General features: G+C 39.0%; 9 protein-coding genes across 11 annotated transcripts; 7 read left to right on the forward strand and 2 right to left on the reverse strand.

Moving 5' to 3' along the window:
- The first annotated feature begins 12,154 nt into the window (after nt 1-12,154).
- LOC137736416 (uncharacterized) lies at nt 12,155-14,072 on the forward strand. The gene is made up of 3 exons (XM_068475686.1): nt 12,155-12,954; nt 13,070-13,219; nt 13,350-14,072. Exons 1-3 carry the CDS (start codon nt 12,244-12,246, stop codon nt 13,641-13,643), a joined length of 1,155 nt encoding a protein of 384 aa, XP_068331787.1. The 5' UTR covers nt 12,155-12,243; the 3' UTR covers nt 13,644-14,072.
- Nucleotides 14,073-19,807: 5,735 nt separating this feature from the next.
- Nucleotides 19,808-23,181, forward strand: LOC137737899 (uncharacterized). Its single transcript, XM_068477476.1, has 6 exons — nt 19,808-19,889; nt 20,031-20,136; nt 21,137-21,181; nt 21,307-21,415; nt 21,863-22,151; nt 22,696-23,181. Exons 1-6 carry the CDS (start codon nt 19,842-19,844, stop codon nt 22,885-22,887), a joined length of 789 nt encoding a protein of 262 aa, XP_068333577.1. The 5' UTR covers nt 19,808-19,841; the 3' UTR covers nt 22,888-23,181.
- A 1,427-nt stretch (nt 23,182-24,608) lies between these two features.
- LOC137736813 (uncharacterized) lies at nt 24,609-25,791 on the forward strand. Its single transcript, XM_068476088.1, has one exon. It carries the CDS (start codon nt 25,059-25,061, stop codon nt 25,602-25,604), a length of 546 nt encoding a protein of 181 aa, XP_068332189.1. The 5' UTR covers nt 24,609-25,058; the 3' UTR covers nt 25,605-25,791.
- Nucleotides 25,792-25,931: 140 nt separating this feature from the next.
- On the reverse strand, nt 25,932-31,906 carry LOC137736812 (uncharacterized). 3 transcript variants are annotated; one of them, XM_068476085.1, is made up of 6 exons: nt 31,729-31,906; nt 31,514-31,557; nt 30,026-30,406; nt 28,751-29,313; nt 28,599-28,665; nt 25,932-28,412 (listed from the first exon to the last, which is right to left on the reverse strand). In XM_068476085.1, exons 3-6 carry the CDS (start codon nt 30,399-30,401, stop codon nt 27,994-27,996), a joined length of 1,425 nt encoding a protein of 474 aa, XP_068332186.1. In that variant the 5' UTR covers nt 30,402-30,406; nt 31,514-31,557; nt 31,729-31,906; the 3' UTR covers nt 25,932-27,993. The 3 variants fall into 3 exon arrangements, with proteins under 3 accessions (XP_068332186.1, XP_068332187.1, XP_068332185.1); XM_068476086.1 differs by having other exon boundaries at nt 30,026-30,415; XM_068476084.1 differs by having other exon boundaries at nt 30,026-30,467.
- A 6,044-nt stretch (nt 31,907-37,950) lies between these two features.
- On the reverse strand, nt 37,951-40,152 carry LOC137738223 (pentatricopeptide repeat-containing protein At4g14850). Its single transcript, XM_068477856.1, has 2 exons — nt 38,509-40,152; nt 37,951-38,416 (listed from the first exon to the last, which is right to left on the reverse strand). Exons 1-2 carry the CDS (start codon nt 40,095-40,097, stop codon nt 37,951-37,953), a joined length of 2,055 nt encoding a protein of 684 aa, XP_068333957.1. The 5' UTR covers nt 40,098-40,152.
- A 1,966-nt stretch (nt 40,153-42,118) lies between these two features.
- LOC137737644 (lactoylglutathione lyase) lies at nt 42,119-44,259 on the forward strand. The gene is made up of 4 exons (XM_068477185.1): nt 42,119-42,276; nt 42,391-42,621; nt 43,564-43,639; nt 44,024-44,259. Exons 1-4 carry the CDS (start codon nt 42,190-42,192, stop codon nt 44,050-44,052), a joined length of 423 nt encoding a protein of 140 aa, XP_068333286.1. The 5' UTR covers nt 42,119-42,189; the 3' UTR covers nt 44,053-44,259.
- Nucleotides 44,260-46,871: 2,612 nt separating this feature from the next.
- Nucleotides 46,872-48,497, forward strand: LOC137735885 (late embryogenesis abundant protein D-34-like). Its single transcript, XM_068475239.1, has 3 exons — nt 46,872-47,257; nt 47,700-47,990; nt 48,099-48,497. The coding sequence occupies exons 1-3, from the start codon at nt 46,931-46,933 to the stop codon at nt 48,261-48,263; spliced, it is 783 nt and encodes a 260-aa protein (XP_068331340.1). The 5' UTR covers nt 46,872-46,930; the 3' UTR covers nt 48,264-48,497.
- Nucleotides 48,498-50,292: 1,795 nt separating this feature from the next.
- Nucleotides 50,293-50,940, forward strand: LOC137736145 (uncharacterized). Its single transcript, XM_068475472.1, has one exon. The coding sequence runs from the start codon at nt 50,293-50,295 to the stop codon at nt 50,938-50,940; it is 648 nt and encodes a 215-aa protein (XP_068331573.1).
- An 8,003-nt stretch (nt 50,941-58,943) lies between these two features.
- LOC137736460 (transcription repressor OFP12-like) lies at nt 58,944-59,865 on the forward strand. The gene has a single exon (XM_068475726.1). It carries the CDS (start codon nt 58,994-58,996, stop codon nt 59,738-59,740), a length of 747 nt encoding a protein of 248 aa, XP_068331827.1. The 5' UTR covers nt 58,944-58,993; the 3' UTR covers nt 59,741-59,865.
- The last annotated feature ends 2,908 nt before the right edge of the window (nt 59,866-62,773 follow it).

The raw sequence follows: 62,773 nt of genomic DNA on the forward strand, positions 1-62,773 counted from the left end.
TTTTCCTGTAATAAAATATTTTCTACAAAGTTGTAATTGTAAGTTAGATTCGTTAGCAATGTATGCGCCTCCTTACATTTGAGTTCGAATTATGAAATTGGTTACTAAAGTAATGTACTCATCTGATACTTTTTATATTTGTTGTTCCTAATAATGAAACTCTTAAAAATAAAAAACACTTGTATGGAAAGCTTTACAATATTTAAATCCATTCCGTTCTTTGCCCCCATTTTAATTGCTTTACTTAAAGCATAAGTCTAGTGATATTCTTTTGATGAGTTAAAAGTTTTCCTCTATAAATTTACCAGTGAATTTTCATTCACTATGTACAAGAAAGCTTGTTTACCTTTGCCATGTCAAACTGCTAATATATATGCTTCAAGTGTATACCATCCCAAAAGAAATAAACATGAAGTATTTGGAAATAATATTGCAGAATGATTGGGATCGATATTTGTTAAACCAAATGGCAAATACTAAAGAACAGCATATCTGGTGTTCCCATTGTAATATTGTACAACTTAATTGCAATAATTATGGGTCAACTTCCCACTCCACTAGAAAGGAACTAATGAATAAGACTCGACATGTATTACCTAATGCATGACTTTTCCCTCTATAATATTCAGTGGTTGTGGAAGAGAATTTCAACAATCTTTTATCATCAAGAGTACCTTATAATGTTGCTAAAGCTGCACTTGGCACGTATGAATTCCATTAGGAGTCATTCCTTGATTACAAATACAACAAGCCATCTCAAAACATGCTATGATCAATTTTCATGAGCATCAATCCAATTAACAGTCATTGATCAACCATTTAAATAGAACATATATAATCCGTCTTCTATAACCTCGCATGAGGAAGAATTGTATGGGACATTACGCTGATTAGGACCATGAATACTATATGAACGACGATGCCATGCACGTGTAACATATATGATGAAACGGTATATATTTCTGTAAAATGTACATGTTAATAAAGAATCTTAAGTCATATGATCTAATTAATCTAGTCTCTTGAGACATATTATGGTTAATTGTGGCACTATTATATCTGTTACCGTGCTTATTCAAGTATCAAATGTTTAGCCACTCAGTACTACGGTTTGATGATATTCTTATTCATTTGTAAATGAGAAGTCTTAGTTTCGAATATCGTGGATGGCAAATTCGATACCAAATTAGGTTGCTCATTGTGTGGCTTAACCGAACTCTCCCTCTCCTTAGTGTAAAAATATACCGTTGTACTAAAAATTAAAAAAAAAATACCAAATCTTTAGAGTTTTTATACTCCAAACGCACTACTTTTTTACATTTTTACTCACTTCCAATCTTTCTTTACTAGGTCTCTATCTCTATCTATCTTTCTCTCTCCTTTCTTGATAAGATCCTCACTCTCATTTCTTTCTATCTCCTCTCTTCCGAATCCCTCTCTCCTATTTCTCTCCCACTCACTACTCTCTCTCCTCCTTCTGTCTCACCTCCCTATCTTCCAACCCTCTTCGGATCTCTCTGTCCAATTAAATTTAGTAATAATTCCTGAATCCACGACGAGTTGTTGTAGCGTCTTTTTTTTTCTTTTCTTTTTAATTATTAAAATTTAAAAACTATTTTGAATCTCACACCAAACAAATTTTTAGATTTTAAAGAAAATTGTTATTAAAAGATGTTCTTAAAAAATATTTTGAAAAATTGTGAAATTTTTTAATACAATACCAAACAAGCCCTTAATTTTTTTAAACAATTTGTGCAAATAGCACCAACTTTTTGGAGGATGAACGAAAACCTAGCTAACAAACATGCACCTTTGTTGTTTCCTCAATTTATTAAATGGGTTTATAAATAGAATATGGGGATGCCTCTCTGCCCATAGTATATGTAAAACACATAACGACGTGTACATGTTACACGCATGTGTACAAATTACCAATTAACTATTGGTTTAGTGACGTTTGTAGACATCGAAATTTTGGTGAAATAAATGTTGACCAATAATTAAAATTTCAACGTTCATGTATCACTTAAATTTTACATGTATCATGTAACTCAACAAAAAATGGAACAAAATCAGAAAAGTCATCAAATAGGACATGTGTTAACACCTGGCAGAAATGATTTATTTCATCTGAATATTATATTCAAAATTAGGCCTTGAAAAAGTCTATAAATAGAAGCCAATTCCATTCATTTCACTTCATCAATTCACATCACATCAAAACCTTGAAACTTTGAAACTCTAAAGCTCTCAAGCAAATCCCGAAAGATCAAGAAAGCCCTCTTCGTTCTTTGTGAAATCCTCCTTCAAGATCAAGCCCTGATGACCCTTGAAGAAACTTCCCTCAACCTTCAAGATCAAGCCCCCAACGGCCCTTGAAGAAAGTGTTCATCGTTTATCATCCGTTCATCCTAAGATCAAGCCCCAACAGCCATTTGGATCAACGACATTAACAAATCTACACACCCGTTCTTCAAGATCAAGCCCAAAAGCCCTTGAAGATCCGTTCATCAACTGTTCATCAAGATCAAGCCTCAAGATCAAGCCCCGAAGGCCCTTGAAGATCCGTTCATCAACTGTTCATCAAGATCAAGCCTCGAAGGCCCTTGATCCGTTCATCCTAAGGTCAAGCCCCAACGACCCTTTGGATTAACAACATCAACAAATCCACACAACTGTTCATCCTAAGATCAAGCCTCAACGGCCCTTTGGATCAACAACATCAACAAATCCACACAACTATTCATCCCCAGATCAAGCCCCAACGGCCCTTTGGATTAACAGCTCATCCACAGATCTACACTTATGAAGATAAAATCTGAGGATCAAATTGTAAAAGAGATTGTAACCCTAAAATCAATGCAAAATATATTTTGTACGCGTGTTCTTATTTCAGGAAAATTTGTGTTTACAAATTTAGCACGCCCGGTGGGACAATCTCTACCTCTCATCTCTTTCTCCGTTAAAGAATCCGAACACACCTCAAAATCCATGGCATCAAGCAAGGGACAAGCCATTCTAGCAACCACCAAGGGAAGGATCTTGAGCACTTCTGGCGAGAACGGACAATCCATTGGCTCCACAACCGCTCCTCAACATGCCGCTTCAAAGTTGGTGCCACTAAGGAAACAAATGGAGCATCAAAGGTGCGAGTCCATCATCAACCTGACCTCGCTGGAGGCACCGAAGCATGCTGCTGAGGCGCACAAGATAACATCCCAATATGGCCAACGAGGCTCTTTGTCAACACCCTGGCTGTCTGAAGGAAAGTCGTGTCTATTGGTTGCACAAGTCATGACCATCGGCGTTACCTCCATTGAAGAACAACTAGCTCAAATAACTGAAGCAATTGCAAGGCTCACAAGGACCGCAGAGGAGAAAGACTTGCAAATCACCACACTCATCAACCGATTGGAGGTGCAGCATGACAAAAAAGTTGACCTCGACCCAAAGGTTGATCTACTAAAGAGAGAAACCGACGAAGAAGAGAAACCTCTGGTGGAGAAAGTCGAGGAGAAGCCAGACCAAGCAACGACACTCATAGGCTCACTTTCCATACAGCATATCCAGGACATGATTGCTAACACCGTCAAAACACAGGTGGGAGGCACTTCGCAGAATGCACTGCTGTACTCAAAGCCATACACCAAAAGGGTTGATAACTTACGGATACCGATGGGTTATCAGCCGCCAAAATTCATACAGTTCGATAAAAAGGGAAACCCAAAGCAACATGTCGCCCATTTTATTGAAACTTGCAACAATGCAGGGACGGAGGGAGACTACCTCGTCAAGCAGTTCGTGCGCTCATTAAAAGGTAACGCCTTTGACTAGTACACCAACCTCGAGCCCAAGTCTATCAACAGTTAGGATTAACTAGAAAGGGAATTCCTCAACCGCTTCTACAGCACTCGCCACAATGTGAGCATGCTGGAGCTGACCAATACGAAACAGTGGAAGGATGAACCTGTCATCGACTACATCAATAGATGGCGTTTATTAAGTCTGGACTACAAAGATCGGCTTTCTGAAACCTCCGCCATTGAGATGTGCATTCAAGGTATATAGTGGGGACTACACTACATCCTTCAAGGCATTAAACCACGAACCTTTAAGGAGTTAGCCACCCGTACCCATGATATGGAGTTAAGCATCGCCCATCATTGGAAGAAAGAATCGATCGCCGACTATAAGAATTACAAAGTTTTGGGGCCAAAGGTGGATAAGGCTGCGTGGAAACCCACCAAGGAAGCAATGACGATCAACACAACTCCAGTCAAAATCTCTACACGAGGCAAGGCTATTCAAACCGAAGCTTTTCGTGATCAAGAGATGCGTAGACACACTTTGAAGGAGCTTGAGGAAAAGACTTATCCATTCCCTAACTTTGATGTGGTTGCCATGTTGAGAGACTTGTTTGACAAAAAGGTGATCGACCTACCTGAGTGCAAACGGTCGGAAGAGATGAATCGTACTGACAGTCCAAGGTACTGTAAATTCCACCGCTTCATCAATCATCCGACAGAAAAGTGCTTCGTGATGAAAGATTTCATCATGAAGCTGGCTTAGAAAGGAATCATCGAGCTAGATCTTGACAATGTGGTGAAGTCAAACTATACCATTGTCACGTCTGGCTCCTTCGACTCAAAATCTTCACCTCAACGGCTAGGGGCATGCTCCAAAATCATGTCAATCAAGTCAAGTGAAGTTGAAGGATGGACTCGTGTCACTCCAAAGAAAATGCACAAGAAGCATACGTCTCTTCCACAAGTTCACTAATCGGAAAAAGGGCAAAGCAGCTCTCGTCAACCTCCAAAACTACATGAAAGTGTTGAGGATGATGAAATTGTGACATGAAGATCGTTCGTTGCCATCACAATACGTGATTTCTTCTCTAAAGACTTCTTCAATCACTCGGTTAAGACTCATTGCTATGAAGATTGCAATGAATGCCTCTCCAAGATCGTTTGACAAATTCACAGAGCTTCTCATTCGCACGAGCCTAAAAGGCGACAACAAATGCTCCTTGCATGCACAAGTCGAAACTGCAAATGGCACCAAGACGCTCATTGCCTGCACGAGCTGAAACTGCAAACGGCACCAAAACGCTTCTTGCCTACACGAGCTGAAACTGCAAACGACACCAAAAATGCTCATGGCCCACAAGAGCATAAACTGTGTACAGCAAAACAAAACAAAACAAATAAAAAAAAAAAAAAAAAAAAAAACCATCACTCTTTTGAACTACGTCATGACTTAATCCCTCCTTAACCAAGGGTATGTAGGCAACTTGAAACTTCAAAACTTCGAGTACAATCACATCACCAACAAAAACACAAACACTTTGAAGAATAAAAAGCAAATTCAAAATATGAATACTTTATTTCTTTAAAGGAATGATTTGGTTACAAAGCTATATTACAAGGATGAGCATCACACCAATGCCACCACCAAGGAAAATTATGACCAAAAGGCACTACACAGCATAAAATCGCTGCAATCTTTTGCACAACCCCACATGGTAAAGGTGATGCACTGGAACAAGCTCCAAGCAGCAGCTGCAAAGAGCCCACGGCAAGCAGCAAGGTCAGTGTGCACGACAACATCACCACCGAGGAAAGTTGTGACCAAAAGGCACTACACAGCATAAACTCGCTGCAGTCTTTTGCACAACCCCACATGATAAAAGTGACGCACTGGAACAAGCTTCAAGCAGCAGCGGCAAAGAGCCCACAGTAAGCAGTAAGGTCAATATGCATAACAACGTCACCACCGAGGGAAAACCGTGACCAAAAGGCACTACTTAGTGAAATCCCTCTACAGTGTTTTGCACAGCACCACACGATAAAAAGTGACGCACTGCAACAAGCACCAGGCAAAGAGCACAGTTGCACCTATAGAAAAAAAAATTGCAATTTTCTTTGTATAAAAAAAATTAAATTATAGTTTCTTCCCAATTAAATAAAAAAAAAAAAAAAAAAAAAAAAAGCAAAATGTCGACAAACCCAAAATGGTGGGCTGGATTGTTGTGTTGAGGACGAAGGCCCATATACCTAAAAGAACCGGGCTCTACTCTCTCTCAAGCCGCATGCGATTCCCTCAATGGGCCTTGGGCTTGACTAAGCACTCGTCGGCCTACTTGTCTTCTTGGCTTCAATCTCCAATCTCTTTAGCCCTTCAAAACCGTAACCCAGACTTCTACTCCCATTGGGTCTGCTATGCCCTCCGCCCCCTCCAACAATGAGTACCTCCTGCTCTCCCGAGCCTTCATCACCGCTCCCGGAGGGTAGTTCAAGCACGAGATCAGCGCCATCATCATCCACGACTGCAAGATCGTCCCCGAACAGAAGCTTGTCCTTGCGAGGTTCGAAGTGACGTACTCGGGAAGGCCATGGTGGCTACTCTAATCTGCCATACATTAGAACTTGTGAGTCCATAGGGCAGACTCATCTTCCTCGCCGAAGATCTCCTCACGTGATTCACCACCAATTACACCTTCATGATTGCTCCGGTGTACATCGTCGAGGTCTCTCTCGCGTCGTTCTGTCCTCACGTCCTTCCCAGAGGTGTTCATCAATGTTGGGATATTGTTAGGCTGCATCTCTAACTATGCCAGTTCCAAGCTCGACCCAACACTCTCTGACACCCTCGAGATTCAAAAACATCAATAGGAACCACGCCAGATTCGATCTGAACTTTATGGTGTCAACGCATGTTAGTGATCTGGGCTCTGTCGACATCAATCTCAAAAGTAACGATCTGGTGAGCTCGTGGATCGAGTACGATAGGTCTAGTGGGGTCATCAACGTCTCAGTTTCATACTCCAATCTGAAACCCAAAGACCCAATTCTATAATCTTCTCTCGATCTAGGCCAGCATGTAAGCAATTTTGTGTACGTTGGGTTTTCCGGGTCGACTTAGAAAGCACAGAGATTCACAGCATCGAGTGGTGGAGCTTCAGCTTATTGTTCGATTCCCCTGCTTTACCATGACTGGTACTCCGCCGTCTCTGCGACACACAGCCACAGCTCACCCGCTGCAAGTGGCCGTCTTTCATCCCATGCAGCATACACACACACACACACACACACACACATATATATATATATATAGATATATATAAATCATAAAAAATAATAAAAAATAAAAAAAACTATTAGTGCAGTGACTATGCAAATGATGGTCTCCAGATAAGCAAATGAAAATGGTCCACATGCGGAGAGTGCAGTACAGCGAGGAAGCCCACTGAGGAACCCAGCCATGCCATCTTCAAGCCATTACTCACAAGTGCATGCTACTATTAGCAAGTCACAAAGAAAGAAAAGAAAAAGGGTGGTGGTGACAAAATCATTGAAAGATAGAAACAAAAAATGGGGATGATGGTGCATCAGACACCATTTAAAAAATAAAAAATAAAAAAAAGGGAAGTAACACATCTTAGTGAGTTATATGTTTTGTTTGTACTTAACACAATGCACTGAATGAAATAAAGCATGTCTATTGATATCTCTGATAAATTACATATATATATATATATATATATATAAATAAAAATAAAAATAAAAAGAGAAAAAAAAAACAAATTTCACTTATGTGAAGCCTCAGTACTTGGCGAAACTCCGGGGAGAAAAGGCACCAGAGGTTGATTATTCAGAGCCTCAATACTTGGTCGAGCTCTAGATGACGAAGGTAAAAAGTGCCTCTAGAGTACAGTTACAAACCTCTAATGGTCACCTTGAATCCGACCTTCAGAGTCCTGCAGCTGATCGAGCTTCCTCTTCATGCTCGTCGAATAATTATTTGCAAGCAGGTGCCAATCTCTATTCTCGCGCTTGAGCTATCTGATCTCTTGTTTAAGATTTGCTACCTCGGTCGTCAATGATTCAACTTGGCAAGTTCGAGCAATCAGACGTTGGCCCATATTAGACACAGAGACGGCATACTGAACACTGAAAGCCACGGAGTCTTGGACAGCCAACTCATCAGTCCATCTTGAAAGTAGCCTATTATCTCTAGGAGTAAGGAGGTTCCTAGCTACTACCTGAGCTGTTATTGGATCCCTCATCATGGAATCTTCAACTGTAAGAGGGCCATTCGAAGATAAGAAGGATGGACGCTATGCATTTCCCTGACACGGCATGCCTGTATCGCTCCCGAGGCTCAAATCTGAGCAAATGTTAGACGGGTAGGCCATTTTCAAAAAAAAAAAAAAAATGGTAAAAGAAAAGGGTTAGATAGAGTAAAATTTCATAAATACACCAGAGACAATTTTCATAAGCAGGCAATGTTCAAAGTGTGCATGTTGGATGTGATCGATACCTCTATAAAAGGAGAAGCAATGCATCCACCAATCCAAAAATCGAAGAGACACCACTCTCCAAATTTCAAAAACCGGATTTTCCTACATAAAATCCGTCAACACTTTTCAGACGCAACCTCATCTTGTCAGATAACACGTGCAACTTTGTCAAAGATCTCTGACAAAGTTGAAAACGTATGGAGTTCACTATTCCAACTACCACACTTTTGCTGACAAGCATGGGTGACAAGGCCGCACTCGCACCACTACCTGCTGTTCTAAAATCCTTTTATATGTCGACCTTCATCCTCTATGGCAAGACACACTTCCAAAACGCCTGACTTTTCTTCCTTGCCAAGAATGCATCTGCAACCAAACCTTTCAACATACTCAATTTCTTTCCCCCTGAAAACTCATCTTCAACCAGGTCACACCAGAGCAAAAGTATCTCATATCATCAGGGTCGAAAGCAAGAGTATCTCATAGCATGCATTCTCCATGTCCTTTTCTTTGTTCTTGTTCTTCCCTGCAGGACAAAGATAAAGAGAGCGATCAGTCGGCACTTGGAATCAAGCTTCCCATCAGGAACCGACTGCCTAGAACCCTTTTCCTGATTGCTTACCCAGCACTGCTCTCAAGTACTCATCTTTAACTATTAATGTACTTCCAAAGAAGATACTAGATGCCTGGAGAACGGATGAGGCAAGTGGAAGCGGTAAACAAAAGCATGCGGAGACAAGCGCAACAAATACATGTGTTGATTCATCCGTTACTTCTTCAAAAGCAAAAGTATCTCATATCATCAGGGTCGAAAGCAAAGGTATCTCATACCATGTTTTTTTCCTTGGCTTTTCCTTTGCCCTTGCTCTTACCTCAAGATGAGGGGAAATAAAGCAATTAGTCGGAACCTGAAATCAAACTTCCGATCTGGAAATGATTGCCCGGAACCTTTGCCTGGTTGCTTACCTAGCATTACTCTCGAGTGCTCGTCTTCAACTGTTGATAGGCCTCGAATCTCCTCAGCGAATACTTTAGGACAATTGATATGATGTTGGCTCGTTACACTGAAGCTGCCAAATATGGATGAGTAGCGGGAAGGTGATGCTCTGAATGACCATTTAAAGGCAAAAGGTTGCACACCACTTCTGCTATGCAAAAGAAACAAGCAAAGAAGATTTTTATCAAAAAATCCATTCAATTTTTTTATAAACCATTTTTCAAACTTATATGGGTACATTCTTTTTAGTTGATTTGAGAATGTATCAATGTCAAGTTTAATACAAGAAATATACTAATGTTATTAAACTTTATATCTGTTATTTTTATGTGATTTTAAAGAATGTACCCATGTTTGGTATAATTTTTTCATTAATTTTGATGAATGTAACCATGTTTATATATATGTACAATATATTGAAGAATATAATTTATTTATTAATTGTGACATCCCACATCGCCCAGGGGTGTGATCCTTATATGTATATGCAACATAATGAGCTGTAGCAAATCACTATAGCACGATGCCCTTCTCTGTAAAACCGCATAATCCAGACGGAGAAGTCTAAGTCAAATCCAAGCTTGACATCGTTGCTTTAATCGAAGAGTTCGAGAAGCTTCAATGGCCCTTGAAGAAATCACAAGTTCAATCCAAGATCAAGTGTCTACCACCCTTGAAGATCATATCGTTAACCAAACTGCTCAGGTATAAATTGGAAAGATTGAACAAAGAAACAGACCGTCACCTTTACCTTGTGCCTGCTTGCCATGTGTCTGAATCTTGAAATCGCTCGTGGTCCTATTTAAATTCAAGGTCAAGCCCCAACGGCCTTTGAAAAAATCCCAAGTCCGATTCAAAATCAAGTGTCCACCACCCTTGAATCAAATTCAGCTCCATATAAAAGGAGTAAATTCAGACATTTGGTACAAGTCTGGCAGAAGAAACTTCCAATCCAATTCAAGATCAAAGCTATGGAAAGTCAACAAGTGCAACAAAATACGTGCCAATGCATCCACTACCAAAGCCAAAGATCATCTACCACGTGAAGCTCCTTGTGGTCCAATTTCATTCAAGATTAAGCCTTGACGGCCCTTGACGAAATTTCAAACAAAATTCAAGAACAAGCCTCAACGGCACTTGAAGAAAACTTTCAACCCAATTCAAGATCAAGTCTTAGCGGCCCTTGAAGAAATTTCCAGTCCATTTCAAGATCAAGCCCTAAAAGCCCTTGGATCGACATCTGCATTAAGGGACTAACGCATCTCCTACACGTGACAAACACATGTATACGACGCGCCTTGAAGTGGGGGCATTTGTAGACATCGAAATTTCGGTGAAATAAATGTTGACCAATAATTAAAATTTCAATGTTCACATATCACATAAATTTTACACATATCATTTAACTCAACAAAAAATCGAACAAAATAAAAAAAAGTCATCAAATAGCACATGTGTCCACACCTGGCAGAAATGATTTATTTTATCTAAATATTATATTTAAAATTAGGCCTTGAAAAAGTCTATAAATAGAAGCCAATTCCATTCATTTCACTTCACCAATTCACATCACACCAAAACCTTGAAGCTTTGAAGTTTTAAAGCTCTCAAGCAAATCCCGAAGGATCAAGAAAGCCCTCTTTATTCTTCGTCAAATCCTCGTTCAAGATCAAGCCCTAACAACCCTTGAAAAAACTTCCCTCAACCTTCAAGATCAAGCCCCCAACGGCCCTTTGGATCAACAACATTAACAAATCCACACACCCGTTCTTCAAGATCAAGCCCAAAAACCCTTAAAGATCCGTTCATCAACTGTTCATCAAGATCAGGCCCCGAAGGCCCTTGAAGATCTGTTCATCCTAAGATCAAGCCCCAACGGCCCTTTGGATCAACAACATCAACAAATCCACACAACTGTTCATCCTAAGATCAAGCCCCAACGGCCCTTTGGATCAACAACATCAACAAATCCACATAACTGTTCATCCCTAGATGAAGCCCTAACGACCCTTTGGATCAACAGCCCATCCACAGATCTACACTTATGAAGATAGAATCAGAGGATCATATTGTAAAAGAGATTGTAACCCTAAAATCAATACAAAATATATTTTGTACACGTGTTATTGTTTCAGGAAAATTCGTGTTTACATTTTCTCTTTGTAATATTGCGATTTGATATCGGGGCTTGTTTTTGTAGGCATTTTTTTTTTCAACTCACAATCACTAAATGGGTGTGTTACTACTAGACTTTCTTTGACTAATGCTCAAATAAACAAACATCTCTTCGATGCTTGAGTTAAACTTAATGAATCTGAATTCAAGAGTTCGAGTTTCTTAACAAAGGAACCTTCTCAAGGTTAAAGGTCGTGTTATTATATATTAGTAGGGTTGAACTTGAAAATGATTTTATTAGAGTATGCGGGGAGTGCTATGATTGGTTAGTTTGAGACCCATTATCCCACTCATCAAGTTAATTAGCCGTTAAACTTTGGGAGACGTGATAAGTGTTTGCCATTAAGAGTTCTGAATTGGAACCACTTAGTACTACGATTTAGTGGTATTCCTCTTTACTTGTAAGTGGGAGGTCTTAGATTCGATTCTTGTCAAAGTCGAGTTTGAACCATATTATTGCTAGCCTATTGTGAGACCAAGTCACCCACTCCCCCTAATGTAAATATAATATCGTTTGTTCAAAAACAAAAATAAAAAAAATAAAAAATAAAAAAAAAGAAAGAAAGAAAGAAAATGAAAAAAAGAAAAAAAAAATGGGAGTCCTGAATTGGAAAGGTTCTTAACCATACTAAGATCATGTAGAGATTTGTTACCCAATCACTGGATTCAAAAACAAGTCCCACCAGATCATGCCATATATGACCGTTGGGGATTCGAATTTTAAAAACCACATTTTTCCCCACACATCATAGTTGTGAACGCTTCAAAGACCATGTCCACAAAACAAAGCCTCTCTCCTAAACCCCGAAACGCTCAAGCAGCCATGAAATCCGCCCTCTCATCGTCGCCATCAATGACAACGACATCATCCTCAGTGAAATCAAGCACCACCACCGCCATGGACGACGACAGATCTGAAAACCGCGACAGCTGCTACTACCCAGGATGCCGGAAAGATGCCAACTGCAACTGCGAAATGTGCTTGGCCAGCATCAATGCCACTCTCGATCTCATGCCTTTCAGCATCCAGAAAAGCCCGCTCACCAAATTCTCATCTTCAAGGCCTAAGAACAACCCAAGTGTTGAACGCACTCCCATCTCTTTCGATGCTTCGATTTTGTCCACACCCACGTCGGGCTCTCCTCCGATTCCTGTGTCTCCGGAGCTTAAACCGGCTGCAAGATTGAAATCGAAGAAGAAGACTAAGAAGATGGAGAGAAAATGGGGTTTTGGGTGTGAGTTTTGGAGATTGATTTTGGGTTTAATCTTGGTTTATCTGGCGATGTGCGGGTTTTATAAGATGGTTTCGGGTGCATTGAAACCAATTCTGTCACCGGAGATGGTGAGAAATGTTAGTGAAAAATCTTGGGTTGTGGATGATATGAATGGCAGGCTGAGGTTCTTGCAGAAAGAGATGCAAGGTCTTGTTCCTGGGAGGGTTTCGAATTGCAGCTATCCTAGTTCTATATGGGACATTAATCAGGTACTTGGTAATCAAACTTCTGCTTTACAAGTTTAATAGCAATTCAGCATTATTCGGTGATAAACTTGAAATGTCTGTTCCAAAATTCACAAACTTGTTAATGATGAAATGTTAGGATGGTTTGCTTCTAAGCTCACATTGCACATTGTATAAATCTGCAATTGAGGAGGTGCGGATATGGGGATGGCCCTTGCAGTCTGCCGGGTTGCTCACGAGTGGGTTTTCTTCCCGGTCTTTCACAATCTTATCCGGCAGAGTCACAGAGGTAAAGCTGAAAACGTTTTTACTAGATTGTTTATGTTAGTGTTGTATGGTCAGCCTTGAGATGTTTTGAGTTTTGTGTCATGATGTACAAACATATACTATTTTCTTACCACATTGTTGTTGTCGAGAAGTGGTCGGATGGAAAGGTCGGTAGCTATGTGATTCGGAAGCCAAACACTTCCTGGGTGCGGAGAAGTTGGGGTGCCTCAGCTGTGCAGCTAGATCCCAATACATGGATTCTTGAGTACCGGTGGAGCACGATATGCGATAACCAAAGATTGGTTTCAGCGGCACTAGCGTTTTTGAAGAATATGATCTCAAGAATGCTTGGAAAGATGCAGCAGAAATTTTGGCTCTTATCTACTTTTGGCAACAACCAGTACCTTGAAACTAGTGCAAATTACAATATCGAAATCCCAACCTAAAGAGCTCAGCGGACATCATCGGGGGTGCAATGTTTTCTCTCAGCAGATATCCGGACCTCATATCTTGTGAGAAGCTTCGAAAAAATGTCCCCTTGTTATGTTGTATTGCGGAACCGGTTGAGCTTAATTGTTGATCTGATCTCGAACTGTATATGTTCCCTAACGGTGTAATGTAATCGGGAAATTGTTGCTTTCCTGATTATGAGTAACTAGCAACAAACTAGGTTCTGTTTGGCGTTAGGAATCCAATTCTTGGGAAGCGTCTGTAAATATTAGAGGCCACGTAAGCGTTAATCAATCAAAAGTTAGTCATCAGCAAGAACATCAGACCAGATCATTGGGATAGTTTTCTGATTGATTGAATTGAATGAATTTCGCGTTCACGTTTTCGCAAGTAGAATGAGATTTAATCTCAAACGGAGAATAGAGTTTACCAATAGTCTTTATATTGACAGTATGGACAATATGGAATAATGGACAGTATGGAATACTGTCAGTATGGCAGGGAATATTGCAGTCAGTATGGAAGGGCACGTGAAAAAGGAATGTTGTATTATTCCTTGACAGCTAGTCAGTATGGTTTGCTGCTTATTTTTCTCTAGTTGCTGCATCATGGACAGCAAGCACAACACACTGCATTGCATTTGTTTATTGCATGCGTATGTGTGCATGCGTGTATGTAAAATATGTATAAAACACTGCTGCCGTTGCAGCAGTTTAATCAGAAAAGAACAACAAGTTGAAACCAAAATCGTAAGATGGTATCAGAGCAGGAACCATAGGGTCCTGCCTCTGTTGTTTATTCTTCTAGCCTGTTCTTCTTCCTCTGTTCATCATTTGTTGTGATGGCAGAAGATATCCCATCTAGTTCTGAGGCCACAAGTTCCTCAACCCTAACACCAGCCAACATGATACACGGGGAGAGCAACCCACGACTGTGCACCGTGTTGTTGAATGAGTTCAACTACTTGCCATGGTCACGAGCTATATCTCTTGCTCTAGGAGGAAGATCGAAACTAGGGTACGTAAATGGAACCATCAAGCCTCCAGATTCTTCCTCAGCTAACTTTGATGCATGGCACTCAAATGACCAGCTTGTTATGTCCTGGATACTTAACTCGATGGAGCCCAAGTTGTCCGAGATCTTCAGCTACTCAGATTCTTCACACATCTTATGGGAATCAATCAAAGAAATGTACGGCAGTCAACACAATGCTGCCCGTGTGTTTGAACTGAAGAAAAGCCTCGCTGGACTTAAGCAAGGTAATCAAACTTTCATTCAGCATCTTGGAAGCATGAAATCTATGTGGAATGAACTTGATCTATACCGTCCACACACCACTGAATCCGCTGCACTCTTGAAAAGGGCTGATGAAGATAAAGTGTTCCAACTATTGGCAAGCTTGGGAGTTGAGTATGAAGACTTGCGTAGCCACTTACTAATGACTCCTGAGCTACCATCGTTCGTCAACGTGTGTCATGCAGTCCAAAGAGAGGAAACTCGAAGGAAAGTAATGCATGTTGAGCCTCGGTCTAGCCCAGAAGCTAGGGCTTTCACCAGTAACCACAACTTCACTAGTGAAAGGTTTTTTAATGGAAAGAAAGCTGACTGGAAATGCACATACTGCAACACCAAGGGGCACGTAAGGGAAAAATGCTGGATTTTACACCCTGAGTTAAAACCTAAGTTTAACAAGGAAGGAAAAATGATCAGGGATGGGAAAGGGTTTACGCCTAAAGCCTTCCAATCTAAAGAGATGTCAAACTTCACCTCAAGCCCTTTCTCCCTGATCAATGAGTTTGCCGCCTTTCTCCAAAAGAAGAGTGATATCGCTGAGGGTAACAATGTCACCACGGAAAATTCCACAGAAATGCTTGGAAAATTTGCTGGTTTTTTGGCAAATTCAAACACCACTACATCCGGCAATATCCCAGGTATCATTTGTGCACTTTCCACGGCTCTCAATCTCACACACGATTTTTGGATTGTAGACTCAGGTGCCACTGACCATATAACCAACAACCAAGCTTGTCTTCATGAGTTTCAAAAATTACCTAATCCTACTCATGTGTCTGTAGCAAATGGGAAAGGGGAACCAGTCCTAGGAAAAGGAAAAATTAAATTGATGGGGAGTGATGTAGAGTCTACGGCACTATATGTACCCTCATTTCCATTTCAGCTTCTGTCCATAGGAAACATCACACATACTTTGAACTGTCTTGCTATTTTTTCTCCTCACACAGTTGTGTTTCAGGATCGAGTCACTCAGAAGAAGATTGGTGAGGGTTTTTTCTTAAATGGTCTGTACTACATCTCAAAGGAGTTCAATCAAATTAAGGAACCCATTGCCACCCTAAGCCATGTCCAGAAGCATCAACTTTGGCACCAACGTCTCGCTCATCCCTCCGAACCAGTAATGTCTAAATTATTTCCAAATTATTGTACCAACACACATGAGTGTGAGATCTGTCAAATGTCAAAAGCCACTAGGCTACCTTTTGTACCCTCTAAATCTAGAACCAGTAAACTCTTTGAAGTTGTACACTCAGATATTTGGGGACCTACCCGTGTTGAGTCATTTGATGGGTACAAGTATTTTGTTACATTCATAGATGACTACTCTAGGGTTACCTGGTTATATCTCTTAAAGTCTAAAAGTGAATTTTTTACAGCTTTTCAAGACTTTCATAAGCTAATAACCAACCAATTCTCCTCAAAAATATATACCTTACGGTCAGATAATGGCACCGAGTATACCTCCAATAATCTGTCAAACTACTTGAGCAGTCATGGTATCTTGCATCAAACTAGTTGTGTGGGTACACCACAACAAAATGGTGTTGCCGAACGCAAGAATAGGGATTTATTGGAGAAAACTAGGTCTCTTATGTTTCAGATGCAAGTTCCCAAGAGATTCTGGTCCCAAGCACTTCTCACTGCAGCCTATATCATTAACAGACTTCCCACTCGTGTCCTGAATTCCAAATCACCTTTTGAAGTTATGAAGGGAAGAACTGCTGATTTAACTCATTTCAGGATTTTTGGATGCACTTGTTATGTTCACGTTCAAGCAAATCATCGTGATAAACTCGAACCTCGAGCTATCAAGTGTGTGTTTATGGGGTACTCGAGTTCTCAAAAGGGATACAAATGTTATAACCCACACACTGGGAAGCTGGTTGTTTCTAGGGATGTACGGTTTGATGAACTAGTTCCTTTCTTCAACAATCACTCCCCGAATAGTTCTCAGGGGGAGAGTCTAATGGATATTTTTCCACTACCAACTCTTGCTGAAATCCATACAGACACCCCCCCATACCACCCTATAAGTGATTCCCCAGTTGATGAGATGGTCAGTGAAGATATACCTCGTGCCCCAGCACCAGTTGTTGCCACACAACCAATTGTAGCAGCACCAAAAAGGAACCCAACTCGCGATCGCAATCCTCCTCTACGGCTGCAAGAGTACATCACTTACAGTGCAAGGCATCCCATTTCTGAAGCTCTTACTTATCACAAACTGTCAGCATCTCATGCATCCTTCCTAAGTCAGGTGACAAATAATGTTGAGCCTAAAAACTTTCAAGAAGCAGTATGTATGCCCGTGTGGAGAGAAGCCATGCATAATGAGCTCAAAGCACTGAACGAAAATCAAACCTGGAGTGTGGTAGACCTTCCCAAAGGGAAGAAAGCCGTAGGGAGTAGATGGATTTACAAGACCAAATTCAATTCCAATGGTACCATTGAAAGACACAAGGCACGATTGGTTGCACGGGGGTTCACTCAAACCTACGGTATTGATTACAAGGAGACTTTTGCTCCCGTCGCCAAAATGAACACAGTAAGGGTGTTGTTATCAGTAGCAGTCAACCACGACTGGCCCTTGTTTCAAATGGATGTTAAAAACGCATTTCTTCACGGTGAGCTTCAAGAAGAGGTGTACATGAAGCTACCTCCAGGACACCCTCAAGAACAAGAACCTACCAAAGTCTGCAAGCTTCATAAAGCTATATATGGACTTAAACAGTCTCCTCGAGCTTGGTACGCCAAACTGAGCTCCGTTCTTGAAGTGGCAGGGTTCAAAAGGAGTCATGCTGACTCCTCTCTCTTTGTTCGAAGTGGTGTCCAAGGGAAGCTCATAGTTCTTATATATGTTGACGACCTTATCATCACGGGGGACAACATGGATGAACTCGAGGCTCTTAAACGGTCGCTTCACCAACAGTTTGCCATTAAAGACTTGGGAACCTTGAAATATTTTCTGGGAATTGAGATGGCTACCTCTTCCAAGGGTCTATTCTTGAATCAAAGGAGGTATGTTCTTGACCTTCTTAAAGAAGCACATATGGTCAACTGCAAACCTGCTCGCACCCCACTTGCTAGCAAACTTCAATTGGATGTTCCAGGTAAACCCCTATCAAATCCTAATGTGTATCAACGCATGGTTGGGAAACTCATTTACCTCACTATCACAAGGCCTGATATTGCTTACTCCGTTAGCCTTATCAGTCAGTTTATGCATTCTCCTACATTGGTTCATTGGGAAATTGTCAAGAGAATCCTCCGATATCTCAAGGGCTCGATCGGCAGAGGCATACTCATGCAGAAAAATGAGTCTAACAACATTCTGGCCTATACCGATGCTGACTGGGCTGGTAATTCCCTTGATCGAAAATCCACCACAGGTTTTTGTACCTTTGTAGGTGGAAACCTTGTCACCTGGAAAAGTAAAAAACAAACAGTGGTTGCACGGTCCAGTGCGGAAGCTGAATATCGGGCCATGGCAGCAACAGCTTCTGAACTCATCTGGTTGAAGAGTCTCCTTCTTGATCTTGGCTTCACCAGCAAGGAACCCATGTCCTTATTCTGTGACAACCAGGCTGCAATGCATATTGCATCCAATCCTGTCTTCCATGAACGGACTAAACACATTGAAGTTGACTGCCACTTCATCCGCACTCAAGTTCAATCCAAAGTCATCGAAACTGTGTACACTAGAAGTCATGATCAACTTGCGGACCTTTTCACGAAAGCTCTCGATTTTACACAGTTTCAACGGTTATTGTTCAAGCTTGGATCAATCAACCCCCCTTGATCCAGCTTGAGGGGGAGTATTGACAGTATGGACAATATGGAATAATGGACAGTATGGAATACTGTCAGTATGGCAGGGAATATTGCAGTCAGTATGGAAGGGCACGTGAAAAAGGAATGTTGTATTATTCCTTGACAGCTAGTCAGTATGGTTTGCTGCTTATTTTTCTCTAGTTGCTGCATCATGGACAGCAAGCACAACACACTGCATTGCATTTGTTTATTGCATGCGTATGTGTGCATGCGTGTATGTAAAATATGTATAAAACACTGCTGCCGTTGCAGCAGTTTAATCAGAAAAGAACAACAAGTTGAAACCAAAATCGTAAGACTTTACAAGAAGAAAAACCATGTTTGTAGTGGTGAAACCTAGTCCTATCTCTGACAATAATCTCTCTCTCTTTCATACACCGTTGAAGCCAACTTCATCAAAGTAAGCCACTCTTTGCATATCCGGAGATTCTTAACTATGCGAATGCTTCTACAGTAAGAAAGAGCCAACTTCTCACTGTGCAACAGAATCGCTTCCTTCTTTTCTTCCTCTTTCCATCTTCTTTGTTTTGAGTAAATGTTTGATAACGCCACAAGGGCTCCATCATCATGTGATTCTACCTCAAGAAGCTGTCTTGCAGCATATTCTCCTAATTCATTCTCACCATGAATCTGACAAGCAGCCATCAAATATCCCCAAACGACAACATTCGGTGCAGAGGTGTTGCAAGCGGTCACTTTTTTTTTTCTTTTTTTTCTTTTGAAAACTGAGGATACTTTTTATATAGGGATTTTATATATATTTTTTTTAACAAACGATAATCTCACAATAGGTTAGCATTAGTACGGTTCAAATTCGATTTTTACGAAAATTGAATCTAAGACCCAATTATAATGAAAAAAGAATACTACTAAATCGTACTACTAACTGATCAAAATCTGATCATACAACCACACAACCATTGCTGCAAATCTGACCACTTTAGTTTTTTATTTTTCGAAAAAAAAAAAAGACCATACAACTATAGAACACACGACATGTCGTTTATATGCGTCTCTCCTTTGTATCTACAAGGAGGAAACGTTCCAGGATCTGAAGCCCCCAAAAAGCAATGGGAGAAGCTTTGTTCGAGCTGGAGCAACATCTAAGGTACAAACAGGTAAAAATTTCCACTCCCATTTCACAAATTTCCCCAATGTCAGTCACCAAATTCCTCGAAACCCTAATCCCAATTCAGGTTTACCCAAGAATCACCCATTAGTTGCTAACCTTGCTGTACCAAATGTGTGTATTTATGCAGGTAAAACTGACGCCTGAAGAAACTAAGATTCTTCTTACCTGCAAGTCCAAAGCTGTCAGGGAGTTTACATTCGGAGGTCTTGCTGCTGCCACTGTTGCCTGGACAGGTCTCTCTCTCGTTTGGCAGTTTTCTTGTTCAGGGTTCCTGTGTGTTTTGTGAATTTTTATCTTCCAACTATGTATTTCTATATATTTCAATTCATTGGGAGGTCGGAGTTTCCAGTTGTATGATAGTGGTAGTGGTACAAGCGAACGACTTTTTTCGATATTAGCTAATTTGGCAGACATTTTGTTTCTCATTCGCCAAAAGCTGCAAAACCCAGTTTTGATTCGATCATTTTCTGTTATGAGAGTTTGCATTGGTTTCGGATAGAGAAATGAGGGTTCGATTTCTCATTATTTGGATGGAGAGTTTGCATTAGGCCATTTCAGTTACAACAGTGTGCATTGGTTTTGGATAGAGAAACATTGGTTCTCCAGTATTTCAAGTTTTCATTGTTCCACGGTTTTGAGGTAGTTATCAAGAGATGTTTATCGATTACCAGTGCCACATGGTTTTGAGGTAGTTATCAAGAGATGTTTACTGATTGCCAGTGCCACACTATTGTTCAAGTGAAAAAGGATATGTACATCGTAAAGTGTATTGAAGGACGTTGGTTTTGCTGCTTGGAATAATAATTCATTGCATTAGAGTTTATACATTTTAGTATCCTGTTCTCTTTTCTTCTTTTCTTAATTCTGCACTTTTTGAAACAGTACAAGGGAAAGGATATCAGCTTGCAAATTGCAATTGATATTATATGGTTCATAATTGTAATCTTACACATTTCATGGGGCTTTTATGAATATTTACCGTCTGCATATCACTTTTATACTCATTTATAATCATTCGAGGGAGTGAGCTGGTGAAAAGTTATAGGATTCTTTAATAAACAATTATGTTAATTTTTTTGTTCCATTTAATTTACAAGTAAAGGTTCTTCTTTTGGGGTCCAATAATGATTCACGTTTTTTTATTGTAAGTTTGGATTATTATTACTTCGTTATCATAATTGTTGTTTATTTATATGTTTCATTCTTTTAACAATCTCAGTTTCTTTATTGCAGCATCAAAGAAGCTGAATACGTTTATTCGACTTAACCTTTCAGGAGGTGGGTTAAACTCTCTCTCTCTCTCTCTCTCTCTCTCTCTCTCTCTATATATATATATATATATATATATATGAATCATAGCTACCTATCACTTTCTCATTTGAACAAGTTTTATGCTTCTGCAGGAGCTGCTGCTCTATTTGGACTATGGAGCTTGTCTAGGTCCTTAAATTCATGTGTTAACCATATTCTTTCTCAGGATGGAAGTCGTATGCAGGCGGAGTTAGCAACTATGTATGTCACCATTTTTATTTTTAGGATGTTTGATGATTCACTTTTGTGCAATTGGCTAGAAACACTGGTTTTCTTCTGGTATGCATGAATAGTCATGTTAGCCATCTTGGTGTGGATCTATTCTTCCTGAGTTGTAATTAGGAGTTGAAAATTTTGAGTTCATTGTCCTTCTTACACTTATGGAATTGAAGTCCTTCTGACACATTTATTCATTCACAAAATCTTCGTTTTCGGTATATGACTAATGTCTGCCCTTCCATCACATCTCTGCCAACCCGTTGCTTACTTGGTTTTGTATGTAATTATCTGCGTATATATGAGACATTACTGTACATGTATTTATCCGGAAAAGAAATGCAGTGTAGTATATGACCAATATCTGCTTGTTTACTAACTTCAATTGAAATTCTTGAATTATTGAACTGTGAACTGTGATTCAAATAACAGAATGGTGAATAAGTATCAGAATGATCCTTCTATGATGGGGCTTATCTCTAAACAGTTCTATTCTGAGAAAGTTTTTGATGATGCGAACTCAGATCAGCCAACACTGAGGTGGCGTTATCGGAATTATTTTAGTGATAACATTAGCCATGGTCGAAGAACAGATTACAGCGATTCTCAAGGTGATCCAGACCAGGCTTCCCATGGTGACCATCAGAGTTCCTCTGACAGTGATTCCCGGAACACCCAGAATGACTCCCACAAAATACGTTTTGCTCCCAAACAAGTTCCTGTAAGAAACTTATCTAGTAATTTTTTTTCTTAGAAATGGTTGCATTACACTGCTTATGAGTTAAGTTTTATAAGTAGCGATAGTAGTGCAGAAGAAGAATTTGGAAAATAGATGTAGCATAAATTTGTCACTGTCGAGGAATGTGTACGTAAGATAGTTTGTAGCCTTTACTATTCATATAGTTGAACATTATACCCACCAAATGCATGTGAACCCCATTACATGGTACAGAAAATCATACCCCGATCAAATTTGCATGCCAAAGAAAGTATCATGCCCTGGGCCTATACCAGTAGCAAACCTAAGTGCTGAGGTATATATATTTCAATCTTTTTCACAGGTGTGTCTTCAGATAAGTTACATGATGAAATCAACAGCAATAGTACTATAGTAGGATCATTTGTACTCTGCATGTTCAGAAGGGGTTCTCACTCTTCCCTGTTGCCTATGTACATATCTGAATAATGATGAGGAAACTACACTTACTTCTCATGGCATATGATAAGGGTCTCTTGTATTCTGACTCATCTATTTCTTATCGTAGGTGAACTCTGGTGTTGATGTAATGGTCGACCCTTTTGATTGCGTGTTTGGTAATACAAGCGAGGAGATTCTTCTTCCAGGTACCTCTAGCACTGTCAATCCCCCAAAAGTACAGACTCGTAAACATAGAAGATCTCACCGTAGGCGTCATATGCACCATGAGGAAGACGTACCAAAAATGCAACATACGTAACAGAGTCGAATGTGGTTGCGTACGAGAAGATCAAAGGGGAGAGCTTAAGGGAAGTACAAATTGCCCTTTCAATTGCCTTGTGTTTATCAGACCTCCAGGAAGAGAGCATCTCTGTCTCAATTTACCACAGTATCAGGCAAGTTACTGTCATTTACTTTTCACCGCTGTGTAATTATTGCTGAATCAATAGTTAAAGTTCCATTTGGGCTCATTATGCATTTGAAGAAGCAGAGTGCTCCTTCAATGAGCAACAACAATAATCGGTTATTTTTTTTAATACAAGCGATATTAAAATAAGTGGTTAGTTTGGATATGCACGTATTATTTTTCCCGTTTAATCATTCGGTTGGAAAGACGTTTTTTTTCAAAAACGAAAGAAGCTCCACAAGTTTACACAACCCAGTTTGAAAGGTCTGTCCACAATCCAAACGTGAAAATCTTAATCTGAAAGCTAGCAAGCAGATTTTGGAATTTTATGGTCACCAAATGTCCCCAATTAGGAAAAATCACCCTCTAATCTTTGGATTAATTTCAAAGATATTAAAAAAAACAAAAACAAAAAAAAAAAAAAAAACAAATCTATGGGTGGTGCTGGTTTAGAGTAGTTTCAATAGACAAGGGTTGTTTGTCACGGAGCACCCCATGCATTCCTATATGAAAACTACAGCAAGCACTGTCTCTATCTGCACTTAATCCAAAATTTTGTAGGGATAATAAATTAAAATTGTTTTGTTTTAGCTGGTCACCCCTTCTGCGAAGGGTCGGGGAACCTTCATTCTCTGTCTTTGTAGTTTATATAATGCGAATAGTTTTGCTCACCGTCTCGTTTTTTTTTAAGTTTAAATCTTGAAATTTGTATAGAAGATAGACTAAACCAAACTTATCTTAATCGACAATAATTACACCGGTGAGCATCGTTTTAAGCTGCTGAGAAAAAAATTGCTGTTGTATGACTAGATAGAATATGCACACATCTAAAATTTCTTGTATATTCTAAATTCTGTGATAAAAGAGCTCATGCAAAGTCGATCGATGTTAGTTTTGTAAAATGCCATATTAGACAAGGGTGCAGGAGGGAATGTAACTTCGAAGAAGTTGCCAATGAGTATAGGAGACGGAATGTCCCTTTCTTCTTTTTTGGTAACGGAATGTCCCTTACTTCCTTCCTCCCTTACGGCCATCGTGGCCTCATGTGCTATGATGCAATGTCATGTATAAGTTTTTCTTCACATCCTGTTATATCATTAGCACGGGATGTCATAGTGATAATATACTCATTTCATATCAATTACTTCCCCTCTTCTGGTGAATTCCTCATTTTGCTCCTCAACCTAGAAATATTAGTAAGCAGTCATTTCCATGTGTTGTTCTTCTCACAAGGATACGTACTTAAACGTTGATCACTCATTCGCCGTAAAAAACACGTCAAAGGAAGTCCCAAAACACGTTGACAAAGTTGTCACATAATCAAAGGAAAATGAATTTCAAAACGACAACCTAAATTGTGTCACGAGACATGAGCTTGGAAGGTGACTTACAGTTACTAAGAAATTGCACCCTATATATCTTTATTATTATATAATTGCACAAGGAATAACCTTTTTTCTCCTTGTCCTGTGAGATTTCCTTGACACCAAAAAAGCTATAAACATTTTGGATGGTCCAAAAAATTAAAATATGGCCAAAATTGTAATTATAGTAAAGTCCAAGGATGAAACCTAAACGATCTTTGCCTTTTATATATTCTGCTGTGATTCCTCCCATGGGCTCTCCAGCCACTATGCTTACCCAGAAAGGGAGCTTTCCTTAACGCCCTTTTCAAATTGCAGCCAACATTTCTTTCATTCTCCCCAATTTCTAAATTATCAGAAAGAAATTGGGAAAATTCAATTCAATCCAATCCAATCCATTTCAATTTCAATCCAAACCAATTTCTAGGGTTAGGGCATTTTCCCAAAAAATACCCAAATTAATTTTCCCACCAATCCTTTATGATTCCTTCTTTTGGTAAAAACAACCCAATCAGGATTTTGATTCCCACCCAAGATTGGCGTGCCTTTTTCACAAGAGGGGCATCTTTCTATTAATCTTGTCGCAATCCCTCTATTTCTTCTGCAGCTCCACTACTTCCGCCACCGCCTCCCCAGCAGCTGCCACTGAAGCCGCCAACCATGAAGGTCCACCCCATGCCCAGGAAGCGCAACATCACCGTCCAATACAGATCAAGAAACCCACTTTCTGAAGCGCAGGCACTTTTGGGTCTGACCCATAAGAAGCTCCGCCGTCTCCCCCATGTCTTCAGCCGGATCCTGGAGCTCCCCTTTCGGTCCGACGCTGACGTTCTGGTCCAGGAGAATCCCGATTGCTTCCGATTCGTCGCCGAAGCCGATAATATCGGCGACGGCGTGAGGACCCACACCATCGAAATCCATCCCGGGGTGACCAAAATCGTGGTTCGCGAAAGTGGATCGGCGGAATTGACGTTGGACGAGCTCGAGCTCGACATGTGGAGGTTTCGGCTGCCGGAATCGACTCGACCAGAGTTGGCCAGCGCGGTTTTCGTGGACGGGGAGCTTATCGTGACGGTGCCGAAGGATGTGGGAGTGGAGAATGCGGACGGTGGTGATGGTGGCGGAGAGGTTTGGGGGGGTGGCGACGGGAATGGGGGTGGGGGTTTCAGAGGAGGTATGGGTAACCGCCTTGTGCTTGTACAGTAATTATCTCTGTGTTTTTTAAACCTTTCTACTTCTTTGGGCTATAATTTTAGTTGTTCCAATTAAGTTGGCTTTAGCTTTGCAACTGAGCTTTTGAGGCTGTTGTTGTTGGTGGAACTAGTTGTTTTATGCTGCTGTTCTTGTTGAATGAAAGAAATGTTGGTTTTAGCAATGATGATGCAATTGTGTATTGGATTGGTCTTTTGGATTTAGGTTATTGGTATTGCTTTTGCATGCGGGGTTTCCGCCGTTGCGATTTTCACACTCCCGTTTACTCCTTATGACACTGCTGTCCTTGTTTCCGTTCCTTGATTCTCGTTTGATTTATTAATCCTAGTACTAAGAGAGTGCAGGAGCGAAAAGGGAGTGCGAAAATCCCTTCCCTTTTTTGTGCTGATCATATTGGTTGTACGATTGGTTGTAGTTCATTATGTAGGCAAACAGGGCTTTTGTGCTCATCCCTTTTCTCTTCTCTCTTCTCTTTTTGTTGTTCTTGCTTAGCTATTTGCTTTCCCCTAGGATTATATAAATGCTGTGTGTAAGAAGGCACACAAAACAAACTTGTGAGTGTTGCAAACTGAAAATCAAACCCTCTTTCCGTGATCGAAAGATTATTCCACCCTTTTCGTTGTTTTGACTGGAATTATGCCGTAGTTCTTTTATGCGGGGTTTAGTTTCTTCGACCTAGTTCTGGAGATTCTGCTATTCAATTTTCTGCATTCTTGATTAAGCCATGTCAACATCTTATGTTGACGACTTCTTCACACGGAAAACCCTTTCGATCTGCCTTTATTCCAATACCAAGAGCCAATTACTTTTACTTGATGGTTAAGAATATATGCTTTCTGGCCCACTGAGTCTACTACTGCTAGTCAACCCAAAGCATTTCCAGTCTGGGCTGCAGTGATTTGCGTTACTTTTCACTTTTAGCAATCAAATGAACATCTCTCTGCTTTTCTGATGATTATTTTGTGATGAGCTCTCCCATTTTGCCGACGATCATCGGCTGAGTACAATTGATGAGTTGCGTAGACGGTTCTTTGTGTCGAATTTTCATTGCATCGGATTCTCCCGCTTGATATGCTACCGCCCTTTTCTTCCATGCTTCTTTATCTCCTCCATGCTACGCCTCAGTTAGTATGGATTGATTGGGCATAATATGGTTGGATTTGCTGGCCGAGGTTTTCCCTGAATGTGAACAGAACTGATTCTTTTACGTGATGCCGTGGTCGGAGATTGAAAACTGGGTTGTTTTAGCTTCATTCTTCTGAAAGTTGCATGGCCTCTGCATTGTGTGATATGTTTGCCCAATTGTTCCCACTTCCGCATCATATTCACCCACGGTGGAAGAAGATATACAGCTGTTACGGAGGCCGCATTCGTCATTTCCTTCATTAATTTGTGAAGCTACTCAGTTGCACGGGGACTGTAAATTGTAACTTCACTCCCTCTCACAGAAGCTGCGTGCCTCTTTACGCTGACCAAATGTATTTTTTTTGGTTTTTTTTTTGGGTTACTACAAAGTTTGGGAAAAGAAGAGAATCGGTATGGATCAAACCTGTCCCATGGTACACAAACATAATTAACTTCCGCCACTATAGTAAGACGCCGTCTACCTTTTACCTGACTAGTGGGGCATAAACAAGTAATTTGCAAAAAGTATAGCTTGAGCGAGATCAGGTTCTAAGAATTTTGGCAGCACAAACCCACGATTGATAACTATTTTAATTTTCAGTTTTTGTATAAATCGGAAAACCAAATAAGCAAGCATAACCAAACCATTTTAACAACGTGAAAGGTCCATTTCATTCCGAAGAAACTATATTTGTGCATTGTGCACACATTGTACAGGAAATGAAAATGCCTACATCTGCAACCAACCTATTCACACGAACGAAGAGCAGCAGCACTCGAGCCAAAGTGTTCTCCAGTTGCCAAAATTTCCGATTCCCCAGTCAGGCAAACCGCCTTCACAAACATAAAAAGAAGAAGAAAAAAAACACACAGTCGGGGAAATTGGGAGGTTGAGAGCACACTTGCCTGATGCTTCAAACAGACTAGAATCTGCGACGACCTTTCTCATGCACCGTTTCATCAAACAACGCAATCACTGCAAGAAGGTGCAGATTCTTTGGGAGTTCATAGGATACAATTCACAACATAAGAGGGTTCCTTGAAAGTCCTTCAACGGGCTCTTCATACCTTTCTTCTGCCAGTAGGCACGGGCTGATTCTACTAGATGCCCTTGTGCTTACAAACCTCACACAAAAATGTGACAGCACGATTGCACAAAAATCTAATGCGCAATCGATTCAAACCATAAAGAAGCCAGTTCAATACCAAAGTTGATGAAACAACGAAATTAAACCATCATAATCCAGTAAGGTTTACTTCAATCCTCAATTGCCAAACTGAAGTGCTCCTTCAGGACAGCTCTAGAAGTCTTTCCAAATCCGTTGGCCACTTCTTCCATATCCTTAAGCTTTTTGACTTCGCTTTTAATCTGCTTCACTCTGCTCATTACAGTACTCAGTAAAGCGTCCGAGTCAGTTGAAGCGTGCTGTACCAAATCAGACTTCTCCTTCTCAAGTTGCTGATACAGATTACAGAGATAGTTCTTCTGTGCATTAAGGCATTCCTCCGCCATTTTAAATTCAGTTTCCTGTGACCTTCTTAGTGCATGGAGAACCTGATCAATCTCTTCCTCAAGTTTTTGAGCTTCAGTTCGATAATAAAATTGTGAGCCCCTGACATCCAAGGGTTCTTGGAAGCCAGTAAGTTCCATGACAGTATCTCCATGATGAGAGACATCTGTATGCAAATGAAAACATTTTAGAGAGAGAGAGAGAGAGAGAGAGAGAGAGAGAGAGAGAGAGAGAGAGAGGGAGAGAGATGAAACCTTGTGCAAATTAACTAATTATATTTTTTATACAGCATCCAAAAAGTTGCAAGTAATTATCATAACATAATTACTTAATTTTAGAGAAGGAAGATTACCAATGGAGATAGTCGAAAAATTGTCTCCCTCTTTCCAAATATCTTCAAGATTAGTCCCACATTTGAGCTGCTTAAAATAGAAATGTTATATTGCTGGAATTTTAGGAAGTGTAAGTGTGGGAGTCTAAATACTGTAAAGCTACTATATTTACCTTTTCAATGGCCACTTCAATACGTTTCAGCAGGTCCTTTGCACTGGTTTTCTGTGAACCACACAAAATGCAGATACCAAAATTTAAAATCTTCTCAACATCATCCCGAGAATCAAGAGATTCGCAAGCAAGTAAAAGCCTTGTGAAATGTGAAACCAAATCTGTTTTTTCATCACAGCGCCGGCAATAGTATTCAGAATCCAAGCCAATGCTTCCTCCTACAGTGCCAGCCATGTAACATCGCAGAGCACAATCAATGTGGGCAGCATGCCCGCATATGCTACCATCATGCATCAATGCTTCGCATCGAATGTAATCATAACCTGCACAGGACGAGTTTACAGACTTGCAACAAAGAATGCAACAGCAATCACGGCAGAACTTAGGTTCAGTGCAGCAAATATCACACTCCATTACTGCTAAAGCTGGGCTTTCTGCTTGTTCCAACAGACTGCTGCACTTCTTATTTCCAGCTTTACAACGCTCAGTATCAGACATGTAATCAGGTTCTGCACACTCTTCGGGGGGTAGAACACGTGACACATGCTTCAGCTTCGCACTACCTGCATAAATTCCACATGAAAGTAACGCAATTGGTTCTCCAATAAGTTGACAAGTGAAAAACATATTAGATGCGTAGTACACTAAATTAGTAAATTCTTGAACATGGAATTTATTTTTTATTTGTGAAAAGCTTTAAAACCAAAATGGGATATATTGTTAACAGCTTGAATTTGATGATGTATACACTTCGCTCGCTGTTCGCTATACATAAAAAATTCAAGAATCTTATAGAGACAGGGAGAAAAGATCATGATAAAAAAAAATTAAAAAAAAACAGGACTCGGTTTGGATTGACACCATTAGTTCAGCCATTCACTACAGTAAATGAAACTTTAACGTATAGGAACGTTGATCAGAATCTGACAGCATTTAAATAACGCACTATTTTTTATTTTTCCAAAGTTGACACCATTAGTTCAGCCATTCACTACAGTAAATACAAATTAGAAAATAAACAACCAAACACACGTGTATTGAAGACATAAGTCAAGAAATAAGCGCTTAGCCATCAGTCTCCAAGATAAATTGCTCTGGATCAAATCACCAACATAAGATAATGAAAAGGAAAAGAAAACACAGGTACACAAACACCAGATCATTTCAAAGACAGACAAGGATATTATCACTTTATTTATATAGAGATGCCCAAAAGATATAAAAGCACAAAAGTTGAGAAATAGAAAATAAAAATCAAATTTGCTTACGGCTGACCATTTGTCAATGCTGACTGGTGTGCAGGGATCCTCCAGGAGAATTTTGTAAAAAAGTCATCAAGATTTAAACCAGGAAATGTTGCTTTGATATATCGTTCAACTGCAAGCCTGCTTGCAAAACCATATTTCCTACGAGTTGAATGTTCACGATTGCGAAGACGCTTTGGAAGATAGAGATACCTATCCAGAAAGTGTCCAGCAGCAGAAACTCTCTTCCCCACCTTCCAGCGCCAATTATCACCAGGATTAGGCCAATTCACAGGAGCATAAGGCAAACCTTCCCCAGAATCATCAGGTAAAACTGGATTACAAATAAAATCATTTTCATTTGTCTCTGGTGTCCTATCACTTTCAGCATCAAAATCGATCTCCATGATTCCTGTATCAGCTGACATATGATGAGGGTAGTGTACTTTCAAGCAATTGAAGAGTATGATAACCTACGAACCAACATTATTTTTTCTAGTTACAAAGTAACACAATGCAAAAACAACGACCAGAGCACATGCCAATGATTCATTTTATTCTTAGAAATAAACTCTTTGATAGTATAACTACATGATATCTACGGTGTTGCAATATCAATAATTCTTTGAAATCCAGACAGGTATCCAACTTAATCCAACTTTCAGCCTCCGCGAATGGATAGGCCTTAGTTAAGTCATTAGTATGAGTAATTATGCCGTCTATCATAGTATTTGACCTAGAACTGTAATAGATTGTAATTTCACATCTATATGTAGGCACTAGGCAAAGATTTAATTCCACTTATTTCAAACAAGGAAAATTTTGGGCAAAGTTTGATTGATACTAATTTTATATTTGAATCTCCCACCATCCATTCAACAACTGCCAGAAGCCCAAAAGCTTAAGCCATCAGCAGCGGCAAGCCAAGCCTAGGTCAAAAGTGGCCATGCCCCAAACCCATTTGTTACTATCGTTATTGTATCTTGGGTGGGTTTGGTTTCAATCGGTTCAGTTTTTTGCCAAAACTGGTTCCTGATTTTTTTTTTTTTTTTTTTTTTTTTTAACAATACAGTCACACAGTGAAAGCCTCCAATGGAGGCCTATGCAACACAAAAAAGGACACGGAAATGCATATGCAAATTCCGACTTGCTGACAGTGAGACATACACGGCAAATAATACACTAATCAGATTACCATGCCTATACGCAAGAAGCCTTAATCGATTGAGACAATAAATAATTAGGAACGAAGAAGGAAAAGACAAAAAAGAAAAAGAATTAGGAGATGAACTTTTTGATAGGAGAATGTTGCACATGCATTCATGGAAGAAGGAAAGGACGAAAAAAAATAGGAGACGAAGGAGCCGAAATTAACTTGAAATATCAATCCTTGTTATATATGCAGACAATGGGTACCTCAGAGAGATGAACAATATGCAAAACCCCAATAATTAGATAAAGAATAAACAACAAAAAGTAAGATAGGATTAGATCTTATAGCTCGGAAGAATGTTTGTACCTCAGATAGATTAGGGTTTCGGATTCCAGAAAGTCAGCTCGTCACTGCAACAACAAATCAAATTCATAGAAAATCAGCTAAACAAATTGAAATAGATAAATTATTAAATTACGAAAAAGACAATGGGTTCAGAGAAACCATTTGCGGAAATGGAGGCCAAGAAAGGTAAAAGGAAGATCAAAAGGCAAAAAAAAAAAAAGACAAAAGAAGCAAACCCCTTGGAAAACCCTCGAACCAACGAGAGAGGGTCACTGTGGGCGTACAGATCGGATTGAGTTGCAGCCAAAAAGCGACGGGGGTCACCGGAGATAGGCGGAGAGGGAGAGGGAGAAAGCAAATTTCTGAAAATTGGGGTATTAGGGTAATTAGCAAGAAATGGGCAACTTGTGATTATCCAAAAAGAAGGGGTAATGCTTATTTATGGTGTTTTTACGGGCCGGGTTGACCCGCGCTGAGTCGAGCTGAGTTGGGCCCAATTTATACCTACAAGTATGACGTATCAAAAGATGAATGGGTATATTCCTTTACATAAGCATAAGTCTTGGTTGGCTTAGACACTTAAGCCTAAAATCAATAATCATCATCTACAATGCACACAAGTTGTGCTTTGATAGATGGACCCGCAGATAAAGATAACCCAAGTTGATGGAAGAGAATATGAGATGGACTGGGAAGAGAAAGTCGCTAGAAACAGAAGAAACGAAGATGAAGTCGCCGGCAAGATGAGAGAAAGATGAAGTTGCAAGATGGCAAGAAAGCTTAGGTTTTTCTATGGGAAACAAACAGGGGTCTGAGAGTCAGAGAAGAGAACCAGAAGATGGTATCTAATTCACTAAAAAAAGAAATGAAATATACATAATAATTATTATTAATAATTAATAATAATTACATAAATAATTATATCTACTAGAAGAAACCAGTGGATGTTCCATGTAATCAATATTCCAAGTGCAAACAGACAACTCTACCCAAGAAAAAGAAAGTCATATATTTGGACTGAATGAATAATCTTAGATCATGCTAGAGCCTAAAAGAAACCCGTGGATATTCCACGTAATAGTGAGATACTAATTATAAAAAAGTAATAAAAAAAATCTTTTTTATAACAAAATTACCCCGCATTCTTTTATGCATTCTTTTCAACTGGTTTCGAACTTTTTTGTTTGGGGGAATTTGTATATATAACATAATATTAATAATATTAGTTCAGTACGATATATCACCGGTAATGATTTTGAATACCACTACCATACCGAAAATGTTTGGTTCGGTACAAATATTGTATCATTGCCAATTGGTAAGTTTTGGCACAAATTTGGTGTGGTACGGTTGGTACATTAAGTTGGCAAAAAATCTCACCCATATCCAAAAGTATACTCACTTGATCTGAATGTACTCTTTTTCCCTACAATTAAGAACATTTTCCCACTAGATTTTTGCTACATAACCAGATTTTGATGAGGCACCCATCCTCCACTGGTCATACCCTTGTGAGATTCTCTACTTGCATCCAGAAGACGTTTAGTTTTGATTTAATGCAACTTTTTGTTAGAGCAATATTAGAAAATATGAAAATAACACAAGAATTCCTGTAATAATAATCATAAAGAAATTCACAACATCATATATGAAATTAATATAAACAACTAGGGATAAAGTTAGAAAAACTGACAAACTTGAAGATTGAGGCTTGCATAAATGCAATGTCCTAAAGATAGAATTTTGCTCATACTCTTGTGCTTGTAGTTCGGTAGACGTCCGTTTCTCAGGATTCAACAATCTATAATCCAAAATAAAAAAACACTTCAGTCTTCGAATTCTGGTGAACTTTATATATTCCGTACTCTTAAGACACAACTCGAAATTTGACAAACTAAGAATGAGAGAAACAAAGTGGGGAAATCTTATTTCTTAAGAGTAAAGATTAACTCTAATTTTCTATCATTTAATACCAATGGTTTCATGGGTTTATATAGAATCCAATTTCTACTTATTAAAGAGATGTAACTTTTCATCTATAAGGCCTCGTTTGGCACACCGGATAATACTAATAATACGGAGTACGGTGTTTGATGTCTGTTTGTATTAAATAGCCACCAGATTGTTTGTTGTCTGTTTGTATTAAATAGCCACCGGATTAAACAATCGGGGCTCACCTACTTTATACGGAAAAGACCTACTTGCTTATCCTCTCCAAAACCACAGTACAACTTAGTCGGATGCTCTCTCTTTCCTTTCCAGACGCAGCCACTCTATTTGCTCTAGGTTAGTCTTCTCATGCCTTCTTCTTCTTCGTTTGAATCCCAATTCATATTCTCATTTTTCTTCTTCTTCCCAGGTTCCCTTCCTTCTGTTCTTCCTCTCCCTCTGTTCTTGTTATTTTTCGTTTCCCCTCCCTATGTTCTTTCCCCTCATTCCCACAAATCCCAAAACCCAATTCCTCTGCCGGCCACCATGAATCACAACCACCACCAGGTTCCATCCAACCACCCAGAACAAGACTCTTCTCTCCCTGCATCTTCTTCTGGCTACCGCATGATCTTCATCCCTCTTCTCCATCGCTGCATCTCCGACCTCTACAACCCTCAGTCTGCAACCACCCCCAACGACGCATTTGAGCATTCTTTACATTTGATTGTCGAGTAAAATCCAATTATACCCTAAAAAACTTTTTTTTTTTTAAATGCAAAGTGCATAAATGACACTCGATCTTTTTCTAATTTTATGCGATTACCATATGAACTAAACTTTTTAACAATTAACAGCCTTAACTTTACACCACCAAATTGTATAAGGTATGAAGTTATGGGATGCCATTTGCGCAATTTTTTCTTAAAAGATGAACAAACTAATCGTTGCGAGATTTTTTTTTTTTTTTCAATACAAATCCTTGTGGGAATGACGTGGTGCGAAGGATGGCAATTTAATCCGTCAAATTCGATCCCAGCAAGTAACCGACTCTAACAGTTTTGTTTCGGTGATCAAATTTCGGGTTTTTTACGGTTATGGGTAACCGTTGGGTAAATTGATCGATTTCAAGTTCGGTTATGGTTATAGGGGTATCCACCCCGAACCCATCCTGTTTTCATTTTTTAATAAAAAAATATAAATATTTATTATTTATATTTTTTTTTATAAAAGAATGAAATCCTTAATTTTTTTTTCTCCAGCAACTTTAATACTTCTTGGGAGACTCCAAGGGTGTGTTTGTTTGACCAGATTAGGGAAGACTGGACTGGACTAGACTAATTGCTAGTGTAGTCCCTTGTTTGGCTGGACAAGGATTAGGTTTAATGAGTTGAGGTCAGACTCGCTTGGATTACATACCTCGCTAGGTGTTCTTAACGAAGATCCCCAATTTCGGCCGGATTACTAAGACCGTCTCCTTCTCTGTCGTCTTCTCCTCGTCTAAGTCTCAGAGCCCCCTCTTCCGTCTTCCTTCTCTGCCAATCTTCCACCTATTCCTCCTCCGACAAGACCCATAACCTCTACCGCCTCTGACCGTTGTGGGCACATATCACCGTAGATGGTTTCGTTGAAACCCAAATCACGAGATCTTTGTGAACCCAGTAGCGGGTGAAGAACATGATTGCGATGGAGGAATTTGAAAAGCCAAGAACGCCGGTGTCCACAACGGCGATGAAGACGGCGAAGCGGCTTGGGGTCACCGCCTAAGATGCTAGGACGCTGGGACCGGCGAAAAAGATGGAGGCAACAGTCTGAGAGGCTCTGATTTGCGGAATTAGAGTTGGTTTTGAGACACTATTTCGACAACGAGACACTCTGCAATTGTGGAATTGGAGTTGTTTTGATCTGATCTCAAATTGTGATCTCAAATTATGGAATTGGTTTTTGAAGAGGAAAGTTTTCAGACCCAAAAAAAAAAAAGAGATAATTAATAATAAAATATTAATAAAAAGGGATTAAATAATATAATATTATAATTTATTAATTATCCTGTTTTTTAGTCCGACACTGCCACAAACGTTTCACAAAGTTAGTCCAGGTTAGTCTAGTCTAAGCCAATCCAACTTAGCCCTTGAAACTAATCCAGTCTAAGATAGTCCGGTGCAACAAACGCACCCCAAAAGTCTTGAGCGTGCAGTGCAAACTTCAAAGGTTTTTATCTTTATTCCAAAAATTTTAATGGTTTCAAGTTTCAATGAATCATGGAATCTAGAAGAACTCAAAGGTTAGAAAAATGGATCAATACTTCAATTTTGGGAAGGAAACCTATTTGTTCTGTGCTGCTCCTTTACTTGGTCTGTGCAGCTCTTTCTGGAAAAACAATAACAACCAAAATCAGCCACCTCCAAGCCATCACCAACAAAACGGTTTCATTGTTGGTCATCGATTTTGGATTCGGCTGCGGTGGTTGGCGGTGGCGAAATGGGTGACTGGAACCCGGTGTTTACCGCGTGGTCGTCAGATCTTCCAACGACCAATGGTGCATCATTAAGTCTTTTTTATCTAAGGAGATTTCTTCTTTGTCTTATAGCTTAGCTAGGTTCTATTTTTCTTTAATTTGGTTTTTATTTTTGGTTTTGTTTGGGTGGGTTGTGACATTTACTACGGCTTTAGCATCAGTAGCTAATAGCTAATCCTTCTCTTTCTTCTCTGTCTGTATGCGTCTTTTAAGGTGTAAAGGATATGAGGGTGTACCAATTAAGGACCAGAAATTAAATTAAATGTTTGTTACTTGTTGGTGGTTCTTGATGTTATCATCACATTATAATTGCCATAAATTATAAGGGGCTCTGCTTAATTGGATGCCTGATACTGTGGTGTTGGATAATTTTTCAAACTTAGTTTGGTGCGTAATTCTCGGCCGGTTCATAATGGAAAAATCGTTACCCAATGGATTCGGTTACGGAGAACACCCGTTCGGCTGGTCGAAATGATACAACATATTTGACGTTATAGATTATAAATTCAATCCGAATTGGTTCATGCTATAGATCAGGTAATTATTGAAGACAATCATAAAAGCAAACATATATATATATATAACAACACTTGAGAAACAGCTGCATACATTGTAAGTTTGCAACTTGTTATATATATGTAATTAAAATTTAGTGATCGTCTGCTTCATATCAATCCCACTCGACCATTCGAAAGCTGCCCTAGGTGCTGTTGCGGAATTCATTGAGGTGCTCCAACCTCCAGGCCATTCCCTGCACCAGTAAAGACTGATTGAGAAAAACAAAGGAAAGCATCGAAGAATTGAAGAATTAAAACTAAAATCTTAACTGAAAGGATGAATGACAAAGACTCCTAGTATGATAATGGCGAAACTTATTCAAATTCATAGTCAGAATATATCTGTATATATAAAAATAATCGTGATACGAAAATCTTACCGTCTATATCAAAGAAGAAGACTTGCTGGAGCGTACCATCATTTACGCACCTCTCAGAAGTCTGAATTCCCTTTTCCTGCACGACCAAATTTGTTCTGACAACTCGCGATTGCGTCGAATAGAGGAAGAAAAATATAAATAACCAGCAACAAAGGCTAGTCCATAAAAGGGTTTTCATTATCAAAAATCATCCAGCAACAATAAAACATGCATTGCATTGCATATATACCTTGAGGGTTTGGGCTAAGGATGGGAGATTGGAGACAGTGAAGCAGATATGGGGGGTTTGGCCAATGATATCCGATGCCTAAGTCAGTTTCTCTAAAAAGAGAGAGAATTTAGGGCTTAATTACATACCAAAGCTTACTAGAATTTGGTGGAGAATGAAGTATTTATAGAGAGATAGCTGACCACAAGTGTGTAAGGAGGAGGAAGGACGAGAAGAAACAGTACCACTCGAAATAGCCTTGGCAAACGAACAATACAAAATGATCTACATCTTCATCATGCAAAAAGACACATAAAGGATCCATAGACAGAGTGAATTGTCAAATACGGTCTTTAGTGCTAAGTCTTCCGCTAGCAAATAATTGTGAAGTTACAATCATCAATAAAGAATCCAAAAGAAAGTCTTGAGCTTTTTCCAACCAAAGTTCTTCCGCGTCAAGAAACGTTCTGAATTGAGCTAAACGATTTTTTTTTATAATTTTTAAAAAAGGTGATTTTTACACTATTTTTTAACTGCTCACACTCTTTTATTTATGACCATCGGACTAAATAAATCAGACGGAATCAACGGTCAGACTTAAATAGGTAAGAGGCTAAAAAATGTATGTGAACAGCACTTCCCAATTTTAAAAAGTTGAATCGCCAACTTTTATCATAACAAAGGTCCTACCTGATGAGTCAATGTGCCAATTGTGCTATGTTCATGTAAATTGATATTAAAAAGTTGAGACAAAGTTAGTGGCCGTAGTAGCATTACTGTTATCTACAAGATATGCTGTGTGCGTAGCTCAATAATTTATCGGTAGAATTTTTTTTTTTTTAAATGATTAGAACAATTTTAAATTATCACCAATAATCTCTACACGAGCAATGACCATCTCTAAAGCGATGAAACCGATTGTTATCTCTCACAATAATTTCTCTACCTACAATTCCAGAAATGAACTTGATTGCACCATGGCAATCCCCACAGATCCTAAGGTTCTTTGTTATCCTTATAGGCACCCCGGGAGGGAGGGATATGAGTCCAAACGCCAGCGCAATCTTCTCGCTGTGGTACCAAACTTCCGACACTTTCTCTTCTTCCTCTATATCAAACAGCGCAAAATTGGTGTCGGCAATATAGCCAGCTTCGTCCATTTTCCTCCTTAACTCACTTAGCATTGCCTGAATCTCCGAATTCCTTTCGTGGGAGGTGTCCTTTGCTTGGAAGATGTGGACTGCATTCTTGACTGCGATCCAACTGTAGCCTGCACCCTTTTTGATCCCGACATCTTTCATTCCCTTTCTCACAAGCGTTGCTTCTTCCCACCTGCATTGAGAATTGCCAAACAGAAATCAGTTTGTTTAAACGCCACAAAGCGTGTAGGATTCTAGATAGCAACACTACAATGGGATATTTACCTGCCAGCAGCTGCAAACATGTTAGAAAGCACCACGTGGTTGCCAGAGTCTTTAGGATCGAGTTCAAATAACTTGTCAGCTGCAATCTTCCCCAATTCTGTACTCCTATACATTTTACAAGCCCCAAGAAGTGCCCCCCAAATGGAAATCGTCGGCCGAATTGGCATCTTTGTAATAAACTCGTAAGCTCGCTCTATCATCCCAGCTCGCCCTAGCAAGTCCACAACACATGCATAATGCTCTGCCCCTGGTTCAATTGCATACTTTGCTTTCATTGACTCAAAGATCTGCATCCCCATTTGCACAGCCCCTGCCCTACTACATGCCGATAATACACACACCAATGTAACATAATTTGGTTTAAACTCGTGACTTCGGGTGCACATTTCCTTGAAAAATGCCAAAGCCATATCGGCAAGCCCTTGATGTGCGTACGCACCTACCATTGCGTTCCAAGTGATCAAGTTCCTCGAAGGCATCTCATCAAAGGCACGCTTGGCATCTTCTATGCAGCCACATTTTCCATACATGTCAACAAGTGCACTCCCAACAAATACATTTCCCTCCACACACGCCTTCACTGCAACCGAGTGAACTGACCTACCCTGTTCAAGCCACGCAACCCCAGCACAAGCACTTAGAACACTAGAAACCATGAAGTCAGTCGGCTTAACCCCTTCTTTCATCGCCCGTAAAAAGAACTCGCATGCATTCTCCTCCTCATCATTCTGCACGCACGCAGCCACCATAGAGCACCAAGAAACATCATTCCGCTGACCAATTCCATCAAAAACCGTCATTGAACACTCGACCTCCCGGCACTTCCCATAAAAGTCAATAAGCCCATTTAAAACCGACACATCTTTGCCAAACCCACATCGCATCACAAACCCATGTAACTGTTTCCCGAGCTCCAGACTCGATGTATCCGAACATGCATTGAGAAACGCACAGAACGTAATCGAATTAGGCTCCCCACCCGCCCGCAGAAACTCAATAAACTTGTAAACCGCATTTAGCGGCCGCCCGTCAAGCACCGCATTCGACATGTACGCATTCCACGTCGCAAGGTTTCTCTCGGGCATTTCATCAAACACATTCCGAGCCTCGTCTCGGAGACCCGTCTTGCAGTACATATCAAAAGCGCTGCACCCAACAAAGACATCGCATATCTGCCCGGCCTTGACAGCTAGCGCATGGAGCTGTTTTCCGGTGACAGGCAACCGCAGCAAACCCGAGGCCTTGAAGGCGCAAGGGAAGGTGAAATCGTTGGGCTGGATGGACTCGCGGCGCATGTTAGAGAAGTGGAGGATAGCGGAGGCGAAATGGCCGTTTTGGACAGCACCGGCGATAAGGGAGGTCCAGGTGACGACTGAGCGAGATGGGTTGAGTCGGAGGATGAGTTGGGCTGAGTCGGGGAGGTCGAGTTTGGAGTACATGTTGACGAGGTGGTTGGAGAGGAAGGAGGGGAGAGACGCTCCGAGGGTTCTGATCATGTGGGCATGCGCCGCCCGGCCGAGCAGAGGGGAGTGCGTCGACACGGCGGATTCGACCAGGGAGGCGAGCGTGTTGGGAGCGAGGAATGGCATTGTTAGTAATTAGGGTCATGATTGAGGGGTAGGGAGGGGTTAGTAGTGCATCAGGAGCTGTGAAATTTCTTCACTGGGTTTGTTTCTGAACTGTGGCGGCCTATTATACTAGTGCTTTGCTCAACTACTATTTACATGTTGTAAATTACATTGCTTTATTGGTACTTGGCTACATCTCAAAAAATATATAGAAGTTCTTATTCAAAATTATTTTTTGTCGTTTTATAAAATTTTATGTTATTATAAATTAATAGGTAAAGTACAAAAACTATCTCAACTATTAAAGTCACGACAGTTTCATACCTCATCTTTTAAAATTGACAATGTTATACCACATCTTACGAATTTGTGACAATGTCATACCTCCGTCTTTTCTGTTAGTTTTTCTGTTAAGTGATGACGTGACTTGATTCGAGATCTACTTTCTATTAAAATATTATTAAAAACTAAAAAACAATTATTTAATATTTTTTAAATATTAAAATAATAATAAAAAGTAGAAAAAAAAAAAAAAAAAAAACCCATCATTTCGTCCCTCCCCTCCCCCCTCCTCCCTCCTCCCTCCTCCCTCCTCTTCCCATCTTCATCTTCTTCCCCTACCTGCAAACTCCTCCCTCCTCTTCCCATCTTCATCTTCTTCCCCTACCTGCAAATCCCAAAAAACAAACAAAAAAATAAAAAATCAAATTTGTCTTCCCCCACACCCATACTCTTCTCCCTCCTGCAACCCAAAAAAAAAAAAAACCCAGATCCCGTCAACGGGATCTTGGGTACGCAGAGAAGGTGGATGATGGGTGAGGAAAATGACATGAAGAATGGATGAGAGTGGTGGATTTGGGATTTGATGGGTTTTCAAATTTTTTTTTTTTTTTCCTCTTCTTCTTCTTCCGTAGGGGAGTTGATGGTTTTATAAAAAAAAAAATTCTTTTTTTATTCCTTCCTCCTTTTTTTCCTCTTCTTCTTCCTCCTTCTCCTTCTCCTTCTCCTTCTTCATCTTCCGCAGGGACAGGGGGTGTTGATGGGTTTTCAACTTTTTTTTTTTTTTTCCTTCCTCTTCTTCTTCTTCCTCCTTCTCCTTCTCCCTTCTTCTTCCGCGCCGACACCCGGGGGGGATTTTTTTTTTTGTTTTTTCCTTCCTCCTTTTTTTCCTCTTCTTCTTCTTCTTCCTCCTCCTTCTCCTTCTTGTTCTTCCGCAGGTGGGGTTGTTGGGTTTTCAAAATTTTTTTTTTTTTTTTTTTTTTTTTGGATTTGCAGGTGAGGGGAAGAAAATGAAGATGAGGAGAAGAGAGAGGACGGGGGAGGGGGAGGGGGAGGGGGAGGGGGAGGGGGAGGGGAGGGACGAACTGATGGTTTTTTTTTTTTTTTTTTAACTTTTTATTATTATTTTAATATTTAAATAATATTAAATATATATATTTTAGTTTTTAATAATATTTTAATGATTTTTTAATAGAAAGTGGACCCCAAATCAAGCTACGTCAGCATTTAACTGAAAAGTAAACGGTCAAGTAACGGAAGGTATAACATTGGATCAAATTTTAAAAATAAGGTATGACATTGTCAATTTTAAAAGATAAGGTAGGAAAGTGTCGTGACACCAATAATTGAGGTAGTTTTTTGTATTTTACCCTAAATTAATCTATAAAGAACGTCTTTGTAAAAAATTATTAAAATCAAGGTCGTTTAGTTTTATTTTTTTTTTTTAAACAGATGAATAAAATTGATAAAAGCATTACTAACCATCTATATATTTACTATAATAATTTGACTAAACAACCTTAGTTTTAATTCATTCATTTGTAGACAAGCTCTTTACATAGTGATTCATTATTTGAACAGTTCTAATAATAACCATAAAACTCTAAAACTCTGTAATTCGAACCGAAAGAATTTTTAGCAGGAATCCCCTTTCATCCTTAAATAACTAAATTTTCCATTTTTGACTTTGCCAAAAATGTTAGTCCGTAATCACAATTCACAAAGCAATGACGTTTCACGACGTCGTATTCACATCACCCTTAGAAGCCTAGCCAATAAAATCAGCCGTTATATAAGGTCCCCCAAACCGCTTGCCAAAAGAAAGAAGAAAGAAATGGCGGCAATAGCAACAGGAGTGAGTCTCAACCACATTTCCAGAGAATCTTCCGACATTCGGCGTCTCGCCGATTTCTACAAAGAGGTCCTTCACCCTTCCTAATTCAATTCCCTATTTCGATTCTTATAATTACATCACTTTAACAAGCTAATTAGCAATTAGTTAATCTAATTAATTTTGATTTTACGATCGTTGTAGATATTTGGGCTCGAGGAGATTGAAAGCCCAAACTTCGGGGAGTTCAAGGTGATATGGCTCAAGGCGCCTGGGAATTTCGCTCTCCACCTGATCGAAAGAAACCCTAGTTTTAACCTTCCGGAAGGACCATGGAGCGCCACTTCACCGGTTGCTGACCCGAGCCACCTCCCCAGAGGCCACCACATCTGCTTCAACGTCTCCAATTTCCAGTCTTTTTCGAAAACCCTCAAGGTATGAAACTATGAATACGTATTTAAATTTACCCCTTTGGGATTTTTATGATTTGAATTGAATATGTGATTGCTGCCCTGTTGGTTTTGATTTGGAGGTGAAAAAGTTGTGCTTTGTGGAGTTTGATTGTTATAGTGAAAAGCGAAAGTTATTAAGGACCCTTTTCTTTTTACAAAGACGATATTTAAACTACTCGAATTTATGACTAGTGGTGGTGGGGGGTCGAAGTTGCGTTCGAGGGTGCCGCCGCTACCGCTGCCAACTGGCCGGATCTACTTGTGTGAACCTTTATGGAATTGAGTCTTGAAATGTGAAATCAAATCTTAGGCTAGATGAGGCATTTGTTATGTACGATATGAGCTCTCGCTTTTATTTGCTAACTATTTTTTCACCCGAGTTTTGCTTCACTTCCCTTATATGGTCTAGGTTCTTCGTTTCCTCTATATATACATGTTCGTATAACTATGAACTGATAGTAATATGAACTTAGGTATATACTACGATGCGGAACAGAACATGAATGACATAGCTGAAGATTCAATGCAATGGAAAAGCTTCAAAACAAACTCACGTGCATAAATTTTGGGAGAAAGAAGAACCAAAAACGCAACCTTTGACCTTTCTAGACCAAATGAGAGAGTGGGAGACGACTAGTTAAGTTATCCTCATGACGTACAAAGTCATTTTTTGATTGGTTCTGTTTAGCTTGTTTTGTTGGGGTAAGAAGTTGGGAAGCTTTAAGAAGAATTTGATTGGGGCTGTTTTCTTCCCCTTAAAAACAAAGTTTGTTTCTAAAACAGGCTTAAATAGGTTGGGGCCTTTGTTTAGAAGGGCCAAAGACAAAGGTTTAAAGGCTTTGTATGTTTGTTTGTTCTCATTTAATTTATTTATTTTATCAACCATTCTTTGATGCGAGTTCTATGAACAAATTCGGTTGTGCAGGAAAAGGGAATCCAGACTTTTGAGAAGTCCTTACCTAATGGTAAGGTCAAGCAAGTCTTCTTCTTTGATCCAGATGGTAAGCCTTTCTAATCATATTGTTGATATATGTTGTGTTCAAGATTGCAACTTAAGCAAGAGCCATTTATCTTGGGTTAAAGGTGTTAGAATTTTGGATAAGCATGCGGGGATTACTGGGATTACTCAACGCTTTATGAACAAAATGACAGGATCGATATGATATGTTGAGAAACTAATTGAAAGATTGAACACAGTATTGAATGGCATGCCCTATTTTGAAGATGGAAGATCATTTGCTGACAAACACAGAGAATCTTCTCTCAGATGTATACTGATTATGCACTATGGATTTCAATCAGCTTTCCCATTGCTATGCTATTAGTAGAGAAGAACATTTGTCATTCCTTTCCTTTCAGTTTCTCAATCATGCTTTGTTGTGCAGGCAATGGATTGGAGGTTGCAGGTCAATGAACTGCACGGCAACACCGAAGGCTGCTCCGAAAGGTCAATTAGAATGATATGAAGCAAATGATCAGTAAAATATCGTACATACAATAAGTAGCAATGATCAGTTTCATTTATGCAGCTGTACCTCAAGTGTTATTGTATTTATGATCTTAAATATGTTGTATACTTTTATGCTTCACATCAATTGCCGTCGTAGCGTATCACGTGTCAGTACGGATTGCATAATATATGATGGTCGAATATTTAGGCTTGGTAGAAGTCGAATGCAAGCTTGTTACCATGTGACACTTGAAGTCGAAAATTTTCGAGTCATAAAAAGATATTTGACATTTTTAGCAAAACAGTCCCCTCTTATACTGAAGCCCCCCTTGTTCTTTACATTCCCTTTTCAACTTGTTTGTGGCTTATGCTCTTTTTCGCTTATTTGGCTCGATCTGGTATTCTTGCATCACAAGTAATGTCTGCATTGCCTTATGCTACACCGCCAGGACGTGGTTGGAAGAGTGTTTTCGCAGTGCTCGGGTATAGACTAGGGTTATCAAAAGAACACTCTATTTTCTAATTGATACGTGAAGTTTTCGGGAAAAATCTCTGTTTTGCTTATCTCAAGGACACTTTTTTTCTTTGTCATACCAGCACTACTAGGGTGGGAGTAAGTAAACCCTAAACGTGGGTTTTGGTGCAAGGGTCAACGTTCTTAACCACTTGAAAATCGATTTTTAATTAATTGAGTTAGTGCTCATAACAACTAGAACTGTAGAAGGGTACTAGGATACGTAACCGAACACCAATTCTCGGCTTTGAATAGATAGTTGTTGACCCAAAAAATTACAAAGTCTACGCGGTGTGCAGGCCGAGTAACTAATGAGCTAACTACGTCCTTCTATTGATGCGGGGCGTGCCAACTCATCGGCCAAGCTCAGCCGAGGAGTAAAATTTATTGATGTTGTGTTGAGCGCGTTGCTGACTTCTTGATTTTGCGACTGCGGCCAAGGAAGGAACACGTCTCGGCCTTCGGGTTTTAAAGCCTAAAGACAAGACTGCTAGTTCTGCGAAGTTTAATATCAAATTCGGTTTTCAATGTGCCGAATGTAGTAACTTGTAACACCTCACTTCGTCGAGAAGGTTAATGAGATGACCTCTGCCAATAAGGATTCGAAAATCCTTCTCGACCGAGACTTGGATAAATAACCAGTCGACCTTGACACAGTGTTGTTTATCCAAACTGAAGATGCTCCGCAATCGGCTGATTCTACGGCAACAGTGCTGTTTATCCAAATTGAAGATGTTCGCTGATTGCCTTCACACTGCTGTTTATCCAAACTGAAGGTGTGTTGACGAAAAAAAGAAAATAAAAAAAATCTCAAGGTGTTTGAGAGGTTTGCGTAGGGCAGTTGTGTGTTGAATTGGTGTCTTTTGTCATTGCCACTGCCTCTATTTATAGATTTTGTAATGCTCAGCCACTGAAATAAAGTATTCCAATTCCATTATGACTCTCAGCGTCAGGATATTATGATAAAGAACCTTTTTGATAATATCCCTCAAAGTCAAGATTCCTCGTGTCAATGTTGTGTGCTCCTTTCATCTTTGCAGAACACCAATCTAATCCAAAGATTGGTTATAATATTTAAATGTCGTGAATCTCTGTCATCCAATTACATGTACGAATGACATTCCAATTTGCATCATTATCTTGACTTCAACATTATCCCTAAACCATGCATCTTGACTATCTAAACCTCATCTTAATGCACCATCATCGTGCTACTCAATCTGATAATAGGAGTCTCAAGTCCAATTGAATTGTATTGCTTGCTCGGAAACTTACTTTGCATCTTATTATCTTGTATAAGAAAATATCAAGATAATTTGTTAAACGATAATTATTATAATAAAAATCATAATATTATCTTTCAATAATAACAAAATTATCTTCACTTTTCATCTGATGTTTGAGAGCTATGCTCACTCAATAGCCTTGATTGCACGGGCCGATGGTGTAAATTTGGGTCCAAATAATAGTAAAAGCTTGAACTTCAACCTTTGAAAGGATACTAGCATTAGCATCCAGTATCAGTTCGAACCATTGTTCTAAAAATCCCCGCCTAGGTGTTAGGCGGTTAGCCACCGCTCCGATTAATGTTTAAGCGTTTGAAAATTAAGAAATGGCGCCTAGACTTGCTGAGGCGCCCGCCCAAACCCGTCTAGACACTTGCCTAGGTTGCAACTCACTTAGATAGAAAATAGATAACTTTCCTTTTGCATTTTATTGTTTCCAATAAATTGTAAGAAACTTATTGAACACTTAAATAAACACACATGATATATTTGCTCCCCATGTTTTCATTATGTTTCAATACTTCATAATATATATATATATATATGTATGTATATATATCATTCTATTTTCTAGTTTATGATAAAATTATATATATTTTATGTATAAACAGACACTTATTTATACGAAATACAATAGATTTACTTAAATCCGTTTAGTCTGCTTAGACTCCACCTAGCTGCCTAAATGCTAGGTTCCAGCACGCCGCCCGACTAACGTCTAACGTATTTTGGAACCTTGGTTCGAACATTCGATGGAGTGACGAGGGTCCTATAAGTGTTGGCAACCTCTGTAGCGACAAGTGTCGGCACATTAACTGCAAGCACAGCAACCTGCTTACATGTGTACCGCTAGAATTCGAAGTGTCCTGGCCTTTATCTCGACACGTGTCTCAAAATCCACGTGTCAATAAGTTTTCCCAAATTATATATAACCTTATGTAAAGTCTGCCATTCTTCCCTAACAGACACGTACGTATAGAACTAGTCAGAACCACCAAAACCGTTGAAATAACGTTGTAATTCATCACAAATACTGATAAAAATGAGCCAGGGACAGCCACGGAGGCCTCGGGAGGATGAGGCGCAGCCGATCAAGTACGGTGACGTTTTCTCCGTCTCAGGGCAACTCGCTGACAAGCCCATTGCACCGCAAGATGCTAACATGATGCAGACCGCTGAGACCATGATTTTTGGGCAGACCCAGAAGGGCGGTCCGGCCGCTGTTATGCAGTCGGCCGCCAGCCGGAACGAAAAAGCCGGTCTCGTCCGCCATGACCAGGCTACCGATGTTGCTGGAAGTGAAGGTGTCACTGTTACCGAGACTGATGTCCCCGGCAGCCGCATCATCACCGAATCAGTTGGTGGACAGGTTCCCAACCTGCTATCTCATTTTCCTGATCATTTAGATACCAATGCTTGATTCAATTAACAATACAACTCACTTTTAATATGTTAATTATGCCTAATATATACGCTATATTTCTTCATACGGATTGTTACGTCTAATATTATCATGTATATATATATTATGTAGTCTAATATTATCGTATACATTATGTTATTATCATATATATTATATATGTTTGAATCTAAATTATTAATTAGTACTATTCAGTACTAATTTAACATGTATGTTGTAGGGTTGAATTGATCATTCTGCTATTTGTATTAGTAGTATAGTTTGACATCGTAAAAAACATAAATATGATGGCTGGCATTGTGTTATACGTCCAACACATAATGTATGCTATGCTGCTATGGATGTAAAGGGGGTGGGTGACCCTTTTTCTTGTGTGTTTGGATGTGGTTAGGTGGTTGGGCAGCATGTGCAGCCTACCCCAGTGGCGCAGGCAACTGCGGCGGGGTTCATGCAGCAAAACTCAATCACCATAGGTGAAGCACTGGAAGCCTCGGCCCAAACAGCAGGTGACAGGCCAATTGATCAAAGCGATGCTGCGGCCATTCAGGCAGCTGAAGTGAGAGCGACAGGCAGCAATGTAATAAGCCCGGGTGGGCTGGCCGCCATGGCTCAATCCGCTGCAGCGTACAATGCTGGGACTGAGAGGGAGCAGGACAAGATCAAGCTCACTGATGTATTGTCGGTAATTAACTCGACCATTGGGCATATGGATATTGTGTGGTTTTTTGTATTTATTCAATATGGTCAGTAAGGTGTTTGATGTGAAGTTGTTTTTGTTGCGTGGCTGAAGGGTGCAACTGCAAAGCTGCCCGCGGACAAAGCCGCGACGAGGCAGGATGCTGAAGGAGTTGTGAGCTCTGAGCTGCGAAACAATCAGGGCATGGGAACCCGTCCCGGTGGAGTGGCAGCGTCGGTGATGGCGGCTGCTAGGCTGAATGAGAATATAAACATGTGACATGCGGCTGTTCATGCTTTCTGGTGAACTGAATAGGTGCTGTAATCAACAATCTCTAAATTAGTTAGCAGTTTTACGCCACGTATCTATATGAAATAGTATGTAAACGTGTGCGCCATGGTTTTGTATTCGCGGTAAAATACCAAGCTGTGTTGTACTTTGTATGTCAGTGCGTTCTTCTTATATGATATGTAATTCTTAAACCAGTTTGAGTTCTGTTCTACATACCTATATGAAGGTTGCATCTTTAATTCTTTACGTTCTCCGTTTTGGACTGGACCGCTAGTTCTTATTATGGGGCTGTTTCTGAAAAATAAAACTTTTGGACTGGGCTAGCCCACGCAGCCAAATGCTTTGGTTTGTTCTTATTTTAGGGGTAGCATCGCATCCCATGCTGTAAACAACTTAAGTTTTGTATTGCTTTTTTCACCAAAAGCAAAGCGAAACAGTAAAAAGGTGTTTTGATAAAATTAATATTCCGCTTATCAATAAGAAATGGCTCTCAAATATCAGTTTTTAAAAGTGTAACATGGGGGTTGCTTCTAAAAATTACTTTAATAAAATGTGGAACTTGTTGAAAACATTGACAATGTTGAAAATATTTGACAGATGAATGAATGGTCACACAGATTTTCAATAGCCACATAGTAATGTGGACTTTGTAAATGAAGGAGATCATATTTTCAAAGTGTGCTGAAGTTGCTCTATAAATAGAACGCTCTATGTACTATCAAAATACAGAGAAATGAAAGATAAATAACATCAATATCTATCTGTCCCTCTTTTATTTGTCATCCCTTTGTGTTATAGTTACAGTGTGATATTTTACACTTACTTCGCTTCTGTTACTAATAAAAGTTATCTCTCTAACTTTTACCTATTTATAACACGTTCAACACGATTCTTTAATCATTCTCTCATTTCTCTTCGCCGAAAGAAAAAAAAAAGTTTCCTTTAAGGATTTTACTGTTCATCTTCTTCCTCTGCTTCAACTGCTGGATATACCCTCACGAAGAACTGTTTACACCATGCCTGCTTCTAGTTCTCAACCTAATATTTACATATATCTTTGATTTCTTGTTTGTTGTAGATCTTGATTACTAACCTAGTGTTTATTTATGTTGATTTTACTGCAATCCAAGATGGTGCGGTACAATCGCCCATCTTGAACTGCAAATTTAATCTTACTACAATCCAAGATGATGCTGTATCATCACCTATCTTGGACTGCAGATCTAATTTTACTGAAAATTTTAGGTGGAGCCGTATAATCGCCCACCCTACCCTACATATTTAATTTACCTGTTGTTTAATTTCATTACAATTTTAGGTGGTGCGGTATAATCGCCCACCCTACTCTGCGTATTTAAATTTTCTTGTTACTTGAGTGGTGCAGAATAATCGTTCATCCTATGTTATGTTATTTCAATGAGAATGGTGCGGTACAATCGTCCTCCTCATTCATCATGTAAATCTCGAGCCAGAAGTTTCGAGTGCTTATCATTTTGGCTCGAAGATCAAAATGAAAAATTTATAAAAACCAAAAGTTCTTACACTACATACCTTTAGATATTATTGCAAGTTCTTACACATCTCAGTTTTCTTTCAGAAAAGAAAATGGCGAACTTGGCAAAGCTTGATTTTGTTGCCCTAGACATTACTGGGAATAACTACCTTACCTAGGTAGTGGATACCAAGATCCATTTGGAGGCAGGGAATCTTGGAGAAACAATCAAGGAAGAGAACAATGCATTTTCTCAAGATCGGGCGAAGGCTATGATCTTTATTCATCGCCACCTTGATGAATGACTAAAGAGCAAGTACCTAACGGTTGAAGATCTGTTAACTCTCTGGAAGGCATTAAGAAATAGATACAATCACCAGAAAACAGTGATTCTTCCAAGAGCTCGTTATGAGTGGACTCACCTAAGTATCCAGGATTTTAAGTCAGTGGTTGAGTATAATTCTGCGATGTTCAGAATTGGCTCCTAGATAAAACTATGTGGGGGAAATCATCACTGAAAAAGATATGTCGGAAAATACTTTTAGCACATTTCATGCCTCAAATGTGCTCCTGCAGCAGAAATATAGAGAGCGAGGTTTCACTGAATACAACCAGCTGATATCTGTGCTTCTGGTAGCTGAACAAAACAATGAGCTCCTGATGAAAAACCATCAGTCCCGACCTACTGGATTTGCATCATTCCCAAAAGTGAATGTTATTTCCCTCGAAGTGAATGCCACATCTTATGGTGGCAATAACCATAAAAGAGGACATGGCCATATGAGAGGACGGTGGAATGGGAAAGGCAAGAATCATGGTGTCCAGTTTCACAACCAGGTTCCAAAGCATAATTCAGGCCCGAGCTTCAAAAATGTAAATCGCCACAAAGGCAAAACTCATATGAACAATGCTCCTAGAAACTCTGAAAGAGCCTACCATAGGTGTGGTGGCAATGAGCATTGGGCACGTACTTGTCGTACCCCAAAACATATAGTGGATCTATATCAAGCCTCCATCAAGGAGAAAGGTGTTGAGACCAATTTTCTTGATCAGGCTAAACCAATGGATATACCTGATCTAGTGTGTGACTTATCAGGGCAATTGAACACAACATACCTAGATGTCTCAGACTTTATTGTGGAAAGGGGGAATGAAGTATACCGGTTCGACTGAATCATTTGTGTTTGATGTATTGAACTTGTAGTTTGAAACTAGCATTTCAAATTCAATAAAAGTGACATTTAAATTTCCTGTTATAAATTGCTTTTAACTGGTATCCCCTTACTTAGAAAGCATGGATAAGCATTATGGTCATTCTCAAAACAAGAGCAATGGTGAAGGTATTTGTCTTGTAGACAGCACAACTACGCATACAATACTTCGAGATTGAAAGTATTTCTCAAGATTGATGCTTACAAAAGTAATGATAACAATAATATCAGGCCAATTAGATGTAACTGAAGGCTCAGGGAAAGCCCAGATTATGTTACCAAATAGAACAATGAAGTCTATACAGAATGCGTTGTACACTACTCAATCTACTCGAAATTTGTTGAGTTTCAAAGACATACGGGATACCACATTAAAACGAAAAGTGCAGAAAATATGGAGTATCTATGCATTACCTCCAATGATACCCAGAAACGTATATTGGAGAAGTTGCGTGGTTTAACAAGTGGATTATATTATACATACATAAAGACAGTTGAATCACATACTGTCATGAACCAGAAGTTCATTGATTCAAAAGTTTACTTGTTTTGGCATGACCGTTTGGGTCACCCAGAATCTACCATGATGCGTATGATCATTACCAACTCTAATGGGCATCCATTATTGAGCAGACACATTGCTATCTCAAATGATAACCCTTGCAAGGCTTGTTCCCCATCATTTTTTGCAAAGAATTCAAGGGGATATTTGTGGGCCTATTCAACCATCCTATGGACCATTCCGATATTTTATGGTTTTGGTTGATGCATCTACTCGATGGTCATATGTTTGTTTCTTGTCTACTCGGAATGTAGCTTTTGCGAGACTTCTTACTCAGATAATTAAGTTGCGAGCACGGTTCCCAGATTACCCCATTAAGTTAATTCGACTTGATAACGCTGGTGAATTTACGTCTCAAACTTTTGATGATTACTGCATGACATTGGGCATTGATGTTGAACACCTTGTTCCTTATGTCCATACTCAAAATGATCTAGCAGAGGCATTCATCAAGCGACTTCAATTAATAGCTCGCATTCTACTCATGAAAACAAAATTGCTAGTTTCTGCATAGGGACATGCCATCTTACATGTTGCATCATTGGTTCGATTGAGACCTATAGCTAACCACCAATACTCCTCAGTACAACTTGTGTTTGGGCATTAGCCAAACATTTCACATTTACGAGTTTTTGGTTGTGCTGTTTATGTACCTAGATGAGACCTTAACGCAGACTGGGAATTTATGTGGGTTTTGATTCACCGTCTGTCATTAGATATTTGGAACCCTTAACAGGTGGTATGTTTACAGCTCGTTTTGTTGATTGTCACTTTGATGAGACAGTCTTCCTATCGTCAGGGGGAGAAAAAACTGTTCCAGAAGAACGACAAGAGTTGACGTCGGTTGTTCCCACCTTATCTCATTTCAATCCACGTAGCACTCAATGTGAAAATGAAGTGAAAAAGATCGTTCATCTTCAAAGTATTCCAATCAAATACCAGATGCATTTAATGATGCTATGAAAGTGACAAAATCATATATACCAGCTGCAAATGCACCTGCAAGAATTGATATCCCTGTTGGACAAAATAAAATGTCAGCGAATGATTCATCTAGTGCACGCCTGAAACGTGGTAGATCTCCAGGTTCAAAAGATTCAGCCCCTCGAAAGAGAAAGACGAGGGCGTAGCTGAATCCAAATGAAATCATTCAAGAAGAAAAAATGAATGACAAATCCACAATTCATGATTCTGTACTTTCAGAAAAAGAAAATGTCCTTGATGAGATACATGTACATGAAGAAACAGAGGTACATGAAAGCAAAGAAATCTCCATAAATTATGCTTGTACTAATGAATTGTGGGATCAGAATGAAATAATCATCGACGACATGTTCGCATTCGCAATAGTCACTGAAATCATATTAAGTGATGATATTGAGCCCCGCTCTGTCGATGAATGCAAACAAATGTAGGATTGGCCTAAGTGGAAAGATGCAATCCATGCATAATTAAATTCCTTAGAAATGCGAAATGTTTTTGGACCAGTAATCCAAACCCTGCCTGGTATAAACACCGTGGGTTACAAATGGGTATACATAAGAAAGCAAAATGAGAAAAACGAGATTGCAAGATATAAAGCACGACTCGTTGCACAAGGCTTTTCGCAAAGACTTGGAATTGATTATGAGGAGACATACTCTCCTGTAATTGATGGAATTACGTTCAGTTACTTAATAAGTCTAGTGGTTTCAAAAAAACTTGACATGCAACTTATGGATTTCATCACCGCGTATCTATATGGAGAATTAGATACAGACATATATATGAAAGTCCCATAAAGACTTAAGTTGCCTGGAACAACTAACAAATCACGAGGTATGCTCTCAATCAAATTAAGGCGATCATTGTATGGGCTGAAACAATCTGGACGAATGTGGTATAATCGTCTCAGTGAGTATTTGATCAAACAAGGGTATATCAACAATGTCATTTGCCCTTGTGTGTTCATTAAGAAATCCAACTTTGGATTAGCTATATTGGCAGTATATGTCGATGATATGAACCTAGTTGAAATTCTTGAAGAGCTCAATAAAACTGTTGAATATCTGAAAAGTGAATTTGAAATGAAAGACCTTGGAAAAACAAAATATTGTCTCGGCCTGCAGATCGAGCATTGTGCAAGTGAAATTTTGGTCCACCAATCAACTTACATTGAAAAAAATCCTGGAGCGATTTGGCATGGACAAGGCTTATCCACTCAGCAATCTAATGGTCATTCGTTATTTGGACATTAAGAAAGATCAATTCCGTCCAAAAGAAGATGATGAACTGGTCTTTGGTCCAGAAGTACCATATCTAAGTGCAATAGGTGCTTTATTATATTTAACACAATGTATTAGACCAAATATAGCATTTTCAGTCAACTTGTTAGCAAGGTATAACTCTGCTCCAACAATTCATCATTGGAAGGGAATCAAAGATATATTGCGATACCTTTGTGGGACAACAAATATGGGTCTCTTCTACTCAAAGAAATCCACAAATGACCAGGTCTTTGTTGGATATGCAGATGCTGGTTTTCGCTCTGATCCATATAAAGCCCACTCACATTAGTTGCTACATCTTCAAATCACTCAGAAATACTTGCTTTACATGAAGCAAGTCGTGAATGTTCTTGGTTAAGATCAATGATCCATCATATCCAGAATTCATGTGAACTAACTTCGAAGATAGATAATCCAACTGTCATCCATGAAGATAATGCAGCATGTGTTGCCCAAATGAAGGAAGGATTCATCAAGGGCGATAAGACTAAACACATATCTCCAAAGTTTTTCAGTGCACATGAGCTTCAAAAAGCTAAAATTATTGAAGTCAAACAAATCCGTTCCAATGAAAATCTGGCAAACCTGTTCACCAAGTCTCTACCAAAATGCACGTTTCAGAAGTTCGTGCAAAGTATCGGATTACGTCGACTTACCAATCAGATAGATTTGGAAAATGCGGAATTAGAAGGAGATACATATCAAGGGGAGCATCCATGATACATGCATGTTGTACTCTTTTTCTTTTGATCAGGATTTTTCCCACTGGGTTTTTCCTATCAAGGCTTTAACGAGGCAACATAAGCATATTTAACACTGTATCAACAATACAGGTAAAGTTGTACTCTTTTTCCTTCACTATGGTTTTTTCCACTGGGTTTTTCCGAGCAAGGTTTTAACGAGGCAACTGATGTTGATATGCGGGTATCTAAGAGTGAGTGTTGAAAACATTAGTAGTGTTGAAAATATTTGGCAGATTAATGAATGCCCACACAGATTTTCAATACCCACACAGTAATGTGGACTTTGGAAATGAAGGAGATCGTATTTTCAAAGTGTGTATGCTGGAGTTGCTCTATAAATAGAGTGCTCCGTGTACTATCAAAATACAGAGAAAGGAAAGATAAATAACATCAGTATCTATCCGCCCCTCTTTTATTTGTCATTCCCTTGTGTTATAGTTCCAATGTGATATTTTACACTTACTTCGCTCCTGTCACTAGTAAAGATTATCTCTCTAACTTTTACTTATTTATAACAAAATTGAGTTTTCATGAATATTTTTAGTTTTTATAATAGGCTCATTGATTTTACAGAATTTGATTATTTATCATTCCAAATACATTTTACTTTTGAAGTAAAAAGCGACCACAATCACCATTACAAATTCTAAGGAAGGTTACTATCACCACCATTGTTGTCACCCTTCGTACAACTACCACCACAACTACAATTGCCACTACCATTATTGCCATTATTACCACCACTATCACTATAAACACAACCACCATCATTGTTGTCATAATCACAACTACAATCGTGATCCTCACTGTTGTCACTGCGCCTACAACTATTGTTACCTCTATCGGCTTAACAACCACACCCTTTTATTGACACCACTAGCACTACCATCAAACCATTACCTAGCCACCGTTGGTTTTGTTGTACTCCATATTTTCATGTCAATTTTTACCTTTATATGCAATTATATCACTTTTACATTTAAAGTTTACCAACCGCTTTGCACTAATTTTCTACTCACAATACTTTTAAATTTACATTTATTGAACGCTCAACTGTTTTATTTTCAGCTGATTATTCTTAAAGTATAGCAGAAGCAGTGTTTAAAATAAGCACAACAATTCTAGACTAGACCCAAGAGTCACTCTTTAAATTTCCTTTTTCCTTAAGTAGGTTGTGTTTGAATTATTAATAATAAAATATTCAAAAAATTTTAAAATAGAGAGTGGTGTTGGAAATAAAAGATTAACTATTTTTTTTAACAATATTTACTTCTTAGTTTAACAAAAAATTAAAATCTCTTCGAGATGTAGTATCTTTTGCCCACTGCAAAGTATCCCAACATGTAATGAGGTGTAATGAGATGTACTTTTGCTCACGGTGTTTCGAGTTTAAACTCATATCCTCAATGTGTGTTAGTGTAGAATATTGCTGATACTAATAAAGGTGGTGCTCTTCACACATTCTTTTTACTTTCCACACATCTCTTATTGATCTCTATCATTTGATCTTCTTTAATTAGTTTGACGTATCAGTTATATATTGAATGGGATGTGAGAATAGCACCACTAACAAAAACATTATCACCATTAGACTCTTTCAAACATCACATTGAGGTGAATATAAACTAGCTAGTTTACACCAATTAAGCGGTTTTTATTCTACGACCCTTGTATAGTTTGCACCTATACAACAATTAAGTAGTCCCGATATCTTTACGCTTAGTAGTCACCCTCTAATAATGGACTGCATGCACAATGATCCTCTCCCAGGCAAGGACAATAATTCACATGGATGTAGGGTGGGGGCAATGGCGCGGTTATGTTTCCACGAGTAAGAATAATCCAAAACGGTAAAAGTGTGGGAGTTGGTGGTTTCCTGGAAGAGGAAAAGCAAGCACGTACTTACAGGACTGAGACCCACAAGTACCTACTCTCATGCGTAACTGCGTAGTGCCATGCATCATGCAACAAATAATAATATGAAGGTGACGGAGATCTGTGGAGTGTAGTACTATTTGTGTTCCCTGTTGGGCGCATATATATATGCTTCCCTACAGCGTTGTTTGCGTTACTTCATTGGCAATGATATGACATGACAGATGGCTTTGTTTTTTTGCAGTAAAACAATCAAATCATTGGCAGAAAATTTCATTTTATAATTGCAAGGTGGAGATGTAATGGTTGGTGTCATACACAGTAACACATTTTTGCTCTGTGTAATTTGGTTTGCATTATTCGTGTCTGTTCTCTTAGACCTAGAAAATTGTGATCACTCACAGTTTGATTTCAATTCTTCATCATTGGATTAAGATTAAACAATTTGTGATCACAATTATTAGACCATGGGGTAAGTTTAGGAGAACTGGACTCCCTTTTAAGAATAAATGGCTTGTTTTTTGGGATAGATCTGAGTATGATATGCCTAAATTCTTAACTCAAACATTGCTAGATACAAATTTTCCACAATTAGGATGTACATTCTTGGTCTATGTGAGATATGCCATATGGCCGCTTGTTTTTTACATAGTTTGGCTGTTCCATTCCATTTTCTATGTTAAATGTTGCAATTGGAATGTGCATGCATGAAGTGAAATGATTGGATGCCAACGATCCGATGTTGTTACTAAAAGCTGATGTGATGATCAAACTACATGGAGCTCCAGGCCCTCAATTTGAAGCCGCATCATCAGCAGCAAGATGCTTTGAATGGAAGTGAGGAGTGCCACTGCAACTTTTTGTTTACGGTTAATCAGATATGGTAGACCGGAAGTGACTTTTTCAAAGTGGGCATAGAAAGTTCACGAAAAGCCAAGAAAAAGTTTTCCATTTTCAAGCAGGGGGTTAAAACCATGTTAGGTCTGCAACTTTGCAGGGATAAAATGACGTTCAATGTTGTACTAAAAGTCATGAAAATGATTAGTTCCTCTCTCTCAATCTTCCTACCAAGAATTAATATTTACTTTTCTTGCAAGTAAAATTGTAAATTGAATAATGGAAAGGTTTTTTTTTTTTTTTTTTTTTCTCTCTTCAAATGATTTGAGAATACAACTCATCATGTTGTATTTTATATCACGTGTTATAATAAGAATAGACAATATGACTGAGATGTCCCGCTTTGAGGATATATTAACAAAATAAATTATAGTGTTATAATTTGAGTTGAATAGTAACATCACTTGGGTACGGCTATACTAAAAAATTGCTCGATGAAACAGACCAAAGTACTACTTCTAGAATTTTTTTGCATAAATATTGGACTTTCCATCAGTCCCACCCATATCATATGATCATTATAGTAGATAAAATTGTATACAAGTAATCTTATTGTTATTGATAAAAGTTTAATATTTCTAGAAGTAATGTATACTAATTTCTAATTAAGGGTGGTTGTGAGAGCTTGAAATTAAGATAGAATTGAAATTGATTAATTGACTCTCATAACTATTAATTAGTAAGCTTTTCTTTTCTTTGTTATAATTTGCTTGGCATCCCCATCCCACACCAAACATTCTGTGAAACAAAGCACAAGTAGCGAATGGTAGTCTCCTAATATTATTTCTTAAAACTAGTGCTATTTCAACCAATACCTAATATGCCAAAAAAAAAAAAATATGAAATCTAAGTGTATCCCACTTTAGCAGTAGACTTTGCTTGAACATGAGTTTTAATGTAAATTTGTAGCTAGCATCCATATATGTATTGACAAAAATAAAGGAATTGTTAAGCAAAGTAGGGGTCATCCACTTTGTATGTAAAACAATTAACAAAAAGATGAATCTTGTTGAAGGTCAATCTTTGTGCTTCCAAACTGAATGTGATCATGGACATTTCATATTGTGGATGTACGTAGATTGTAGATTTTCCCAAAGTGGTTGCAAGATTTTTTTTTTTTTCGTATAAATCATGTACTAATAAATTAGTTAACATATATAATCTGAGTTAATATACAGATAAATTTTCCTTTCCATCCTAAAAGTATAAATATTAAAACTAGAGTAATGATAATTGCACACAAACTAATCACATTGCTAACTATATTTTTAATACAGATAAATTTCATAACAGCAATATATAGAGATTATTTTTTATTGGAGAGATAGATGTAGATGAGTTAAAATGTGATTAGTTTTATATGACTCGTAACAATGTTGTTATAAATATATTATTGTACGAAGAAATAGAACAAAACAAAGAGAGAACCTTTCTTGTTTGGTCGGACCAACAATTAAAGAGAGAACAAAAGACAAGAAAATCTCACGATTCTCACCACCCTTCTCTCCCTGTCCTTTCGGACTTTTGCAGTGCTCTCTCTCTCTCTCCCCCCAAATAAAAGCCAACTTATCATCCCACCGTTTATTTTACCTCCAGCACTCATTCAGCTAACCCATATTCCATAACTCACAAATATAACCAGCACACCCTCCTCCCTCTCTCTCAAAAACCATGTCTAAAATCCTATGCAAGAACTTCCACTGCTTCCCTAATTTCATCAAATGCCTACCCACAATCCAAGCTCCACCGGATCAAGCCTCAAACGAATTAGACCACCAAAACCAGCCACCACGTCCCTCTACCACCACATGTACATCTCTTATCATCAAGAACTTCAACTCCCTCTACCCTGACTTCAACTTGGTGAACTCATCATCAGATCACTCAACCTTCAAATCCCTCATAGCCTCCTCCTCCTCCGCCGACGATCACTTCTACAACTCCTCCGACGAATCAGACGCCGACCAGTACTCCCCTCCAGATTTCGCCACCATCTTCGCCTCTCAACGCTTCTTCTTCTCCTCCCCGGGACAATCCAACTCCATCGTCGAGTCTCCAGACACCACCACAAAACCCAAGTCTTCTCACAAAAGAATGTTGGTCACCAAAGGCGTGCGAGTTCCCAAGTATTCCTCAAACCCTTACATGGATTTTCGGCGTTCGATGGAGGAAATGCTCGAAGCGAATCGAGATCATATATCGGCAGGTGATCATGTTCATGCTAAAAGCGATGACATGGAGTATTTACATGAGCTTCTCTTGTGCTACCTTTCGCTCAATCCGACACACGCGCACAAGGACATTATCAGTGCCTTCACCGATCTTGTCATCGGCCTACTGTGTGCTGAAGATTCACCAGCACCTGCACCAGCTTCAGCGGCTGATATGTCCGTGAAAAAAAAGCCGGAAACTCATTAGGTAGTGGCGACGCGACTAACATTTGGTGGCGGTTAGCGTAACGGTTCGAAAAAGAGAAAAAAGACAAAGAAAGATAAGTCGTTTGTATTGGCTCTTCTCTTTCAATGGATGTTCATGTTTATGTATGAGGACAAAGAAAATACGTATTTTGATGATCACAAAACCAAGGAAGGCGTGGGATATGTTGAGGTCTCGAGATGTATGTTTATGCATATTTCTTGTAGTATTTGTTGATTGTGTTGCGTAAAAAATTGTTTTTAGGTTTAACAATGTACCTTTTTTGTGGTTGAATGTTCGTCATTGACAATGGTAATTGGTGGCAAGAAAGTATGGTTTACTATTCTTGGCCTCTTTGTGGACCTCTGGTGGTCCTGCTAACATTATTAAGTCGCTGTAATTAACAAGAAGGAGATCTAGCCTAACTATTTCTTAATTCAAGGTAGAAAGGAATTGAATAGTCACATTATCTAAAATAAATAAATTATCTAAAATAAATAAAGTTTAATCTATTAAAGAAGTTGGTATCTTCTACCACCCCTAAAACATGCATGAATGAGATGAAATATGGAACAATGCTGCCAAAGGAAAAGTGACACATGCGTAGCCAATTAGGGTGACTATATATCTTTCTATTCAACACACCACCCATATATGGAGAGTAACCCACCTTACTATTGTCAGTTTTTTTTTATCGATGCAGATTGCAGACTCTTTACCTTACACGTCCTCACACGCTCCTCGCATGTGACGAATATTCAAGCCAAATATGTAGACAACACAAATTGAGTGGTGTGAACCACGTGTGGCCGTTGGGCTTCATATGTGGGCTAATCTGCTCTAATATCGATCACAGAAGAAAGTTGAGATTACATCCTAAAACTAATTAACAATATGAATAGTAGCCCAACTTACTTTTTAAGTACTTGCAAAATTTCTACTTTTACAGACATGAGATTCTTTAACATTCACATTCTCACATGAATTCAACCGAAATGATTAACAAGATAGAACTAAACCCGAAAATTAAATAAATTAAACATTTGCGTGTTGGAATTGATCACGTCTTGACATGAAACTAACGTGGTTTGCTAACAAAGGCTTATGATAATTGATAAACAATTAAATCTAGTACGAATAATGTTATTTTGACACATAAAATTTAACTCTCTCCTCTTGCATTGAGGGATCCCTCAATAATTAAACACTCCACATTACATTTATATCAATTTTATATATCCAAATAAAATTATTAATTTACTAAACACTAATGATTTTAACGCAATACATGAGTTAGGATTGACTAGTATTTTACAAGAACGATGACCACTCGTTTCTCACCCTTCTAGCCAACCATTGGACAAAAGAATAAAGATTTATCCATAGTAACTTTTAGCAAACTTTTACTCCTAATTAAGGTGATTAAGATAACAAGACTATATTTTGGTAAAGAAGATAACAAAACTTGCATAGGCTTGGAACATCAGTTATATATGGGCATACTCAAAGCTCTTTAAAAATGAAGGAAAAGATATGCATGCAGCCAAGAAAGTGCATGATTTGATTAGAAACTTGGATGGATCGATCATGCATGAAATGATATTTGTGTGTGTGTGTGTGTGTGTGTGTGTGTGTTATATTGTGGTTAAATCCAAAAGAAATTAATCTTGTGTGATCTTAAAAAAATAAGGTCGGCTCTGTAATCTGTGTACAAATCACTGAGCAGAGGCATTGGGCAACCCAAAGTTACAAGTAAGTGGTAAAACAAGGTTCATTTGATCAGTGTGGTTATACTGTTTTTTATGCATAATCGAGAGAAATGGGGGGACAAAGTAAAAAGGATCCAAAGAAAGTATACCCCAACAGCTACAAGAAAAGAAGGAATTATTGCTTTCTTATTTTATACTATACACTAATTCATAGAGTTGGTTGGTTTAGGTAAGGTTAACACCAGACCATTTGTCCTTAAGTGTGATCTGCATTATTTTAAGACGGAAATTGTCTGGCTCCTTACATGTAAGATTATTCAATAACGATATTGTCACATCCCAATCCGCATAGTAAGATATTGTTCGTTTTGGGCCACTCCCTCACAGATTTGTTCTTAGGCTTCCACCCAAAACGTGTCTCACTATAGGAAGGTGGTCATGTACATATAAGGCTCATCACCTCCTCTCCCCCGGGCGATATGTGATCTTACAATCCACCCCCCTTAGAGGCCCAACGTCCTCGTCAACACACTTCCGGCCGGGGAGTGGCTTTGATACCAAATTGTCACATCCTAATCCGCATAGTAAGATATTGTCTGCTTTGGGTCACACTCTCACGTGTCTCACTATAGCGCGGTGAGCATGTACATATAAGGCACATCACCTCCTCTTCTCCGGGCGATGTGGGATTTTACAGATATGATATTATTTTCTCTACAAATATCGTAATTAGAACAGTTTATTTTCTTTATTATCATTTATAAATCATCTCTAGAAAAATTCATTAAATTTGAAGATCATTTAATCATTCATATGAATAAAAAATTTTATGACTTATCATGAAAACGTAATTTGCACGACACAACGATTAAGTAAACAACTTTCAAATTGAATAATCTTTTATAAGTATGATTACTAAATGATGTTAAAGAGAATGAACATACTATATAATACACATAAAATTTATGCCGGATATTATAGGATCTCTTAATTTCATATTTCTAGCATGGACATTAGGTTGTGGCCCTTGTGGGTGGAGATGAATAGAACTGAAAATTTTGAAAAGTAAACTGAATAATGCTGGATGAAAAATGATTCCAAATGGCAAATGCACAAGTTGGAGAGATAGGCATAAGCGAGTAGGCCAAATTATATACAATCATGTAGGAGAATCTTGAAAACTGCCTAGCTATGGTCTTCTTTTACTTTTTCATAAAAAAAAGGTTTGTTTAATTATTTGGAAAATTTTCAAAAAGATGAACGAGATCAAGATTCTTTGTGATAATATTAAGAAGTCATGCTTATAATTAACAATTGGGGAATTAGA

This window comes from Pyrus communis, chromosome 6 (genome assembly GCF_963583255.1).
Source record: "Pyrus communis chromosome 6, drPyrComm1.1, whole genome shotgun sequence".
Taxonomy (NCBI): Eukaryota; Viridiplantae; Streptophyta; class Magnoliopsida; order Rosales; family Rosaceae; genus Pyrus; species Pyrus communis.

Bases quoted from the DNA above. Each gene is read 5' to 3' on its own strand.
- LOC137736460 (XM_068475726.1), top strand. From the start codon at position 58,994: ATGTCTAAAATCCTATGCAAGAACTTCCACTGCTTCCCTAATTTCATC.
- LOC137735885 (XM_068475239.1), top strand. From the start codon at position 46,931: ATGAGCCAGGGACAGCCACGGAGGCCTCGGGAGGATGAGGCGCAGCCG. The intron at 47,258-47,699 runs GTTCCCAACCTG...GGATGTGGTTAG, and splicing joins CCGAATCAGTTGGTGGACAG to GTGGTTGGGCAGCATGTGCA. The intron at 47,991-48,098 runs GTAATTAACTCG...GCGTGGCTGAAG, and splicing joins AGCTCACTGATGTATTGTCG to GGTGCAACTGCAAAGCTGCC.
- LOC137736145 (XM_068475472.1), top strand. From the start codon at position 50,293: ATGTCGGAAAATACTTTTAGCACATTTCATGCCTCAAATGTGCTCCTG.
- LOC137737899 (XM_068477476.1), top strand. From the start codon at position 19,842: ATGGGAGAAGCTTTGTTCGAGCTGGAGCAACATCTAAGGTACAAACAG. The intron at 19,890-20,030 runs GTAAAAATTTCC...GTATTTATGCAG, and splicing joins AACATCTAAGGTACAAACAG to GTAAAACTGACGCCTGAAGA. The intron at 22,152-22,695 runs GTAAGAAACTTA...TTCTTATCGTAG, and splicing joins TTGCTCCCAAACAAGTTCCT to GTGAACTCTGGTGTTGATGT.
- LOC137736812 (XM_068476084.1), bottom strand. From the start codon at position 30,422: ATGTCAGCTGATACAGGAATCATGGAGATCGATTTTGATGCTGAAAGT. The intron at 29,314-30,025 runs GTCAGCCGTAAG...GAATTTATGCAG, and splicing joins CCAGTCAGCATTGACAAATG to GTAGTGCGAAGCTGAAGCAT. The intron at 28,666-28,750 runs GTAAATATAGTA...TATTTTAAGCAG, and splicing joins TTGAAGTGGCCATTGAAAAG to CTCAAATGTGGGACTAATCT.
- LOC137738223 (XM_068477856.1), bottom strand. From the start codon at position 40,097: ATGCCATTCCTCGCTCCCAACACGCTCGCCTCCCTGGTCGAATCCGCC. The intron at 38,417-38,508 runs GTAAATATCCCA...TTCTCAATGCAG, and splicing joins ATGTTTGCAGCTGCTGGCAG to GTGGGAAGAAGCAACGCTTG.
- LOC137736813 (XM_068476088.1), top strand. From the start codon at position 25,059: ATGAAGGTCCACCCCATGCCCAGGAAGCGCAACATCACCGTCCAATAC.
- LOC137737644 (XM_068477185.1), top strand. From the start codon at position 42,190: ATGGCGGCAATAGCAACAGGAGTGAGTCTCAACCACATTTCCAGAGAA. The intron at 42,277-42,390 runs GTCCTTCACCCT...CGATCGTTGTAG, and splicing joins TCGCCGATTTCTACAAAGAG to ATATTTGGGCTCGAGGAGAT. The intron at 42,622-43,563 runs GTATGAAACTAT...TCGGTTGTGCAG, and splicing joins CTTTTTCGAAAACCCTCAAG to GAAAAGGGAATCCAGACTTT.
- LOC137736416 (XM_068475686.1), top strand. From the start codon at position 12,244: ATGTCCACAAAACAAAGCCTCTCTCCTAAACCCCGAAACGCTCAAGCA. The intron at 12,955-13,069 runs GTACTTGGTAAT...ATGAAATGTTAG, and splicing joins CTATATGGGACATTAATCAG to GATGGTTTGCTTCTAAGCTC. The intron at 13,220-13,349 runs GTAAAGCTGAAA...GTTGTCGAGAAG, and splicing joins TATCCGGCAGAGTCACAGAG to TGGTCGGATGGAAAGGTCGG.